The sequence below is a fragment of the Salvelinus fontinalis genome, chromosome 36 (assembly GCF_029448725.1).
Source record: "Salvelinus fontinalis isolate EN_2023a chromosome 36, ASM2944872v1, whole genome shotgun sequence".
Classification (NCBI taxonomy): Eukaryota; Metazoa; Chordata; class Actinopteri; order Salmoniformes; family Salmonidae; genus Salvelinus; species Salvelinus fontinalis.
Window position 1 is genome coordinate 28082755 of NC_074700.1, and position 60948 is coordinate 28143702.

Below are 60948 nucleotides of genomic sequence, written 5' to 3' on the forward strand. Positions count from 1 at the left end.
CAAGCAGGAAGTGAAGACAGCTGCAGTAAAGGCCTGGCAGAGCAAAACACCCCAAGAACAAGCAGGAAGTGAAGACAGCTGCAGTAAAGGCCTGGCAGAGCAAAACACCACAATGAACAAGCAGGAAGTGAAGACAGCTGCAGTAAAGGCCTGTGGCAGAGCAAAACACCACAAAGAACAAACAGGAAGTGAAGACAGCTGCAGTAAAGACCTGGCAGAGCAAAACGCCCCAAGAACAAACAGGAAGTGAAGACAGCTGCAGTAAAGGCCTGTGGCAGAGCAAAACACCACAAAGAACAAACAGGAAGTGAAGACAGCAGCAGTAAAGGCCTGGCAGAGCAAAACACCACAAAGAACAAACAGGAAGTGAAGACAGCAGCAGTAAAGGCCTGGCAGAGCAAAACACCACAAAGAACAAACAGGAAGTGAAGACAGCAGCAGTAAAGGCCTGGCAGAGCAAAACACCACAAAGAACAAACAGGAAGTGAAGACAGCAGCAGTAAAGGCCTGGCAGAGCATCACCAGGGAAGAAACCCAGCATCTGGTGATGTCTATGGGTTCCAGACTTCAGGAAGTCATTGACTGCAAAGGCTTTGCAACCAAGTATTAACATTTACAATTTCATTTATGATTATGTTTGTTTGTCCAATTACCCTTTTTGCCCCTAAAATTGTGGGGACCACATATAAAAAGTGCTGTAATTCCTACACCGTTCACCCGATTTGGATGTAAATACCCTCAAATTAAAGCTGAAAGTGCCCTTTCAAATCCATTGTTTTTTTGTTTTTTGTTTTTTTCACCTTTATTTAACCAGGTAGGCAAGTTGAGAACAAGTTCTCATTTACAATTGCGACCTGACCTGGCCATTGTGGTGGCGTACAGAGCTAAAATGATAATAACTTGGTCAAAATGTTAAATATGAAATATTTATGGACCCGACTGTATATAACATTGTACCTGTGGGATGGGTTTCCCATAACGTATACTAGGAGACAGCAGAATGGGCTCCTCTATCCTGTTGTCCCAGATCCCAAACGAGTCCCAGGTGGTCGGTCGACCGATAGCATCAGGGACAAACCGAGCAGTACACTTCCACCGGACCTGGACCGTACTGGGGGAGGCAGGGGGGGACAAGGGGGAGGCTGGGGGGGACAAGGGGGAGGCTTCTTGGAGCGACCGTGCAGGCAGACAGGCAGCCTGGCGTCCGAACGGAGACCGACCGCAGCGTACCAGGTTGATGAACATAGTCGAAGACATGATCGCGGTTGGACTGTTTGAGACTGATCTGGAGTAGAGGTTCGATGGAGGGTCTCTCTCTGGAAAATATAAGATGAAGATCACAGTCAGAGAGAGGGGGGGGGATGGGGGGTAGAGGGAGAGAGAAGGAGCGAGGGGAGGGTAGAGGGAGAGAGAGGGAGCGATGGGAGGGTAGAGGGAGCGATGGGAGGGTAGAGGGAGAGAGAGGGAGTGAGGGGAGGGTAGAGGGAGAGAGAGGGGGGGTAGAGGGAGAGAGAGGGAGCGAGGGGAGGGTAGAGGGAGAGAGAGGGAGCGAGGGGAGGGTAGAGGGAGAGAGAGGGGGGGGTAGAGGGAGAGAGAGGGAGCGGGGGGAGGGTAGAGGGAGAGAGAGGGAGCGAGGGGAGGGTAGAGGGAGAGAGAGGGGGGGGTAGAGGGAGAGAGAGGGAGCGGGGGGGAGGGTAGAGGGAGAGAGAGGGAGCGAGGGGAGGGTAGAGGGAGAGAGAGGGGAGAGAGAGAGAGGGGGGGTAGAGGGAGAGAGGGGGGGGTAGAGGGAGAGAGAGGGAGCGGGGGGGAGGGTAGAGGGAGAGAGAGGGGGGGGTAGAGGGAGAGAGAGGGAGCGGGGGGGAGGGTAGAGGGAGAGAGAGGGAGCGAGGGGAGGGTAGAGGGAGAGAGAGGGGAGAGAGAGAGGGGGGGGGTAGAGGGAGAGAGAGGGAGCGAGGGGAGGGTAGAGGGAGAGAGAGGGAGCGAGGGGAGGGTAGAGGGAGAGAGAGGGGGGGTAGAGGGAGAGAGAGGGAGCGGGGGGAGGGTAGAGGGAGAGAGAGCTAGCGAGTGAAAGAGAGATGTGTATGGCAGTGAAACATGGGGCCCACTTTTACAGTCCAAATATACATCATAACTACGGTATGTGGACACCCATTCAAATGAGTGGATTTGGCGATTTCAGCCACACGCGTTGCTGACAGGTGTATAAAATCGAACACAAAGCCATGCAATCTCCATAGACAAACATTGACAGTATAATGGCCTTACTGAAGAGCTCAGTGACTTTCAACGTGGCACTGTCTTAGGATGCCACCTTTCCTACAAGTCATTTGGTCAAGTTTCTGCCCTACTAGAGCTGCACCGGTCAACTGTAAATGCTGTTATTGTGAAGTCCAGTGGGCACACGATCACCAACACTGGACAATTGAGGAGTAGAAAAATCCCTTTAGTGTTGTTTGCTAGCTTGCTGGCTAACTACAGAGGTTAGCTGGCTAGATGGCTACTGCCGTCAGATGTGTAATTATCATATTTAGCCTATTCCACCGTTTGTAGAATGCATACCGGCATTTGACTATAGCGCAGGAAAAGGGATTCCGTGGACACACTGTGGACACGGTAGACACATTTAAATGTAGGTGTAAACGCATGACACGTTCATGATTTCCATGATCAGAAGTCTATGAACAGAATACTGTAACGGTCCCTGGGTTTATAAACGCGGATATCTACTCTGCCGCTGGAGCTTTTGCAGCACAGTCGATAGCGCGCCGGACTTCAGGCTAGAAAGTCGAGGGTTCGAGACCTGCTCCCTGCTTGTTTCATTACAATACTAAAACTCCCTGAACTGTAAAGTCTAGACACAAAACAACTTGTAAAGTCTGGACACAAAACAACTAGCCTATGTGTGAAAATGTCAAACAAGTGTCATGTACGGCATAAATAGCACGAGAGGTGCCATGATAATAATAATAATAATAATAATAAGGTATGCGGGGATTATTCTATTTTCATTCAAAAAAGACCACTGGAGAATACTCTGGCATCTAATGTTATTTGTTTTTTTTTATATATGCATGGTTGTATTTAGTTGTATGTGGTCAAATACACTCAAAGAAAAACGCAATTGCTATCATCAGAAACTGTAGAATAGGAGAAACAGCCAGGTAGACTAGATAGTTAATTCTACCTCATAATAAATCATCGGAATAGCACTGTCAGAAACGATTTTAAAACCGGACATTTCAACTCACTTTTTCAGTTCTTACGCGTGGTCGCTTAATAGGGCCTTCCTCGGGTGCAGGTGAAAATTGTTCCCAGCTTTGAACCGGTCTCGAGGGGCTTTGCTCAATGCATTTAAACGGCGCCCTGACGCACCAATCATCATTTAAACGACACAAATACACGCGTCCAATAAGATACAGGGGTGTGTGTGGTGTTGGCCGTGTGCCAGGTCTATTTGCGCCGTATAGTATCTCTCTCTTGCCCCCCCCCCACCCACCCACCATCTCTCACTCTCTCACCCTTTCTGTCGCTCTCAATTCAATTCAAAGGGCTTTATTGGCATGGGAAACATGTGTTTACATTGCCTAAACAAGTGAAATAGATAATACAATTAAGAGTAAACATTACACTCACAGAAGTTGCAAAAGAATAAAGACGTTTCAAATGTCCGTTTAGTTTGGGTCAGTCAGTTGTCAGATATTCTGCCGCTGTGTACTCTCTGTTTAGGGCCAAATAACATTCTAGTTTGCTCTGTTATTTATTTATTTTTTTAATTATCTTTTTGTTTTCTCATGATTTGGTGGGGTCTAATTGTGTTGCTGTCCTGGGGCTCTGTGGGGTCTGTTTGTGTTTGTGAACAGAGCCAAAGGACCAGCTAGTTTAGGGGACTCTTTTCCAGGTTCATCTCTCTGTAGGTGATGGCTTTGTTATGGAAGGTTTGAGAATCGCTTCCTTTTAGGTGGTTGTAGAATTTAACGGCTCTTTTCTGGATTTTGATAATTAGCGGGTATCGGCCTAATTCTGCTCTGCATGCATTATTTGGTGGTTTACGTTGTATACTGGGGATGTTTTTGCAGAGATCTGCATGCAGAATCTCAATTTGGTGTTTGTCCCATTTTGTGAATTCTTGGTTGGTGAACGGACCCCAGACCCCACAACTATAAAGGGCAATGGGTTCCATAACTGATTCAAGTATTTTAAGCCAGATCCTACATTTGTTGGATGTTGAATGTTATGTTCCTTTTGATGGCATAGAATGCCCTTCTTGCCTTGTCTCTCAGCTCGTTCACAGCTTTGTGGAAGTTACCTGTGGCACTGATGTTTAGGCCGAGGTATGTATAGGTTTTTGTGTGCTCTAGGACACTGTTGTCTGGATGGAATTTTGTATTTGTGGTCATAGCGACTTGACCTCTCTCTCGCTCTCTCTCTCAAAATTCAATTTAAGGGCTTTACTGGCATGGGAAACATTCGTTATCATTGCCAAAGCAAATGAAATAGATAAGCAATTGAAATTCTCTCTTTCCTCTCTAACCCAGTCTTTCCGCTGACTCGGTACCGGTGCCCCCTGTATATAGCCTCCACACTGATTCGGTACCGGTGCCCCCTGTATATAGCCTCCACATTGACTCTGTACCGGTACCCCCTGTATATAGCCTCCACATTGACTCGGTACCGGTACCCCCTGTATATAGCCTCCACACTGACTCTGTACCGGTACCCCCTGTATATAGCCTCCACATTGACTCTGTACCGGTACCCCCTGTATATAGCCTCCACACTGACTCTGTACCACAACACCCTGTATATAGCCTCCACACTGACTCTGTACCGGTACCCCCTGTATATAGCCTCCACATTGACTCTATACCACAACACCCTGTATATAGCCTCCACACTGACTCTGTACCGTAACACCCTGTATATAGTCTCCACACTGACTCTGTACCGTAACACCCTGTATATAGCCTCCACACTGACTCTGTACCGGTACCCCCTGTATATAGCCTCCACATTGACTCTGTACCGGTACCCCCTGTATATAGCCTCCACATTGACTCTGTACCGGTACCCCCTGTATATAGCCTCCACATTGACTCTGTACCGGTACCCCCTGTATATAGCCTCCACATTGACTCTGTACCGGTACCCCCCTGTATATAGCCTCCACACTGACTCTGTACCGGTACCCCCTGTATATAGCCTCCACATTGACTCTGTACCGTAACACCCTGTATAAAGCCTCCACATTGACTCTGTACCGGTACCCCCTGTATATAGCCTCCACATTGACTCTGTACCGGTACCCCCTGTATATAGCCTCCACATTGACTCTGTACCGGTACCCCCTGTATATAGCCTCCACATTGACTCTGTACCGTAACACCCTGTATATAGCCTCCACACTGACTCTGTACCGGTACCCCCTGTATATAGCCTCGTTATTCTTATTGTGTTACTTTTTATTATTACTTTTTTATTTTAGTCTACTTGGTCAATATTTTCTTCTTATTTTGTTGGTTAAGGGCTTGTAAGTAAGCATTTCACGGTAAAGTCTACACTTGTTGTATTCGGCGCATGTGGCAAATAAAGTTTAATTTGATATCTGTTTCTGTCCGCTAGAGGGCGACACATCCTCTTATCAGTAGAGCTGTTCACACCCCAGCATGTCCATGGAATGAAGGTATTCGATATTTTAACCATGTGCTATGGGTATTTAACAGCATTTTAAACGTGAACATGATACTGTAACACATTTTCCCCCTAGAAACAATAAAGTCTTATCAGACTGACTCTGGCATAGAAGGGAGATGATGCCTCTGGCTATACTCATTCCTCTGGCTATCCTCATTCCTCTGGCTATACTGATTCCTCATAGAATGACTCATCTGGCTATACTGATTCCTTATAGAATGACTCATCTGGCTATACTGATTCCTTATAGAATGACTCATCTGGCTATAGTGATTCCTTATAGAATGACTCATCTGGCTATACTGATTCCTCATAGAATGACTCGTCTGGCTATAGTGATTCCTTATAGAATGACTCATCTGGCTATACTGATTCCTTATAGAATGACTCATCTGGCTATACGGATTCCTTATAGAATGACTCATCTGGCTATACTGATTCCTTATAGAATGACTCATCTGGCTATACTGATTCCTTATAGAATGACTCATCTGGCTATACTGATTCCTTATAGAATGACTCATCTGGTTATAGTGAGTCCTTATAGAATGACTCATCTGGCTATACTGATTCCTTATAGAATGAGTCGTCTGGCTATAGTGATTCCTTATAGAATGACTCATCTGGCTATAGTGATTCCTTATAGAATGACTCATCTGGCTATACTGATTCCTTATAGAATGACTCATCTGGCTATAGTGAGTCCTTATAGAATGACTCATCTGGCTATACTGATTCCTTATAGAATGACTCGTCTGGCTATACTGATTCCTTATAGAATGACTCATCTGGTTATAGTGATTCCTTATAGAATGACTCATCTGGCTATAGTGATTCCTTATAGAATGACTCATCTGGCTATACTGATTCCTTATAGAATGACTCATCTGGCTATACTGATTCCTTATAGAATGACTCATCTGGCTATAGTGAATCCTTATAGAATGACTCATCTGGCTATACTGATTCCTCATAGAATGACTCGTCTGGCTATAGTGATTCCTTATAGAATGACTCGTCTGGCTATAGTGATTCCTTATAGATTGACTCATCTGGCTATACTGATTCCTTATAGAATGACTCATCTGGCTATAGTGAGTCCTTATAGAATGACTCATCTGGCTATACTGATTCCTTATAGAATGACTCGTCTGGCTATACTGATTCCTTATAGAATGACTCATCTGGTTATAGTGATTCCTTATAGAATGACTCATCTGGCTATAGTGATTCCTTATAGAATGACTCATCTGGCTATACTGATTCCTTATAGAATGACTCATCTGGCTATACTGATTCCTTATAGAATGACTCATCTGGCTATAGTGAATCCTTATAGAATGACTCATCTGGCTATACTGATTCCTCATAGAATGACTCGTCTGGCTATAGTGATTCCTTATAGAATGACTCGTCTGGCTATAGTGATTCCTTATAGATTGACTCATCTGGCTATAGTGATTCCTTATAGAATGACTCATCTGGCTATACTGATTCCTTATAGAATGACTCATCTGGCTATAGTGATTCCTTATAGAATGACTCATCTGGCTATACTGATTCCTTATAGAATGACTCATCTGGCTATAGTGTGTGTTAAGGGAACACCATCAACCCTTTCTCCAGCTGGTGTGTGTCTCCCTTTAAATAAAATATCTCTGCTCTCCTTCTTTTCCTGTTGTGAACATGCACCGTTACTTGAATACAGTGTGAATAATTCAAACAGGCTCCGTGATTCAAACAGGCCTCTGTGATTCAAACAGGCTCCGTGATTCAAACAGGCCTCTGTGATTCAAACAGGCTCCGTGATTCAAACAGGCCATGTGATTCAAACAGGCTCTGTGATTCAAACAGGCTCCGTGATTCAAACAGGCCCCGTGATTCAAACAGGCCCCGTGATTCAAACAGGCTCCGTGATTCAAACAGGCTCCGTGATTCAAACAGGCTCCGTGATTCAAACAGGCTCCGTGATTCAAACAGGCCCCGTGATTCAAACAGGCTCCGTGATTCAAACAGGCCCCGTGATTCAAACAGGCTCCGTGAGACAGAGAGAGACAGAGAGAAACAGAGAGAGACAGAGAGAGAGAGAGAGAGAGAGAGAGAGAGAGAGAGAGAGAGAGAGAGAGAGAGAGAGAGAGAGAGAGAGAGAGAGAGAGAGAGAGAGAGAGAGAGAGGAGAGAGAGAGAGAGAGAGAGGAGAGGAGAGAGAGAGAGAGAGAGACAGAGAGACAGAGAGAGAGAGAGAGAGAGACAGAGAGAGACAGAGAGAGACAGAGAGAGACAGAGAGAGAGACAGAGAGAGACAGAGAGAGACAGAGAGAGAGAGAGACAGAGAGACAGAGAGAGACAGAGAGAGAGAGAGAGGCAGAGAGAGACAGAGACAGAGACAGAGAGAAAGAGAGAGAATTTCTATATACCTTTTAAAATAGAAGTAGGGCACGTATTCCACATGAAATGAAACAATGAACAAACAGGGTTTTCTTCCATTTTTGAAAGACTTTAGTTTTTCAGATAAATTCAAATCATGTGACCGTAGTGGAGAGAGTACATAAATAGAACAATAAATAGCTCTAAAACTCCTAAAAGGAACAGGCGAGCCCCCCCCCCCCCCCCCCCTCTCTATCAGTATGGCAGTGTTAATACACAGGGCTCAATCACCAAATGGACCCCCCTAAACCCTACGTCCCATTCACTTATGGAGATCTGAGTGGATTTGACAGGTGTACGCAATATGGTAATAGCTCCCACCTTGCCCTCTGATAGGCTAGGTGGAAGTTTGCCCCGTATTGCTAATACCAATCAAATCGTCTCAGAGCTAACTCTGTTGCAATGACACGAAGAGTGTAACGTATGACCCAGTATTAGACTCTGTGTCCTGTGGGAGAGACAAGAGACGTTTTCATCTCACTGGTCCCGTCACGACACTCTGTACAACTTCCTAACCTCCACCCGCAAGGCCTCTTAGTGCAGAATAAAAGCTCTGTGGCGTGTATATACTGTATACTGTGTGTGTGTGTGTGTGTGTGTGTGTGTGTGTGTGTGTGTGTGTGTGTGTGCGTGCGTGCGTGCGTGCGTGCGTGTGTCGGCATGGGGATTCTAACAGAGGAAGTGGATGAAATATTAACCAACAGTAAGAGCAGAGAGGTGAAAGCTTCTGAAATGCTGAGGCAATCTGTCCTGTTGTATTACAGCTAGCTGGAAATAGGCCGTTAAAATTACACTCGCTTTCCCACAGCCCATATTTTCCAGAAATCCTGTTTAGAGGACTCGAGATTTCCTGTTTATTCCATTTAAATTCATGAAATCTTCCAAGCAGGATTTCTAGAACATCTGGGGACATCTTGGGAAAGTTAATGGAATTTTACAACCCAACTGTAAAATACAGAGTAGAGCTACTATGAGTTAGCTAAAACAGAGTGCTACAATATACTGTATGAGGTTAATAAAGTTATTTTGAGGTCCTGTAATGTGATCACATACTGTAAAATGTTAATATAGTTATATCTAAGTCCTGTAATGTGATCACATACTGTAAAATGTTAATAAAGTTATTTTGAAGTCCTGGAATGTGATCATATACTGTAAAATATTAATAAAGTTATTTTGAAGTCTTGGAATGTGATCATATACTGTAAAATATTAATAAAGTTATATTTAAGTCCTGGAATGTGATCATATACTGTAAAATATTAATAAAGTTATTTTGAAGTCTTGGAATGTGATCATATACTGTAAAATATTAATAAAGTTATTTTGAAGTCTTGGAATGTGATCATATACTGTAAAATATTAATAAAGTTATATCTAAGTCCTGGAATGTGATCATATACTGTAAAATATTAATAAAGTTATTTTGAAGTCTTGGAATGTGATCATATACTGTAAAATATTAATAAAGTTATATCTAAGTCCTGGAATGTGATCATATACTGTAAAATATTAATAAAGTTATTTTGAAGTCTTGGAATGTGATCATATACTGTAAAATATTAATAAAGTTATATCTACGTCCTGAAATGTGATCAAATATAAGATAAATAAAGTTATTTCTTGCTACAGTGTTCTTTGTTGTTGTTGTTGTATTCCGCCCCCGTGATATCCAATTGCAATCTTGTCTCATCGCTGCAACTCCCCAACGGCCTCGGGAGAGGCGAAGGTCGAGTCATGCATCCTCCGAAACGTGACTCACTAAACCGCACTTCCTAACACCCTCGGAGGAAGGAAGGAAACGGGGGAAACACCGTTCAACTGACGACCGAAGTCAGCTTGCAGGCGCCCAATCCGCCACAAGGAGTCGCTAGAGCACGATGAGCCAAGTAAAGTCCCCAGCGGCCAAACCCTCCTCTAACCCGGACGACACTGGGCCAATTGTGCGCCGCCCTATGGGACTCCCGGGTCACGGCTGGTTGTGACACAGCCTGGGATCGAACCCGGGTCTGTAGTGATGCTTCAAGCACTCGTGAAGCCCTATACTACAGTGTTCTTGGTACAGTGGTGTCGCTCCATTCCTATACAGTACTAATACAGTGTATTCCATTGTGTCATAGTAAAATGTATTATTCATGTACTTCTGTTAGTGTCAGTCTAAAACTATTATTTAAAATACCACCTATGGTCTCCACAGTGAAAACAGCTGATATTAATGTATATTGAGTCTCTCCTCAGTGAAAACAGCTGATATTAATGTATATTGAGTCTCTCCACAGTGAAAACAGCTGATATGAATGTATATTGAGTCTCTCCACAGTGAAAACAGCTGATATTAATGTATATTGAGTCTCTCCACAGTGAAAACAGCTGGTGTGAATGTATATTGAGTCTCTCTCAGTGAAAACAGCTGATATTAATGTATATTGAGTCTCTCTCAGTGAAAACAGCTGATATTAATGTATATTGAGTCTCTCAGTGAAAACAGCTGATATTAATGTACATTGAGTCTCTCCTCAGTGAAAACAGCTGATATTAATGTATATTGAGTCTCTCCTCAGTGAAAACAGCTGATATTAATGTATATTGAGTCTCTCAGTGAAAACAGCTGATATTAATGTATATTGAGTCTCTCCTCAGTGAAAACAGCTGATATTAATGTATATTGAGTCTCTCCTCAGTGAAAAGAGCTGATATTAATGTATATTGAGTCTCTCCACAGTGAAAACAGCTGATATTAATGTACATTGAGTCTCTCCTCAGTGAAAACAGCTGATATTAATGTATATTGAGTCTCTCCTCAGTGAAAACAGCTGATATTAATATATATTGAGTCTCTCCTCAGTGAAAACAGCTGATATTAATGTATATTGAGTCTCTCCTCAGTGAAAACAGCTGATATGAATGTATATTGAGTCTCTCCTCAGTGAAAACAGCTGATATTAATGTATATTGAGTCTCTCCACAGTGAAAACAGCTGATATTAATGTATATTGAGTCTCTCCTCAGTGAAAACAGCTGATATTAATGTATATTGAGTCTCTCCTCAGTGAAAACAGCTGATATTAATGTATATTGAGTCTCTCCTCAGTGAAAACAGCTGATATTAATGTATATTGAGTCTCTCCTCAGTGAAAACAGCTGATATTAATGTATATTGAGTCTCTCCTCAGTGAAAACAGCTGATATTAATGTATATTGAGTCTCTCCTCAGTGAAAACAGCTGATATTAATGTATATTGAGTCTCTCCACAGTGAAAACAGCTGATATTAATGTATATTGAGTCTCTCCTCAGTGAAAACAGCTGATATTAATGTATATTGAGTCTCTCCTCAGTGAAAACAGCTGATATGAATGTATATTGAGTCTCTCCTCAGTGAAAACAGCTGATATTAATGTATATTGAGTCTCTCCTCAGTGAAAACAGCTGATATTAATGTATATTGAGTCTCTCCTCAGTGAAAACAGCTGATATTAATGTAAATTGAGTCTCTCCTCAGTGAAAACATCTGATGTCGAGTAACAGTGTATTGTAGCTACATTCATCCACACAGAATCATAGAATCGTATTGCCTTTTCTTCTGTTTTAGCTTCACCCTCATCTTCTTCATTCAGTGATACAGTATAGATCATGGTCCGTGTCCCAAAATGGCCCCCCCTATTCCTTGTATGGGCTCTGGTCAAAAGTAGTGCACTATAAATAGGGTGTAACAGGGTGCCCTCTGGGACAGAACCTTGCTGTTCGTGGGGCTACTGTCTTTGGCTAACAGCAGATACGTGGTGTGATAATAATGCGTGAACGTGTCCCATAGTTTAGTTTTGTCCTTTGCAACCAACAGTTGACGGATTGAATATCTCTTCTCCTCCTAGAACAACTGCAGAAAATGTATCCCCTTAATCAAATACAGGAACAGGTTTGCTGTTTCAGAATGTTCTAGATTAGAACCAGTGGAGGCTGCCGAGGGGAAGGAGCCTCATTATAACGTCTGGAACGGAGCAAATGGAATGGCATCAAACACGTGGAAGCCACGGAAACCATTTGTTTGATGTATTTGATACCATTCCACTAACTCCGCTCCAGTCATTACCACGAGCCCGTCCTCCCCAATCAGAGTGCCACCAATCTCCTGTGACTATAATGTTGTTCTAGAATATCCATCCGTGAACATTCTGGAATGCCCACGAACATTCACCAAAATTCTCTCACTTCCTGGCGGGTGATGTCATAGAATGGATCTACAATCTAGATTTAGAACGTTCTAGAATGTTTCGTGTGTAAACATTCCAAACATTCCGAGGCTGTATCACTTCCCTGCGGGCGACGCGGGAGGTTTCCTGCAGCATCCCGGTCGGCATATTGACCGGAAAACGTCCCTCTTCTTCTTCTCCTTCCACTTCTTCGCTCCCGGAGACGGAACGTCTAGGGAGACAGACTTCCGTAGTGTCCCGATGCGTTTCTCGTGCTCTCGGATCTTGCACTGCAGGTGTGACTGGATGGCGAACCCCAGACTCTCTAGATCCACCGATGCGCCGTACACCTCCCAGGTCATCCCCTGTTCGTCCCAAACCACGTTCTGCACCGGCCCAGAGTCCTTCCTCTCCTGTTCGTGGTCAACAGCTCGTTCTGGATTCTCTGCAGTCACTTTGGTGATACTCTTCCCTGGCTCTGGCTCTGCCTGGAACAGGTCCGATCCAGTCTGTTTCCATTCCAACCCCGGTTTCTGTTTGTCTCTGCCCGTACCTGGTTTGTGTCTGTGGGTCCGGTGAGAGGAGGAGTGGGAAGGAGAGGAGTGGGTTCTGTGTTTGTGGCTAGTCTTGGTACCTGAATTGCCTGTCTGTCTGGTTTTAGCTTTGCTGTGGATCTCGGATGGTTTCTGCTGCTTGTCGTTTGTGACACTGGTCGGCAGCTCCTCATTGGTGGTCGGCAGCTTATCGTTACTGTTCGGGTGCTCTGATTGGCTGCAGAGCTCGATGTCTATCTGACAGACGTGTTGGAATGGGGCTAGGCCAATAGGAATGCAGCACAGGGGCGGGGCTACTGCATTCAGTCCCGTCTCCTGGTTCTGCGGTGTGACCAACCTTGACTGACAGCTCTGTAAACCAATCAAAGGCCCCAGTTCCCCATTTAACCCCTGACCTCTGACCTGCTGGTCCATGCAGAGGTCACAGACAAGGACACTCCCCCTCTGACCCCCAGCTGTCAGCCCATTGGACCGCGAGTCTGTGTCTCTCTGTCCGTAACTAACAACCCCTTCCTGTTTCCCTGTGTTGCCACGGTGAGTGCGTAGGGACAGGGTGAGCAGGCGGGGGCTGGTAGTGGCGGAGCGGTCACACACCTCCACTACAGCCTGAACCCCCACCTCCCTCCGGGCCTCACCCCAGGAACGCCTCACCTCGCTGGGGTTAGTCATGGTGCCGGCCTCTTTACGCACTCTGGAGCTCCCGGTCCCTGGATGCTGATGTTTATCCTCCTCCTCTTTTCTTCCCATGTCTTTCTTCCCCTTCTCTGTTGCCCTTGACGACGCTTCATCGTTGTTGCTGCCGGTGGTGGCGATGACATTTCCGTCTCCCACGTGACTCGGGTCTCCCAGCGGGACTCCAGGTGGCTTGGTCTCCCGCGGCAACCGGCCCGTGCAATCGTCATGGCTACGCCCGTCACCCCGGCGATACTCTGGGGGGTTGACGTCCCTCTCCAGGGCCTCGCGCGTCGCCGCCGTGTCACTCTGCTGCATGGCCTTCTGGGATAGCATAGGTCCTGCAGCCATTCCCCCTCCTAACAGACGGGTGCCGCTCTGTGATGTCACTGTCAACGACCCCTCTGAGACTTTGGTGGCCATTTTGGATTCCAGTCGGCGAGCTGCGTTTTCTAGAGTCATCTCTGTGTTGTCCGTTGCCGTGGCAAAGGGGTCAGGGGTCAGGAATGGAGAATTATGGGGTGTGTTACCCTTGACCCCTAGTGATCCCATCGACAGGTCAGAGTCCGAAGCTCGTCCCCCTGTGATGATGTCAGAGGTGGTCGATGTGAGCATCACGTCAACGGTGGTTCTACATTTGGGGCTTGAGGTGGCCAGAGGGGCGGGTGGTGGAGCAGGACCTTTAGAACTAGAACCCTTCTGAGGATCCTTAGAACCCTGCACGGTTCTGGAAGCCGAGGGTTTGGAGCTCACCGCAGACAAGTGATGGGTTCTGGAGTGTTCTACTTTGGAGCTGGCATCCCAGGTGTGTTCTGTTCTGTGTGTGTGTGTTTTAGGGCTCGTGGTGTGTTTGATGTTGGGAGACCTCAGCCTTCGGTCGCTGCTAATAGTGGTAGTGTGTGTGGTGTGTGAGGAGTGTGTGGGGGTGTGTGTGTCCGTTCTCAAGGAGAGAGCCATAGGGATCCTGCTTTTCTTAGCTTCCTCTCTCTCAGGCGTTGTAAGTGGTTTTAATACCCCTCCTCCTCTCCCTCCTCCGCTCACATCTATACTCCCTCCTTTCCTCTGCCATGATCCCTCCTTTCCCGTGCAATCAGCCCTCAGACAGGAAGGGGAGGTGCCACTTCCACGTCCTCCATTCAGCTTCCTGGTATCCGCGGCGACATGGGGGAAGGCCTCACCTGGCGACAGTTGGAGGTTGAGTTTAGGCTCCACCCCCCGGTTGGCGTTGGGTTCTGTGTTGCCGAGGACGTCAAGCATAGCCACACCCCCTGCGCGGGGCGACTCCATCTGTGCGACCACCGTCCTCCGCTTGGAACCCGGGGGCGTTTCCATGGCAATGGCGTTGTCTTCTAGAACCCCCTCGGGTACAGTTAGAAGTGAATTGATTGGTTGGAGTCAATGGTTGATCTTCACATTGATAACCTGGTGGAGAATTACCAAATTTATATTATAGTCAATAGACTTGAATTGCAGTAGAATAAACGTGTTATTATTTCAAAGTTAGAAATAGGAAAATAGATATGATTTCTCTCAACACACATTTTGAATATTTGCTTGGATAAAAACAGAGCAGTGACAGGATTGTACATTTGCTGTCACTGATGATACTCTGAAATACAGATGTGACTAAACTAAATTTCCCCCCCATCTTCTCCTCTCCTTTCCCCCCTTCTCCTTTCCCCTCCCCTCCCCTCCTCTCCTCTCCATTCCCCTCACCTCCCCTCATCTCCTGTCCCCTCATCTCCTCTCCTTTCCCCCCTTCTCCTTTCCCCTCCCCTCCCATCCTCTCCATTCCCCTCATCTCCTCTCCTGTCCTCTCCCCTCCTCTCCTTTCCCCTCTTCTGTTCTCTCCTCTCCTCTCCTCTCCTCTCCTTTCCCCTCATCTCCTCTCCTGTCCCCTCCCCTCCTCTCCTTTCCCCTCCCCTCCTCTCCTTTCCCCTCCCCTCCTCTCCTTTCCCCTCTTCTCCTCTCCTCTCTCCTCCCCTCCCCTCATCTCCTGTTCTCAACCCTCCTCTCCTGGGTTATCTTCCTGCAAATCTAAAGCTTATCAGGACCATCATCGACACCAGACCTTATATTCACCTCATCTATAGGCTATAGGTTATATATAAACATCCCTGAAACATACTGTGAGTTATATAAAACAGATATTCATCTAAATTAACGTTTATATCGGAAACGACAGCTTTGCACACAATCAACTGGTAATAAACTAGCCCACGCCTCATACATACGCACCTTTCTCCCCGCTCGAATTCCACTACCTGAAGTTACTGTCGACCTTGGCAAGGAATCCATAACGTTATCAGCCTATAGGGAGGCACAGAACGTCTATAGAAAGATCGCGTTTTCTTGCAGACATTTAGCAGAAATCCACGATTTTTTTTTAATCGTTTTTAGTTTTTTGTCAAAGCGATTACGATACACTTGCAATGCGTGTCCTTCTTGGTACGTCGTTGATTTGTAAGTGAACGCGACTCGCTACCCTTTGCGTACAGTAGGTGAATGAATGAAACGATGCATTCATTGGGGGCGGAGACAGAGACGGAGATGGGAGATCCTAGAGTCGGGAGGGAGGCGAGAGAGAGAGAGAGAGAGAGAGAGAGAGAGAGAGAGAGAGAGAGAGAGAGAGAGAGAGAGAGAGAGAGAGCGGCGGGGTGCCACCACGCCTTCAAGGATGGATACACGAAAACATCACGGGGCAGAGACCAGAGGAAAATAGAAGAGAATCCTAGCTAACTAGGTCGCGCGTCTCCAGTTATCATACACATTTTCTATGATCTATTTAACCATCGGGGTTCCTAATAGGAGGGTTTAGTATAGCCTACACAATAAGTGTATTGATCATTTTCAAGGGGTCTTGGTGCTACACAGTGGCGACTTTAGCATGTAAATCTTGTTGGGGCAAGCTCCCCAAAATGTTATAAATGTATGACAGCAAAGCCGCTACACAACACTAAACAATACAGTAATTTCACTATAACGGTGACAAACGGTGCCGACAAATTGTTAAGGTCTACATAAAGCTGTCACAACAGTAGAGCTTTCTTTTCAGCACCATGGAGTGAATCCTTAACACCGCTACCCCTGGTTATCAGCGGAGCCTTGTCTGGTAGCGAAACCGTTCATTCAGACCCATTTACTACCTTTAAAAAAACCACATAGCTGATATGGGTGACTTGTGATTTCTACTGACAGTTGAGATGTACAAACTGTGGCATAAGGGGAAGATAAGCGGATGAAAGGTAAATCCGTCATTTCTATTAAGACACGGACGTTGTCAATATAACTATTTGTTCAGCACTTTTGAAATGACAGCGATAGAATTCAGAACATGGGCCGTTCTTACAGTGTTCTCCCTGTACACCAAGTCAGAACCGTGTAATAAATAAAGGGGGCATATAAGCAGACAATGAAAGCTCTTACAATATTCAATTATACCATTACTCTTAAACAGGCTATAGGCTACATGTGCACCACCAAGTCAGAACAGTAGGCTAAGTTATGAGAGGGGAAAGGGAGCAAATTATTAGGGTGAGGCACATGGACTCCTAACAGCTTACTACACAACATACACTTAGTATTACTTTCTTAGCTACCGTATACATATCTCCCTGGCTTATTACATAATTTATGCAGCAGCATACAAGACATATTTGGACTCACCTTGTTGTGCTGTGCTCACAGCGATCCTTGTGGGCAAATTTTGTCATCAAACTTTGTCATCAAAGTCTGGCATTCTCTGCATTTATGGTGCTTCCAAGACAACTGGGAACTGTGAAAAAACAAGATTGAATCATGACGTCCGTGATCTTCAGGTCAGAGCACAAGAAATGCCTGAGTTCGCGACTTGGAATTCCGAGTTGGATGACCGTTCAAAATGCATTTTCCCAGTCGGAGCTCGTTTTGTCTTGAACTCACTGAAGCCTGAGATTTCCCAGTTCTGAGTTTCCGGTTGTTTTGAACACGGCGGAAGTCATGCTGGATTGACAGCATGAACAATGTATTCAACCTTTTCTAGCCTATGGTGTTGAATGTTTATCCTTTTAAGCTTGGAAAAGAGACCCTTAAACCCAGGCATCGACCACACACCCACTCCACTGAATAGCAGGCTAATGATTGCTTTGCAATGCTTGCAGTTAGCCACTGATTTCTTCAAAACCACTCATTGTTGAATTTGCGATTTCCAACTTGTGTAATGTTTATGTCCAATGGCCGATGAGCACCGATATGGTTTATCTACAATTTATTTTCAAGGATTGAAAAGGATTTTCCAGTAGATTGTCAATTTGATTCATGATGATGACTGCTTGTCTAGTTCGCTAGCTAAGATTTTGAAAGTATGACATTGACATGTACAGTCCAATAAAAGCTACGGTAGATATAGCATGATTTGATATCATTTTATCTGTGTCCAATGACCTTGAGCCTTCTTGGATGGGCACTTTTAATGTAACTCTATGGCAGCACCCAAGGGGCTCAAATATTTGAGCTCTACCTGTAGATTTTGCGGTGACGTGGTGTCCCCATGAGTGACAGAACACTGAGCCAATCATGGTGCAACTACAGAACATTACCAACCCCTACGCTCTGTATTTTTCTGCTGGCTTGCCCCACCACCACAGAAACCACACCACTGTTTTCCATTGTATCAAACTGATATGTGACACACACTAATGCCAAAATAACATGCAAATCAGGCAACAAAACAATAATAATAATAAATAAATAAATAATAATAATAATATAAACAGTACCAGTCAAAAGTTTGGACACAACTACTCATTCAAGGGTTTTTCTTTATTTTTACTATTTTCTACATGAAATAACACATATGGAATCATGTAGTTACCAAAAAAACGTGTTAAACAAATTAAAATAGATTTGGGATTTGAGATTCTTCAAAGTAGCCACCCTTTGCCTTGATGACAGTTTTGCACACTCTAAGCATTCTCACAACCAGCTTCATGAGGTAGTCACCTGGAATGCATTTCAATTAACAAGTGTGCCTTGTTAAAAGTTAATTTGTGGAATTTCTTACCTTCTTAATGCCTTTGAGCCAATCAGTTGTGTTGTGACAAGGTAAGGGTGGTATACAGAAGACAAAAGTCCTATTTGGTAAAATACCAAGTCCATATTATGGCAAGAACAGCTCAAATAAGCAAAGAGAAACCACAGACCATCATTACTTTAAGACATGAAGGTCAGTCAATCCGTAAAATGTCAATAACTTTGAAGGTTTCTTCAAGTGCAGTCGCAAAAACCATCAAGCGCTATGATGAAACTGGCTCTCATGAGGACCGCCACAGGAAAGGAAGACCCAGAGTTACCTCTGCTGCAGAGGATATGTTCATTATAGTTAACTGCACCTCAGATTGCAGCACAAATAAATGCTTCACAGAGTTCAAGTAACAGACACATCTCAACATCAACTGTTTAGAGGAGACTGCGTGAATCAGGCCTTCATGGTCGAATTGCTGCAAAAAAAAACTCTACTAAAGGACACCAATAAGAAGAGATTTGCTTGGGCCAAGAAACACGAGCAATGGACATTAGACTGGTGGAAATCTGTCCTTTGGTCTGATTAGTCCAAATTCGAGATTTTTGATTCCAACCTCTGTGTCTTTGTGAGACGCAGAGTAGGTGAACAGGTGATCTCCACAAGTGTGGTTCCCACCGTGAAGCATGGAGGAGGAGGTGTGATGGTGTGGTGGTGCTTTGCTGGTGACACTGTCTGTGATTTATATTGAATTCAAGGCACACTTAACCAGCATGGCTACCACAGCATTCTGCGCTTAGTGGGACTATCATTTGTTTTTCAACAGGACAATGACCCAACACACACCTCCAGGCTGTGTAAGGGCTATTTGACCAAGAAGGAGAGTGATGGAGTGCTGCATCAGATGACCTGGTCTCCACAATCACCCGACCTCAACCCAATTGAGATGGTTTGGGATGAGTTGGACGGCAAAGTGAAGGAAAAGCAGCCAACAAGTGCTCAGTGTATGTGGGAACTCCTTCAAGACTATTGGAAAAGCATTCCAGGTGGAGCTGGTTGAGAGAATGTCAAGAGTGTGCAAAGCTATCATTAAGGCAAAGGGTGGCAACTTTAAAGAATCTCAAATATAAAACATATTATGATTTGTTTAACACTTTTTTGGTTACTACATGATTCCATATGTGGTATTTCATAGTTTTGATGTCTTCACTATTATTCTACAATGTAGTAGGTGTGTCCAATCTTTTGACTGGTGCTGTATATATTGTGATTGTTTTGGCTGAACAGGTGGGGCTCTGTGCTACCTGCCCTGAAGGACTGGTTGCCACTGGTGCTACTTTCCTATCAATATAGGACCGTTCTATTCTATTTTAGTATTTAATATTCTGTCTGAATTTAAAATCATGACATTTCTCATATTCTCTTCCCCTCTTGGGTTGAATGCATAATTAATTAGACAACTTGACTATTTGGTATTCAAACCTTTAGCTTTGTAATAAATAAATTACATTCCCACCCTAAGCAGAAGAAACAGGAAGGAAGTATGGAAGTAGGAAGTAGGAAGTAACACTGTAACATCAATAGAACCTAAGCCTCTAGACCTCCTAGATGCTGTACTTTACCGGTTTATATAAACCTATTATTACCCAAATCACACCAGCTGGAAGTTTAAACCTATTGTCTTATCAAAACCAACCCAAATCTCACCACATTGAAGTTAAACCTATTGTCTTATCAAAACCAACCCAAATCTCACCGCATTGAAGTTTAAACCTATTGTCTTATCAAAACCAACCCAAATCTCACCAGCTGGAAGTTTAAACCTATTGTCTTATCAAAACCAACCCAAATAAACACCAGCTGGAAGTTAAACCTATTGTCTTATCAAAACCAACCCAAATCACACCAGCTGGAAGTTTAAACCTATTGTCTTATCAAAACCAACCCAAATCTCACCACATTGAAGTTTAAACCTATTGTCTTATCAAAACCAACCCAAATCTCACCACATTGAAGTTTAAACCTATTGTCTTATCAAAACCAACCCAAATCTCACCACATTGAAGTTTAAACCTATTGTCTTATCAAAACCAACCCAAATAAACACCAGCTGGAAGTTTAAACCTATTGTTTAAGTTTAAACCTATTATCAAAACCAACCCAAATAAACACCACTGTAACGGAGACGCTGTGAGTCGAGAAGCAGATATAGGTGAAACGTTTACAAAACAAGACAACAATAACAGTGGCGATAACGCCTGAACACAGGAACAATACCGACTGAGGAAGGAACCCAAGGGAGTTACAGATAAAAGAGGAGGACGGTAATGGAGTCCAGGTGAGTATCATGTAGACGTGCAACGTGTAATGGTGGATCCCAGGACCGGTGGTTAGTACAGTATACCGGCGACGTCGAAACGCCGGAGGGGAGGAGATGGAGTAGACGTGACAACCAAAATCCTATACTCATTCGTCAATGTTTATCTATTTATCTATGTTTATCTAAGTCTATGTATTGAGATGGAAAGATATGTAGATGTATGTATTTGAATGAATGTATTATGTCTGTAATATGAATCTCCAGTCCTCTCTCTGCCGTTATCCTGGACATACTATCAGGTCCGTTGTTGCTTAGAAACCAGCCATGACTGTCACGACCACCTGTGTGTGTGTGTGTGTGTGTGTGTGTGTGTGTGTGTGTGTGTGTGTGTGTGTGTGTGTGTGTGTGTGTGTGTGTGTGTGTGTGTGTGTGTGTGTGTGTGTCTGTGCGTGTATGTGCGTGTGTGTGTGTGTGTGTGTGTGTGTGTGTGTGTCTGTGTGTGTGTGTGTGTGTGTGTGTGTGCGTGTGTGGTGTGTGTGTGTGTGTGTGTGTGTGCGTGCGTGCGTGTGCGTGTGTGTGTGTGTGTGTGTGTGTGTATGTGCGTGCGTGCGAGCGCGTGTGCGTGTGTGTGTGTATGTGTGTGCGTGTATGTGCGTGCGTGCGAGCGTGTGCATGTGTGTGTGTGTGTGTGTGTGCGTGTATGTGTGTGTGTGTGTGTGTGTGTGTGTGTGTGTGTGTGTGACTATGAGAATGTTCTAGGGCCATGAAATATATCCTTCCCCACAACAACAGATTTCTTCTTAAAAGTGTATCTGTCTCTCTTGGTTTATACAGTTGAAGTCGGAAGTTTACATACACTTAGGCTGGGGTCATTAAAACTTGTTTTTCAACCACTCCACAAATTTCTTGTTAACAACCTATAGTTTTGGCAAGTCGGTTAGGACATCTACTTTGTGCATGACACAAGTCATTTTTCCAACAATTGTTTACAGACATATTATTTCACTGTATCACAATTCCAGTGGGTCAGAAGTTTCCATACACTAAGTTGACTGTGCCTTTAAACATCTTGGAAAATTACAGAAAATTATGTCATGGCTTTAGAAGCTTCTGATAGGCTAATTGACATCATTTGAGTCAATTGGAGGTGTACCTGTGGATGTATTTCAATGCCTACCTTTCAACTCAGTGCCTCTTTGCTTGACATCATTGGAAAATCTAAAGAAATCAGCCAAGACCTCAGAAAAACATTGTAGACCTCCACAAGTCTGGTTCATCCTTGGGAGCAATTTCCAAACACCTGAAGGTACCACGTTCATCTGTACAAACAATAGTAAGCAAGTATAAACACCATGGGACCACGCAGCCGTCATACCGCTCAGGAAGGAAACGCGTTCTGTCTCCTAGAGATGAACGAACTTTGGTGTGAAAAGTGCAAATCAATCCCAGAACAACAGCAAAGGACCTTGTGAAGATGCTGGAGGAAACAGGTACAAAAGTATCTATATCCACAGTAAAACGAGTCCTATATCGACATAACCTGAAAGGCCGCTCAGCAAGGAAGAAACCACTGCTCCAAAACCGCCATAAAAAAGCCAGACTACGGTTTGCAACTGCACATGGGGAGAAATATCGTACTTTTTGGAGAAATGTCCTCTGGTCTGATGAAACAAAAATAGAACTGTTTGGCCATAAGGACCATTGTTATGTTTGGAGGAAAAAGGGGGAAGCTTGCAAGCCGAAGAACACCATCCCAACTGTGAAGCACGGGGGTGGCAGCATTATGTTGTGGGGGTGCTTTGCTGCAGGAGGGACTGGTGCACTTCACAAAATAGATGGCATCATGAGGTTGGAAAATTATGTGGATATATTGAAGCAACATCTCTAGACATCAATCAGGAAGTTAAAGCTTGGTCGCAAATGGGTCTTCCAAATGGACAATGACCCCAAGCATACTTCCAAAGTTGTGACAAAATGGCCTAAGGACAACAAAGTCAAGGTATTGGAGTGGCCATCACAAAGCCCTGACCTCAATCCTATAGAAAATCTGTGGGCATAACTGAAAAAGCGTGTGCGAGCGAGGAGGCCTACAAACCTGACTCATTTACACCAGCTCTGTCAGGAGGAATTCACCCAACGTATTGTGGGAAGCTTGTGGAAGGCTACCCAAAACGTTTGACCCAAATGAAACAATTTAAAGGCAATGCTACCAAATACTAATTGAGTGTATGTAAACTTCTGACCCACTGGGAATGTGATGAAAGAAATAAAAGCTGAAATAAATCATTCTCTCTACTATTATTCTGACATTTCACAGTCTTAAAATAAAGTGGTGATCCTAACTGACCTAAGACAGGGAATTTTTACAAGGATTAAATGTCAGGAATTGTGAAAAACTGAGTTTAAATGTATTTGTCTAAGGTGTATGTAAACTTCCGACTTCAACTGCATATCTATCTAGTATTTAAAAAAATCATACTCACAATTTATTAAATCCTTCATTAAAGGGGCAATGGGCAGTAGAAACAATAACAAAGCATGTTCCCCGCCCCTGTTTTGGTAAAAAACAAAACTGAGGGATGGGGCTGGAGTAATGTAACCACTCTGAAATTCATAATTAACAGAGGTCTGAATGCAAGGTCAAAAATCTGCCCATCGACCCTAGAAACATTACTCTAATTGCTCCAGGGTTGCCGTTGGTAACGGCTGGCTGTGACCCCGCTCCCCCAGAAGGAGGAGTTGGGATAATGGCTGGCTGTGACCCCGCCCCCAGAAGGGGGAGTTGGGATAATGGCTGGCTGTGACCCCGCCCCCAGAAGGGGGAGTTGGGATAATGGCTGGCTGTGACCCCGCCCCCAGAAGGAGGAGGTGGGATAATGGCTGGCTGTGACCCCGCCCCCAGAAGGAGGAGTTGGGATAATGGCTGGCTGTGACCCCGCCCCCAAAAGGGGGAGTTGGGATAATGGCTGGCTGTGACCCCGCCCCCAGAAGGAGGAGTTGGGATAATGGCTGGCTGTGACCCCGCCCCCAGAAGGAGGAGTTGGGATAATAGCTGGCTGTGACCCCGCCCCCAGCAGGAGGAGTTGGGATAATAGCTGGCTGTGACCCCGCCCCCGAAGGAGGAGTTTGGATAATGGCTGGCTGTGACGCCGCCCCCAGAAGGAGGAGGTGGGATAATGGCTGGCTGTGACCCCGCCCCCAGAAGGAGGAGTTGGGATAATGGCTGGCTGTGACCCCGCCCCCAGAAGGAGGAGTTGGGATAATGGCTGGCTGTGACCCCGCCCCCAGGAGGAGGAGTTGGGATAATGGCTGGCTGTGACCCCGCCGGACTAATAAAAACTCGATATGATAATTTAACCATGTTTCGTTAGCGTTTGGTATATAGTGTTTGTTTATATTTACTTTGTTTACAAACATTGGAGTTAAACAAGCTTATATTTTGGGGTTCTCATGGAGTGTGACAGTTGAACTAAGCTCATGAGGCATTTATAAGTTATATTCTTCAACAATCAATGGATATATATAATGAAGTTATAAGTTCAAAAAAAAAATATGTAACAACTGCTGATTTCCCCTTTAATTCCCAAACGTTAGATTCTAAAATCATCCCTTAGTTCTAGAATTCTCTCCCAGCACATCATACCGTCTCACACAGCCTTCTCTGGGGGTACACCATTGGTCAGCAGTCACCTAAGTCACACACTCCCTAGGGCCCTTAACCAATAGGACGCTCTATCCCAGATGCTACCTGTCCGCACCATCTGTCTAGGACTGTATCCCAAATGGTAGCACATTCCCTATATAGTGCACTTCTTCCTCATATAATGCGCTGCTTGACCCGATGACCCTGGTCAAAAGTAGCGCACTATATAAGGAAAAGGGTGAGATTTGGGACGAACCCCACACATTGTCCTGTCAGGTACTTGTAGTGTACTTGGTGGGTACTTAGGCTTCGTGCCACATGGTTAGATGTCATTTGGTCGATGGCAGAGGTACGCAGTGAGGTGGAGACGAGTTCTCCAGGTCTAGGAGCCCCACAGCCGGCAGATTACCCCCAGCTACCACACCCTGCTGCAGACCCGACGCTGCCTGTAGCAGAGCCCCAGCTACCTGGCGAAGAGCCCCTGAAGGTACCCGAGGACCCCCAGCCAGAGACACAGGCTGAGCCTGACACCTGTCCACTGCCACCCAGGAGGATGTGGGAGGACAGCTTCGACACAGAGAAGTGAGTTATATTCTAGAGGGTTCTGTCTGTGTTCTAAAGTGTTCTGTTTCCTGAGGATTCTGTCAAACGTTTTAGTCTAGTGTGTTTTGTGTTCTAGAGTGTTCAGTTGTTTTAATCTTGACTGTTCTGTCTCTGTTCTAATCTAGTGTTCTGTGTTCTAGAGGGTTCTGTCTATATTAGTCTAGTGTTCTGTGTTCTAGAGGGTTCTGTCTATATTCTAGTCTAGTGTTCTGTGTTCTAGAGGGTTCTGTCTATATTCTAGCCTAGTGTTTTGTGTTCTAGTCTAGTGTTCTAGAGGATTCTGTCTATATTATAGTCTAGTGTTCTGTGTTCTAGAGGGTTCTGTCTGTGTTCTAGTCTAGTGTTCTGTGTTCTAGAGGGTTCTGTCTGTGTTCTAGTCTAGTGTTCTGTGTTCTCGAAGGTTCTGTCAGTGTAAAAGTCTAATGTTGTGTGTTTTAGACTAAGTGTTCTGTCTGTGTTCTAATGTTCTGTGTTCTCGAGGGTTCTGTTTGTGTTGTAGTCTAGTGTTCTGTTTTTTTTAATCTAGAGGGTTCTGTCTACGTTCTAGTCTAGTGTTCTAATCTAAAGGGGCCTGTATGCATTCTAGAATGGGATAGAATCACCGGCAGAAAGCTAATAAATAATATATTTCACCGTCTTTGAAATTGGTTCTTGTAAGAGTCATTGATAAACGATCATATCCACATTTCACAGACAGGCTATACACACACACACACACACACACACGGGCAATGTGTTACTATAAAACATATTTTTTTGCTCATTTTGAACTCAGCATTGTTGGAAAGTCTACACCTGTTGTATTTGGCGCATGTGACAAATAAAATGTGATTTTACACACACACATTACACCCCCCCCCCCCCCACACACACACACACACATTACACCCCCCCCCACACACACACACACACATTACACCCCCCCCCCCCCACACACACATTACACTACCCCCACACACACTAACTCTGTGTATTGTCCTCCGCCAGTTACTCAGCGGTGTCGTGGAGGCAGTATTTTGACCAATCGGAGGACATCCCAGTCGGACCATCAGAAACCAGAGATGTGTTCAGGGTCTACAGAAACGGAACAGACGGACCTCTACTGGTTCTGCTGCACGGAGGAGGACACTCTGCCTTGTCCTGGGCTGTTTTTACTGTGAGTCTACTATCTTTATAATACTATTTTTACAGCTCGGTGAACAATGTTCACAATCCTGTAGGGTTACCTGCGTTCCACAGGGTTCAGTCCCACCTGGCCCATTACTCTTAAACTGTCTAGACAAAAAAAAATCCATCATTTTTTTTTGTGTGTTTTTACTGACCAGTGTTTGAAACGGCTTACACACCTTTCCCATTCTTGTAAAAAAAATAATGTCTGTTTTCTTTTGCTTCTGTCTAAACTGTCCATACGGTCTCCACGTCATCTATAAACTCTGGGCTTATCTCTTGACCAGCATTTGAGATTTCCGTTCCTGTTATAAAACCCATTTTTCTTGTTTATCTGTCGCTCCATCTCCTCGGTCTCCAGACAGCCATAGCCAGTAGGGTGACCTGCAGGGTGCTCGCCATGGACCTCAGGGGTCACGGTGAGTTCAGAGAGCAAAGGTAATCTCAGAATGCCACTCTATTTGATTGTAGTGCACTAGTCATGGCAATAAGGGTGCCATTTTGGATCCGCGTCCATAGTGTTTAATATAGTCACATCATAAAGACTTCAAAACCCAATGTTTACAGAACGCGTTTACCTCTCCTGCTCTCCAGGTTCCACCCAGGTACGTCAGTCAGACGACCTCTCCACACAGACCATGTCTAGGTAAGAAGATACACACCTGTAAAACATAAGGACATAACTTCCTGTCCCTCTACCTCTCACCTGTACATCACCTGTCCCTCTACCTCTCACCTGTACATCACCTGTCCCTCTACCTCTCACCTGTCCCTCTACCTCTCACCTGTCCCTCTACCTCTCACCTGTCCCTCTACCTCTCACCTGTCCCTTTACCTCTCACCTGTCCCTCTACCTCTCACCTGTCCCTCTACCTCTCACCTGTACAGCACCTGTCCCTCTACCTCTCACCTGTACATCACCTGTCCCTCTACCTCTCACCTGTCCCTCTACCTCTCACCTGTCCCTCTACCTCTCACCTGTCCCTCTACCTCTCACCTGTCCCTCTCACCTGTCCCTCTACCTCCCACCTGTCCCTCTACCTATACCTGTCCCTCTACCTTCTCACCTGTCCCTCTACCTTCTCACCTGTCCCTCTACCTTCTCACCTGTCCCTCTATCTTCTCACCTGTCCCTCTATCTTCTCACCTGTCCCTCTACCTTCTCACCTGTCCCTCTACCTCTCACCTGTCCCTCTACCTTCTTCACCTGTCCCTCTACCTTCTCACCTGTCCCTCTACCTCTCACCTGTCCCTCTACCTCTCACCTGTCCCTCTACCTCTCACCTGTCCCTCTACCTCTCACCTGTCCCTCTACCTCTCACCTGTCCCTCTACCTCTCACCTGTCCCTCTACCTCTCACCTGTCCCTCTACCTCTCACTTGTCCCTCTACCTCTCACCTGTCCCTCTACCTCTCACCTGTCCCTCTACCTCTCACCTGTCCCTCTTGTCCCGCCACTCCTAGGGATGTGGCCAATGTGGTGCGAGCGTGCTACGGAGAGGCCCCTCCCCCCATCGTCCTGGTTGGTCACAGTATGGGCGGGGCCATCGCTGTCCACACCGCCTCCAGCATGCTCCTCCCCACTACTGTAGGACTGGTGGTGATCGACGTGGTGGAAGGTAGGGCCCAGTCCACACTGTTAGTAATCTGAGGGAAATATGTGTCTCTAATATGGTCATACATCTGAGGGAAATATGTGTCTCTAATATGGCCATACATCTGAGGGAAATATGTGTCTCTAATATGGTCATACATTTGGTAGGTTAGGAATTGCAGCTCAGTTTCCCCCTCATTTTGTGGGCAGTGAGCACATAGCCTGTCTTCTCTTGAGAGCCAGGTCTGCCTACGGCGGCCTTTCTCAATAGCAATGCTATGCTCACTGAGTCTGTACATAGTCAAAGCTTTCCTTAAGTTTGGGTCAGTCACAGTGGTCAGGTATTCTGCCACTGTATACTCTCTGTTTAGGGCAAAATAGTATTTACAGTTTGCTCAGTTTTTTTGTTTTGTCTTTCCAATGTGTCAAGTAATTGTCTTTTTGTTTTCTCATGATTTGGTTGGGTCTAATTGTGTTGCTGTCCTGGGGCTCTGTGGGGTCTCTCTCTCTCTCTCTAGGCAGTGCCATGGAGATGCTACACAGCATGCAGAACTTCCTGAAAGGACGACCCAAGTCTTTTGAGTCTATTGCCCATGCCATAGAGTGGAGGTGAGGAGCGTTCAGCAATACACCACTTCTTTAACGTTAGGTTGTGTTTCAAAGACAGTCTATAGAAATATCATGTATTGTTGTTATTATTATTATAATCGGTCTGTTCCATAGAGTGCTACGCTACGTTTCAGTGTTTCACAGTGCTGTTCCATTTTTTTTTTTTTTTTTTTTATTTTACCGTTATTTTACCAGGTAAGTTGACTGAGAACACGTTCTCATTTGCAGCAACGACCTGGGGAATAGTTACAGGGGAGAGGAGGGGGATGAATGAGCCAATTGTAAACTGGGGATTATTAGGTGACCATGATGGTTTGAGGGCCAGATTGGGAATTTAGCCAGGACACCGGGGTTAACACCCCTACTCTTACGATAAGTGCCATGGGATCTTTAATGACCTCATAGAGTGCTACGCTACGTTTCAGTGTTTCACAGTGCTGGTAGTGCTGTTCCATAGAGTGCTATGCTACGCTACGTTTCAGTGTTTCACAGTGCTGTTCCATAGAGTGCTACGCTACATTTCAGTGTTTCACAGTGCTGGTAGTGCTGTTCCATAGAGTGCTATGCTACGCTACGTTTCAGTGTTTCACAGTGTTGGTAGTGCTGTTCCATAGAGTGCTATGCTACGCTACGTTTCAGTGTTTCACAGTGTTGGTAGTGCTGTTCCATAGAGTGCTATGCTACGCTACGTTTCAGTGTTTCACAGTGCTGGTAGTGCTGTTCCATAGAGTGCTACGCTACGCTACGTTTCAGTGTTTCACAGTGCTGGTAGTGCTGTTCCATAGAGTGCTACGCTACGCTACGTTTCAGTGTTTCACAGTGCTGGTAGTGCTGTTCCATAGAGTGCTATGCTACGCTAAGTTTCAGTGTTTCACAGTGCTGGTAGTGCTGTTCCATAGAGTGCTATGCTACGTTTCAGTGTTTCACAGTGCTGTTCCATAGAGTGCTATGCTATGCTACGTTTCAGTGTTTCACAGTGTTGGTAGTGCTGTTCCATAGAGTGCTACGCTACGCTACGTTTCAGTGTTTCACAGTGCTGGTAGTGCTGTTCCATAGAGTGCTACGCTACGTTTCAGTGTTTCACAGTGCTGTTCCATAGAGTGCTATGCTACGCTACGTTTCAGTGTTTCACAGTGCTGGTAGTGCTCTTTCTCAACAGTTCCTGTTCTCTCTGTGTGTGTGTGTGTGTGTGTGTGTGTGCTCTCTCCTTCAGTGTTAAGAGCGGTCAGATCAGGAACCGAGAATCAGCACGAGTATCCATGGTGGGACAGATCAAGAGGTAAACCATGCTAATTCTACTGGAACCAGAGGGGGAAAACTGCACAGCCGCATAAATATTCTGAAATAACTTTACAAAATCTGATTGACCCCAAACACATATCTTCATTTTATCTATCTTTCCTAATGAACCAGACAATCTGTTAGCTGGCGAATTTATTGATACCGCTTTGAAGTTGTTGTAAAAGCGGTAAACGAAATAACACAGCGTTCATATTCAATGTCAACTCAGTTAGTCCTATCCTGGACTTCCCTAAAACATAACTTCTTCCCTCGTCCCTGGACTTTAGCCACATTTTGTTACGTTACAGCCTTATTCTAAAATGTATTAAATAACTTTTTTCCCTCATCAATCTACACACAATACTGCATAATGACAAAGCGAAAACAGGTTTCATTATTTTATTTTTTGTTGCAAATTTGTTAAAAATAAAAAACAGAAATACCTTATTTATAGAAGTATGAGACTCAAAATTGAGCTCAGGTGCATCCTGTTTCCATTGATCATCCTTGAGATGTTTCTACAACTTGATTAGAGTCCACCTGTGGTAAATTCTATTGGACATGATTTGGGAAGGCAAACACCTGTCTATATAAGGTCCCAGAGTTGACAGTGCAGAGCAAAAACCAAGCCATGAGGTCGAAGGAATTGTCTGTAGAGCTCCGAGAGAGGACTGTGACGAGAAACAGATCTGGGGAAGGGTACCAAAACATTTCTGCAGCATTGAAGGTCCTCAAGAACACAGTGGCCTCCATCATTCTTCAAATGGAAGAAGTGTGGAACCACCAAGACTCTTCCTAGAGCTGGCTGAATTGAGCAATCGGGGGAGAAGGGCCTTGGTCAGGGAGGTGACCAAGAACCCGATGGTTACTCTGACAGAGCTCCAGAGTTCCTCTGTGGAGATGGGAGAACCTTCCATCCTCTGCAGCACTCCACCAATCAGGCCTTTGTGGTAGAGTGGCCAGACAGAAGCCACTCAGTAAAAGGAACATGACAGCCCGCTTGGAGTTTGCCAAAAGGCACCTAAAGACTCTCTGGTCTGATGAAACCAAGATTGAATTCTTTGGCCTGAATGCCAAGCGTCACGTCTGGAGGAAACCTGGCACCATACCTACGGTGAAGCATGGTGGTGGCAGCATCATGCTGTGGGGATGTTTTTCAGCAGAATGGACTGGGAGACTAGTCAGGATCGACAGAAAGATGAATGGAGTAGAGTACAGAGAGATCCTTGATGAAAACCTGCTCCAGAGCGCTCAGGACCTCAGACTGGGGCGAAGATTCACCTTCCAACAGGACAACAACCCTAAGCACACAGCCAAGACAACGCAGGAGTGGCTTTGAGAAAAGTCTCTAAATGTCCTTGAGTGGCCCAGCCAGAGCCTGGAATTGAGTCCGATCAAACATCTCTGGAGAGACCTGAAAATAGCTGTGCAGCAACACTCCCGATCCAACCCGATAGAGCTTGAGAGGATCTGCAGAGAAGAATGGGAGAAACTCCCCAAATACAGGTGTGCCAAGCTTGTAGCTTCATACCCAAGAAGACTCGAGGCTGTAATTGCTGCCAAAGGTGCTTCAACAAAGTACTGAGTAAAAGGTCTGAATACTTATGTAAATTTGATATTTCAGTTTTTTTTATTTTATAAATTGTATATACAATTTAACAAAAGCCAGTCGTTAGTTCTGAGTTTCGGAAGTTCATTCCATCCATTCTATTTGCAATGGTTGCTATGCAAATACAAATAATTGGCATGTAGCTATAGAGGCTAGTTACTAATTTTCTAGCTAGCCAACTAAAGCACACACATGATCACATCAAGCATCTGAAATTACAGAAAACTATGTGCACTTTCGTTTCTTTTACCATTTGTTTTCTATTGACATTTAATTGGATATATCCATTATATCCTTATAAATTGGCTCACAGAAGCTGTCAGTCTCGTCACGTTCTTATTTCTTGGAGATTGAAAAAGAAACCCAGGAAGGTTTAGACAAACCCTAACTGTCGCAATCCGAATGCTAGCCTAGTAGCTTGTGGAAATAATGTCGAGACACGTTTTTTTACATGGGAGATTAAGTTTATAAATTAACTGGCTGGGCTGTGGGCTAGTGGATGTGCATTGATACATCTAATGGAACTGTGAACTGGCATTACCCCGGGGGAATACGGAGATTGTAGTGCTATAACTCCCTGCTATTAACCAATCAGCTTCCAGTATCCGAACACGCCTTTTTATAATGGTTTGGTAGATTAAGCCATTTCCTATGAGTTTTCTCCCTGTCTTTCTGTATGAAGGCCAAGTTTGACACGTTGGTCTATCAGACTCTTCACGCATTTGGGCAACTATGTCTGGGAAAAAGATTACCTTAACCCTAACCTTAAAGACGTCCTCCAGCGATTTTGGAACTTTTACTGTTAAAAAGCGATATTCCAAGTATAAATACAATAAAGTAGACTAAAGGGTAAAATAAAATTTAAAAAAAAATCAAAATAGTTTTTTTTGTTGGCACAACTGCAAACTTCACATAGGGAATCTGTGATCTGTATCATGACTTACCTGGACCACCTATTCATATGTGCCTTCTATTAAGTAAATCAGTAGTTAAACGAGGTTAAAAAGAGACTCGAGTTCCACTTGCACCATTTAAACTTCAACGGGGCGACATCAGAGTTGAACATCCCAAGGATCCAATTTAGACTTCTCAAAATGTCTCACCTGTACTCTGTAGGCACGTAGAGGTGGAGGATGTTGTTGAATCACCTGAGCAGGCCATCCCTGTTAGCGACGTAGTCGTCGAGAGCAACGAGGAGATCTACGTTGACCCGAGCTACGTTAGCGACAAGCCAGACGGTACGCCAGAGGTGAGCATCCCAGAACCCGAGGTAAGAAACCAACGCCCTTTACACACACACACACACACACACACACACACACACACACACACACACACACACACACACACACACACACACACACACACACACACACACACACACACACACACACACACACACACACACACACACACACACACACACACACACACACACACACACACCACCATTTTGTTTGTTGCTTTCCCTTTATTTAAGCAGGGCACTCACCATTGAGACGAGGGTATCTTTCAAGGGAGCAAATATTTCATTTCTCTCGAGTTTAATAGTAAAACAACAGTCTGTTTTCATTTCTCTCGAGTAGGCTCTAGAAAAGTAGGTGGTCTTTTGAATTTGCAGTCTCTCTCAACCCTCCCACTTTTCCCACTACATTTCATATACAGGTTCTGTAACCAACGTAAGCCAAGTCTCCCTCTTTTTCTCAGAGAAAACTGATTGATTCTGGCCCTTATAGGCTACCGTACAAAAGACATGACCCATAATACCGGAGAGTTATTTCTATTGGTGCATTGGCAGGATGCATTTTAAACTCATAAAGCCTATGGTGGGCAGTCCTAAAACTTGGTTACTTGCCGGAAACTGCTTGATTCTGGCCCTTATAGGCTACCATACGGACTGGAGCGTTAAACAAACGGTTAAGCTACACCATGTTACCTCACTAACAAGTTCTAGCTAACGACCTGGGGACCGCGTTCAAGCAGGACGCAATGTTTTGGAACATTCAGATAGAAAATGCCATGTAGAACAAACATGCCTCTCTGACATGTTGAATAAGGAACAACGTCGGCTCTATTCACAGAATGTCTATCTGCAACGTTCGCCTATTGAACGTAGCCGCGGTAACCTTACCGGTAGCCAATTGAACGTAGCCGTGGTAACCTTACCGGTAGCCTATTGAACGTAGCCGTGGTAACCTTACCGGTAGCCTACTGAACATAGCCGTGGTAACCTTACCGGTAGACTACTGAACGTAGCCGTGGTAACATTACGGGTAGCCTACTGAACGTAGCCGTGGTAACATTAAGGGTAGCCTACTGAACGTAGCCGTGGTAACATTACGGGTAGCCTACTGAACGTAGCCGTGGTAACATTACGGGTAGCCTACTGAATGTAGCCGTGGTAACATTACGGGTAGCCTACTGAACATAGCCGTGGTAACATTACCGGTAGCCTACTGAACGTAGCCGTGGTAACATTACCGGTAGCCTACTGAACGTAGCCGTGGTAACATTACCGGTAGCCTACTGAACGTAGCCGTGGTAACATTACCGGTAGCCTACTGAACGTAGCCGTGGTAACATTACCGGTAGCCTACTGAACGTAGCCGTGGTAACATTACCAATATCCTATATGTAAACATTTACATATACGCAAGGTTTTTTACAAAAATGTTCGGCGATCGACCGGTTGATGACCACTGGGCTACAAGATAGCTAGGGTAATTCACCTATTACAAACAGTCTATGTGAATTCAGCTGTACACACAGCTCTTTAGGCTACATGCTGAAAGTAGTAGCCTAGTTTTTCAACAAAACTACTGAATAGCAGTTTGGCTTAGAATACCGATACAACTAATAATGTGAACGACTGAGAACAGAACAAAACAGCTGTACCAAGTAGCAGGTAGCAGAATGTGTCATGTCTTTATCAATCTATATTTAGGCTAGTTACATTAACACTAAACAAACACAGTAAACAAAAGGCTAATGGAGATCCAGATAACCAAAACATGAGATGCAGCCTACAGCCTACTACAGTGAGATGCAGTCTACTACAGTGGGATGCAGCCTACTACAGTGAGATGCAGCCTACTACAGCGGGATGCAGCCTACAGCCTACTACAGTGGGATGCAGTCTACTACAGTGGGATGCAGCCTACTACAGATGCAGCCTACTACAGTGAGATGCAGCCTACTACAGTGAGATGCAGCCTACTGCATTGAGATGCAGCCTACAGCCTACTGCAGTGAGATGCAGCCTACAGCCTACTACAGTGAGATGCAGCCTACAGCCTACTACAGTGAGATACAGCCTACAGCCTACTACAGTGAGATGCAGCCTACTACAGTGGGATGCAGTCTACTACAGTGAGATGCAGCCTACTACAGTGAGATGCAGCCTACTACAGTGAGATGCAGCCTACTACAGTGAGATGCAGCCTACTACAGTGAGATGCAGCCTACTACAGTGAGATACAGCCTACAGCCTACTACAGTGAGATGCAGCCTACTACAGTGGGATGCAGCCTACTACAGTGAGATGCAGCCTACTACAGTGAGATGCAGCCTACTACAGTGGGATGCAGCCTACAGCCTACTACAGTGGGATGCAGTCTACTACAGTGGGATGCAGCCTACTACAGATGCAGCCTACTACAGTGAGATGCAGCCTACTACAGTGAGATGCAGCCTACTGCATTGAGATGCAGCCTACAGCCTACTGCAGTGAGATGCAGCCTACAGCCTACTACAGTGAGATGCAGCCTACAGCCTACTACAGTGAGATACAGCCTACAGCCTACTACAGTGAGATACAGCCTACAGCCTACTACAGTGAGATACAGCCTACAGCCTACTACAGTGAGATGCAGCCTACTACAGTGAGATGCAGCCTACTACAGTGAGATGCAGCCTACTACAGTGAGATGCAGCCTACTACAGTGAGATGCAGCCTACTACAGTGAGATGAAGCCTACTACAGTGAGATGCAGCCTACTACAGCGAGATGCAGCCTACTACAGTGAGATGCAGCCTACTACAGTGAGATGCAGCCTACTACAGTGAGATGCAGCCTACTACAGTGAGATGCAGCCTACTACAGTGAGATGCAGCCTACTACAGTGAGATACAGCCTACTACAGTGAGATACAGCCTACTACAGTGAGATGCAGCCTACTACAGTGAGATGCAGCCTACTACAGTGAGATGCAGCCTACTACAGTGAGATGCAGCCTACTACAGTGAGATATAGCCTACTACAGTGGGATGCAGCCTACAGCCTACTACAGTGGGATGCAGCCTACTACAGTGGGATGCAGCCTACTACAGTGGGGTGCAGCCTACTACAGTGGGGTGCAGCCTACTACAGTGAGATGCAGCCTACTACAGTGAGATGCAGCCTACTACAGTGAGATGCAGCCTACTACAGTGAGATGCAGCCTACTACAGTGGGATGCAGCCTACAGCCTACTACAGTGGGATGCAGTCTACTACAGTGGGATGCAGCCTACTACAGTGGGATGCAGCCTACTACAGTGAGATGCAGCCTACAGTCTACTACAGTGAGATACAGCCTTCAGCCTACTACAGTGAGATGCAGCCTACAGCCTACTACAGTGAGATGCAGCCTACAGCCTACTACAGTGAGATACAGCCTACAGCCTACTACAGTGAGATGCAGCCTACTACTGTGAGATGCAGCCTACTACAGTGAGATGCAGCCTACTACAGTGAGATGCAGCCTACTACAGTGAGATGCAGCCTACTACAGTGGGATGCAGCCTACAGCCTACTACAGTGGGATGCAGCCTACTACAGTGAGATGCAGCCTACTACAGTAAGATGCAGCCTACTACAGTGAGATGCAGCCTACTACAGTGAGATGCAGCCTACTACAGTGAGATGCAGCCTACAGCCTACTACAGTGGGATGCAGCCTACAGCCTACTACAGTGAGATGCAGCCTACTACAGTGAGATACAGCCTACTACAGTGAGATGCAGCCTACTACAGTGAGATGCAGCCTACTACAGTGAGATGCATCCTACTACAGTGAGATGCAGCCTACTACAGTGAGATGCAGCCTACTACAGTGAGATATAGCCTACTACAGCGGGATGCAGCCTACAGCCTACTACAGTGGGATGCAGCCTACTACAGTGGGATGCAGCCTACTACAGTGGGGTGCAGCCTACTACAGTGGGGTGCAGCCTACTACAGTGAGATGCAGCCTACTACAGTGAGATGCAGCCTACTACAGTGAGATGCAGCCTACTACAGTGAGATGCAGCCTACTACAGTGAGATGCAGCCTACTTTAGTGAGATGCAGCCTACTACAGTGAGATGCAGCCTACTACAGTGAGATGCAGCCTACTACAGTGAGATGCAGCCTACTACAGTGAGATGCAGCCTACTACAGTGGGATGCCGGCTACTACAGTGAGATACAGTCTACAGCCTACTGCATTGAGGTGCAACCTACAGCCTACTACAGTGAGATGCAGCCTACAGCCTACTACAGTGAGATGCAGTCTACTACAGTGAGATGCAGCCTACTACAGTGAGATGCGGCCTACTACAGTGAGATGCAGCCTACTACAGTGAGATGCGGCCGACTACAGTGAGATGCGGCCTACTACAGTGAGATGCAGCCTACTACAGTGAGATGCAGCCTACTGCAGTGAGATACAGCCTACTACAGTGAGATACAGCCTACTACAGTGAGATGCAGTCTACAGCCTACTACAGGGAGATACAGCCTACTACAGTGAGATGCAGCCTACTACAGTGAGATGCAGCCTACTACAGTGAGATGCAGCCTACTGCAGTGAGATACAGCCTACTACAGTGATATGCAGTCTACAGCCTACTGCAGTGAGATGCAGCCTACAGCCTACTACAGTGAGATGCAGCCTACAGCCTACTACAGTGAGATACAGCCTACTACAGTGAGATGCAGCCTACTACAGTGAGATGCAGCCTACTACAGTGAGATGCACCCTACTACAGTGAGATACAGCCTACTACAGTGAGATGCAGCCTACTACAGTGAGATGCAGCCTACTACAGTGAGATGCAGCCTACTACAGTGAGATGCAGCCTACTACATTGCGATGCAGCCTACTACAGTGCGATGCAGCCTACTACAGTGAGATGCAGCCTACTACAGTGAGATGCAGCCTACAGCCTACTACAGTGAGATACAGCCTACTACAGTGAGATGCAGTCTACTACAGTGAGATGCAGCCTACTACAGTAAGATGCAGCCTACTACAGTGAGATGCAGCCTACTACAGTGAGATGCAGCCTACAGCCTACTACAGTGAGATGCAGCCTACTGCAGTGAGATGCAGCCTACAGCCTACTACAGTGAGATGCAGCCTACTACAGTGAGATGCAGCCTACAGCCTACTACAGTGAGATGCAGCCTACTGCAGTGAGATGCAGCCTACAGCCTACTACAGTGAGATGCAGCCTACTACAGTGAGATGCAGCCTACTGCAGTGAGATGCAGCCTACAGCCTACTGCAGTGAGATGCAGCCTACAGCCTACTACAGTGAGATGCAGCCTACTACAGTGAGATGCAGCCTACAGCCTACTACAGTGAGATGCAGTCTACAGCCTACTGCAGTGAGATGCAGCCTACAGCCTACTACAGTGAGATGCAGCCTACTACAGTGAGATGCAGCCTACTACAGTGAGATGCAGCCTACAGCCTACTACAGTGAGATGCAGCCTACTACAGTGAGATGCAGCCTACTACAGTGAGATGCAGCCTACTACAGTGAGATGCAGCCTACTACAGTGAGATGCAGCCTACTACAGTGAGATGCAGCCTACTACAGTGAGATGCAGCCTACAGCCTACTACAGTGAGATGCAGCCTACTACAGTGAGATGCAGCCTACTACAGTGAGATGCAGCCTACTACAGTGAGATGCAGCCTACTACAGTGAGATGCAGCCTACTACAGTGAGATGCAGCCTACTACAGTGAGATGCAGCCTACTGCAGTGAGATGCAGCCTACTACAGTGAGATGCAGCCTTCAGCCTACTGCAGTGAGATGCAGCCTACTACAGTGAGATGCAGCCTTCAGCCTACTACAGTGAGATGCAGCCTACTACAGTGAGATGCAGCCTACTACAGTGAGATGCAGCCTACTGCAGTGAGATGCAGCCTACTACAGTGAGATGCGGCCTACTACAGTGAGATGCAGCCTACTACAGTGAGATGCAGCCTACTGCAGTGAGATGCAGCCTACTACAGTGAGATGCGGCCTACTACAGTGAGATGCAGCCTACTACAGTGAGATGCAGCCTACTGCAGTGAGATGCAGCCTACTGCAGTGAGATGCAGCCTTCAGCCTACTACAGTGAGATGCAGCCTTCAGCCTACTACAGTGAGATGCAGCCTACTACAGTGAGATGCAGCCTACTACAGTGAGATGCAGCCTACTACAGTGAGATGCAGCCTACTGCAGTGAGATGCAGCCTACTACAGTGAGATGCAGCCTACTGCAGTGAGATGCAGCCTACAGCCTACTACAGTGAGATGCAGCCTACTACAGTGAGATGCAGCCTACTGCAGTGAGATGCAGCCTACTACAGTGAGATGCAGCCTACAGCCTACTACAGTGAGATGCAGCCTACTACAGTGAGATGCAGCCTTCAGCCTACTACAGTGAGATGCAGCCTACAGCCTACTACAGTGAGATGCAGCCTACAGCCTACTACAGTGAGATGCAGCCTTCAGCCTACTACAGTGAGATGCAGCCTACTACAGTGAGATGCAGCCTACTGCAGTGAGATGCAGCCTACTACAGTGAGATGCAGCCTACAGCCTACTACAGTGAGATGCAGCCTACTACAGTGAGATGCAGCCTTCAGCCTACTACAATGAGATGCAGCCTACAGCCTACTACAGTGAGATGCAGCCTACAGCCTACTACAGTGAGATGCAGCCTTCAGCCTACTACAGTGAGATGCAGCCTACTACAGTGAGATGCAGCCTACTACAGTGAGATGCAGCCTTCAGCCTACTACAGTGAGATGCAGCCTTCAGCCTACTACAGTGAGATGCAGCCTACAGCCTACTACAGTGAGATGCAGCCTACAGCCTACTACAGTGAGATGCAGCCTACAGCCTACTACAGTGAGATGCAGCCTTCAGCCTACTACAGTGAGATGCAGCCTACAGCCTACTACAGTGAGATGCAGCCTACAGCCTACTACAGTGAGATGCAGCCTACTACAGTGGGATGCAGCCTACTACAGTGAGATGCAGCCTACTACAGTGAGATGCAGCCTACTGCAGTGAGATGCAGCCTACTACAGTGAGATGCAGCCTACAGCCTACTACAGTGAGATGCAGCCTACTACAGTGAGATGCAGCCTACTACAGTGAGATGCAGCCTACTGCAGTGAGATGCAGCCTACTACAGTGAGATGCAGCCGACAGCCTACTACAGTGAGATGCAGCCTACAGCCTACTACAGTGAGATGCAGCCTTCAGCCTACTGCAGTGAGATGCAGCCTTCAGCCTACTACAGTGAGATGCAGCCTACAGCCTACTACAGTGAGATGCAGCCTACAGCCTACTACAGTGAGATGCAGCCTACAGCCTACTACAGTGAGATGCAGCCTACAGCCTACTACAGTGAGATGCAGCCTACAGCCTACTACAGTGAGATGCAGCCTACTACAGTGAGATGCAGCCTACTACAGTGAGATGCAGCCTACTACAGTGAGATGCAGCCTACTACAGTGAGATGCAGCCTTCAGCCTACTGCAGTGAGATGCAGCCCACTACAGTAAGATGCAGCCTACTACAGTGAGATGCAGCCTACTACAGTGAGATGCAGCCTACTACAGTGGGATGCAGCCTACAGCCTACTACAGTGAGATGCAGCCTACAGCCTACTACAGTGAGATGCAGCCTTCAGCCTACTACAGTGAGATGCAGCCTACTACAGTGAGATGCAGCCTACAGCCTACTGCAGTGAGATGCAGCCTTCAGCCTACTACAGTGAGATGCAGCCTACTACAGTGAGATGCAGCCTACAGCCTACTACAGTGAGATGCAGCCTTCAGCCTACTACAGTGAGATGCAGCCTACTACAGTGAGATGCAGCCTACAGCCTACTGCAGTGAGATGCAGCCTACAGCCTACTACAGTGAGATGCAGCCTACTACAGTGAGATGCAGCCTACTGCAGTGAGATGCAGCCTACTACAGTGGGATGCAGCCTACTACAGTGAGATGCAGCCTACTACAGTGAGATGCAGCCTACTACAGTGAGATGCAGCCTACAGCCTACTACAGTGAGATGCAGCCTACAGCCTACTACAGTGAGATGCAGCCTACTACAGTGAGATGCAGCCTACTACAGTGAGATGCAGCCTACAGCCTACTACAGTGAGATGCAGCCTACTACAGTGAGATGCAGCCTACTACAGTGAGATGCAGTCTACTACAGTGAGATGCAGCCTACTACAGTGGGATGCAGCCTACTACAGTGAGATGCAGCCTACAGCCTACTACAGTGAGATGCAGCCTACAGCCTACTACAGTGAGATGCAGCCTTCAGCCTACTACAGTGAGATGCAGCCTACTACAGTGAGATGTAGCCTACTACAGTGAGATGCAGCCTACTACAGTGAGATGCAGCCTACTACAGTGGGATGCAGCCTACTACAGTGAGATGCAGCCTACAGCCTACTACAGTGAGATGCAGCCTACAGCCTACTACAGTGAGATGCAGCCTACAGCCTACTACAGTGAGATGCAGCCTACAGCCTACTACAGTGAGATGCAGCCTACTACAGTGAGATGCAGCCTACTGCAGTGAGATACAGCCTACAGCCTACTGCAGTGAGATGCAGCCTACAGCCTACTACAGTGAGATGCAGCCTACAGCCTACTACAGTGAGATGCAGCCTACTGCAGTGAGATGCAGCCTACAGTCTACTACAGTGAGATGCAGCCTACAGCCTACTACAGTGAGATGCAGCCTACTACAGTGAGATACAGCCTACTGCAGTGAGATGCAGCCTACTACAGTGAGATACAGCCTACTACAGTGAGATGCAGCCTACTACAGTGAGATGCAGCCTACAGCCTACTGCAGTGAGATACAGCCTACAGCCTACTACAGTGAGATGCAGCCTACTTCCTACTACAGTGAGATGCAGCCTACAGCCTACTGCAGTGAGATACAGCCTACAGCCTACTACAGTGAGATGCAGCCTTCAGCCTACTACAGTGAGATGCAGCCTACAGCCTACTACAGTGAGATACAGCCTACAGCCTACTACAGTGAGATGCAGCCTACTACAGTGAGATGCAGCCTACTACAGTGAGATGCAGCCTACTACAGTGAGATACAGCCTACTGCAGTGAGATGCAGCCTTCAGCCTACTACAGTGAGATGCAGCCTACTACAGTGAGATACAGCCTACTACAGTGAGATACAGCCTACTACAGTGAGATGCAGCCTACTACAGTGAGATGCAGTCTACTACAGTGAGATGCAGCCTACAGCCTACTACAGTGAGATGCAGCCTACTACAGTGAGATGCAGCCTACAGCCTACTACAGTGAGATGCAGCCTACTTCCTACTACAGTGAGATGCAGCCTACAGCCTACTGCAGTGAGATACAGCCTACAGCCTACTACAGTGAGATGCAGCCTACAGCCTACTGCAGTGAGATGCAGCCTACAGCCTACTACAGTGAGATACAGCCTACAGCCTACTACAGTGAGATGCAGCCTACTACAGTGAGATGCAGCCTACTACAGTGAGATGCAGCCTACAGCCTACTACAGTGAGATGCAGCCTACTACAGTGAGATGCAGTCTACTACAGTGAGATGCAGCCTACTACAGTGAGATGCAGTCTACTACAGTGAGATGCAGTCTACTACAGTGAGATGCAGCCTACTACAGTGAGATGCAGCCTACTACAGTGAGATGCAGCCTACTACAGTGAGATGCAGCCTACTACAGTGAGATGCAGCCTACTACAGTGAGATGCAGCCTACAGTCTACTGCAGTGAGATGCAGCCTACAGCCTACTACAGTGAGATGCAGCCTACTGCAGTGAGATGCACCCTACAGTGGGTTAACTGCCATGTTCAGGGACAGATGACAGATTTTTACCTTGTCAGCTCGATCCAGCAACCTTTCAGTTACTGGCCCAGCACTCTAAACACTGCTGCCCCAAAAGACAGTGGGGTCTGGGCCGCAAAATGGGTTGATAGCCGCAGGTCTGTACGAGAAGGCAGGGGGAGGATGCTTTGGGAATATCTTACTCTCCTACCTCCACCTCGACTCCGACTCCGACTCCACTCCAACTAGACTCCAACTCGACTCCAACTCGACTCGACTCCAACTCGACTCCAACTCGACTCGACTCCAACTAGACTCCAACTCGACTCGACTCCAACTAGACTCCAACTCGACTCGACTCCAACTCGACTCCAACTCGACTCCAACTCGACTCCAACTCGACTCCAACTCGACTCCAACTCGACTCCAACTCGACTCGACTCCAACTCGACTCGACTCCAACTCGACTCGACTCCAACTCGACTCGACTCCGACTCGACTCCGACTCGACTCCGACTCGACTCCGACTCGACTCCGACTCGACTCCAACTCGACTCCAACTCGACTCCAACTCGACTCCAACTCGACTCCAACTCGACTCCAACTCGACTCCACTCCAACTAGACTCCAACTCGACTCCAACTCGACTCCACTCCAACTAGACTCCAACTCGACTCCACTCCAACTCGACTCCAACTCGACTCGACTCCAACTCGACTCGACTCCAACTCGACTCCAACTCGACTCGACTCCAACTCGACTCGACTCCAACTCGACTCGACTCCAACTCGACTCGACTCCAACTCGACTCGACTCCAACTCGACTCGACTCCAACTCGACTCCAACTCGACTCCAACTCGACTCGACTCCAACTCGACTCGACTCCAACTCGACTCCAACTCGACTCCGAACTACGCAGTAGTTCTCCAGCTCTCGTCAACCTGGGAAAATGGTCCATATCCATGATAGAATCCACAGCAGGTACTGAAGAGGACTCCAGTCTCGTCGAGTGCTAGCGACGGTCCCCTTTGATAGTTTACCAGCGTGGCATCAAAAACAGCATTCAGCTTTGAAGTCCTCCTTGTTCAGAGTGAGACGTTCTTTTAGGGACCGTGATTTTCTCTTAACAGTTCAATCAACCCTTCTCAACACAGCGTTGTGTCATATTTATTACAAGGTCTGTAAAATCCTCCTCCTGTGAACATATTGCTGGTCTTTACTATTTGAGTTTGAAAAATATTTCCATTTTTTGGGGGGGGGGGGGTTCAGTTTACGCACTCCAGGAGTGTCAGAAGTGACCGATGCATTCAGTGTGTTCTTCTAGTTAACCTGGTGACGGTTTTAACCCTTTGGTGTGTTATCAGGGTGTGTATAGCTGGCGTATAGACCTGTCCAAAGCAGAGAAGTACTGGGACGGATGGTTCAGAGGAATCTCTAATCTGTTCCTGGGATGTAACCTGCCCAAACTCCTCCTGTTAGCAGGTATGTCGCAATACAGTCTAGTCCATCCTTATTTTACCCCAGACACTACAGTCTAGTCCATCCTTATTTTACCCCAGGTACATAACACTACAGTCTAGTCCATCCTTATTTTACCCCAGGTACATTACACTACAGTCTAGTCCATCCTTATTTTACCCCAGGTACATAACACTACAGTCTAGTCCATCCTTATTTTACCCCAGGTACATAACACTACAGTCTAGTCCGTCCTTATTTTACCCCAGGTACATAACACTACAGTCTAATCTATCCTTATTTTACCCCAGGTACATAACACTACAGTCTAGTCCATCCTTATTTTACCCCAGGTACATAACACTACAGTCTAGTCCATCCTTATTTTACCCCAGGTACATAACACTACAGTCTAGTCCATCCTTATTTTACCCCAGGTACTACAGTCTAATCCATCCTTATTTTACCCCAGGTACTAGAGTCTAGTCCATCCTTATTTTACCCCAGGTACATAACACTACAGTCTAGTCCATCCTTATTTTACCCCAGGTACATAACACTACAGTCTAGTCCGTCCTTATTTTACCCCAGGTACATAACACTACAGTCTAGTCCATCCTTATTTTACCCCAGGTACATAACACTACAGTCTAGTCCATCCTTATTTTACCCCAGGTACTACAGTCTAATCCATCCTTATTTTACCCCAGGTACTAGAGTCTAGTCCATCCTTATTTTACCCCAGGTACATAACACTACAGTCTAGTCCATCCTTATTTTACCCCAGGTACATAACACTACAGTCTAGTCCATCCTTATTTTACCCCAGACACTACAGTCTAGTCCATCCTTATTTTACCCCAGGTACATAACACTACAGTCTAGTCCATCCTTATTTTACCCCAGGTACATAACACTACAGTCTAGTCCATCCTTATTTTACCCCAGGTACATAACACTACAGTCTAGTCCATCCTTATTTTACCCCAGGTACATAACACTACAGTCTAATCCATCCTTATTTTACCCCAGACACTACAGTCTAGTCCATCCTTATTTTACCCCAGGTACATAACACTACAGTCTAGTCCATCCTTATTTTACCCCAGGTACATAACACTACAGTCTAGTCCATCCTTATTTTACCCCAGGTACTAGAGTCTAGTCCATCCTTATTTTACCCCAGGTACATAACACTACAGTCTAATCCATCCTTATTTTACCCCAGGTACATAACACTACAGTCTAGTCCATCCTTATTTTACCCCAGGTACATAACACTACAGTCTAATCCATCCTTATTTTACCCCAGGTACTAGAGTCTAGTCCATCCTTATTTTACCCCAGGTACATAACACTACAGTCTAATCCATCCTTATTTTACCCCAGGTACATAACACTACAGTCTAGTCCATCCTTATTTTACCCCAGGTACATAACACTACAGTCTAGTCCATCCTTATTTTACCCCAGGTACTACAGTCTAATCCATCCTTATTTTACCCCAGGTACTAGAGTCTAGTCCATCCTTATTTTACCCCAGGTACATAACACTACAGTCTAATCTATCCTTATTTTACCCCAGGTACATGACACTACAGTCTAGTCCATCCTTATTTTACCCCAGGTACTACAGTCTAGTCCGTCCTTATTTTACCCCAGGTACATAACACTACAGTCTAGTCCATCCTTATTTTACCCCAGGTACATAACACTACAGTCTAATCCATCCTTATTTTACCCCAGGTACTACAGTCTAATCCATCCTTATTTTACCCCAGGTACATGACACTACAGTCTAGTCCGTCCTTATTTTACCCCAGGTACATAACACTACAGTCTAGTCCATCCTTATTTTACCCCAGGTACATAACACTACAGTCTAATCCATCCTTATTTTACCCCAGGTACATGACACTACAGTCTAGTCCATCCTTATTTTACCCCAGGTACTACAGTCTAGTCCATCCTTATTTTACCCCAGGTACATGACACTACAGTCTAATCCATCCTTATTTTACCCCAGGTACATGACACTACAGTCTAATCCATCCTTATTTTACCCCAGGTACATAACACTACAGTCTAGTCCATCCTTATTTTACCCCAGGTACATAACACTACAGTCTAGTCCATCCTTATTTTACCCCAGGTACATAACACTACAGTCTAATCCGTCCTTATTTTACCCCAGGTACATAACACTACAGTCTAGTCCATCCTTATTTTACCCCAGGTACATAACACTACAGTCTAGTCCATCCTTATTTTACCCCAGGTACATGACACTACAGTCTAATCCATCCTTATTTTACCCCAGGTACTACAGTCTAGTCCATCCTTATTTTACCCCAGACACTACAGTCTAATCCATCCTTATTTTACCCCAGGTACATAACACTACAGTCTAATCCATCCTTATTTTACCCCAGGTACATGACACTACAGTCTAATCCATCCTTATTTTACCCCAGGTACTACAGTCTAGTCCATCCTTATTTTACCCCAGACACTACAGTCTAATCCATCCTTATTTTACCCCAGGTACATAACACTACAGTCTAGTCCATCCTTATTTTACCCCAGGTACATAACACTACAGTCTAGTCCATCCTTATTTTACCCCAGGTACATAACACTACAGTCTAATCCATCCTTATTTTACCCCAGGTACATAACACTACAGTCTAGTCCATCCTTATTTTACCCCAGGTACATAACACTACAGTCTAGTCCATCCTTATTTTACCCCAGGTACATGACACTACAGTCTAGTCCATCCTTATTTTACCCCAGGTACATAACACTACAGTCTAGTCCATCCTTATTTTACCCCAGGTACTACAGTCTAGTCCATCCTTATTTTACCCCAGGTACTACAGTCTAGTCCATCCTTATTTTACCCCAGGTACATAACACTACAGTCTAGTCCATCCTTATTTTACCCCAGGTACTACAGTCTAGTCCATCCTTATTTTACCCCAGACACTACAGTCTAGTCCATCCTTATTTTACCCCAGGTACATAACACTACAGTCTAATCCATCCTTATTTTACCCCAGGTACTACAGTCTAGTCCATCCTTATTTTACCCCAGGTACATAACACTACAGTCTAATCCATCCTTATTTTACCCCAGGTACTACAGTCTAGTCCATCCTTATTTTACCCCAGGTACTACAGTCTAGTCCATCCTTATTTTACCCCAGGTACTACAGTCTAGTCCATCCTTATTTTACCCCAGGTACTACAGTCTAGTCCATCCTTATTTTACCCCAGGTACTACAGTCTAATCCATCCTTATTTTACCCCAGGTACATAACACTACAGTCTAGTCCATCCTTATTTTACCCCAGGTACATAACACTACAGTCTAATCCATCCTTATTTTACCCCAGGTACATAACACTACAGTCTAGTCCATCCTTATTTTACCCCAGGTACATAACACTACAGTCTAGTCCATCCTTATTTTACCCCAGACACTACAGTCTAGTCCATCCTTATTTTACCCCAGACACTACAGTCTAATCCATCCTTATTTTACCCCAGGTACATAACACTACAGTCTAATCCATCCTTATTTTACCCCAGGTACATAACACTACAGTCTAATCCATCCTTATTTTACCCCAGACACTACAGTCTAGTCCATCCTTATTTTACCCCAGGTACATAACACTACAGTCTAGTCCATCCTTATTTTACCCCAGGTACATAACACTACAGTCTAGTCCATCCTTATTTTACCCCAGGTACATAACACTACAGTCTAGTCCATCCTTATTTTACCCCAGGTACATAACACTACAGTCTAGTCCGTCCTTATTTTACCCCAGACACTACAGTCTAGTCCGTCCTTATTTTACCCCAGGTACATAACACTACAGTCTAATCCATCCTTATTTTACCCCAGGTACTACAGTCTAGTCCATCCTTATTTTACCCCAGGCACTACAGTCTAATCCATCCTTATTTTACCCCAGGCACTACAGTCTAATCCATCCTTATTTTACCCCAGGCACTACAGTCTAATCCATCCTTATTTTACCCCAGGCACTACAGTCTAATCCATCCTTATTTTACCCCAGGCACTACAGTCTAATCCATCCTTATTTTACCCCAGACACTACAGTCTAGTCCATCCTTATTTTACCCCAGGTACATGACACTACAGTCTAATCCATCCTTATTTTACCCCAGGTACATGACACTACAGTCTAATCCATCCTTATTTTACCCCAGGTACATAACACTACAGTCTAATCCATCCTTATTTTACCCCAGGTACTACAGTCTAGTCCATCCTTATTTTACCCCAGGTACATAACAATACAGTCTAATCCAGCCTTATTTTACCCCAGGTACATGACACTACAGTCTAGTCCATCCTTATTTTACCCCAGGTACATGACACTACAGTCTAATCCATCCTTATTTTACCCCAGGTACATGACACTACAGTCTAATCCATCCTTATTTTACCCCAGGTACATAACACTACAGTCTAATCCATCCTTATTTTACCCCAGGTACTACAGTCTAGTCCATCCTTATTTTACCCCAGGTACATAACACTACAGTCTAATCCATCCTTATTTTACCCCAGGTACTACAGTCTAATCCGTCCTTATTTTACCCCAGGTACATAACACTACAGTCTAGTCCATCCTTATTTTACCCCAGGTACATAACACTACAGTCTAGTCCATCCTTATTTTACCCCAGGTACATAACACTACAGTCTAATCCATCCTTATTTTACCCCAGGTACATAACACTACAGTCTAGTCCATCCTTATTTTACCACAGGTACATAACACTACAGTCTAGTCCATCCTTATTTTACCCCAGGTACATAACACTACAGTCTAGTCCATCCTTATTTTACCCCAGGTACATAACACTACAGTCTAGTCCATCCTTATTTTACCACAGGTACATAACACTACAGTCTAGTCCATCCTTATTTTACCCCAGGTACATAACACTACAGTCTAGTCCATCCTTATTTTACCCCAGGTACATAACACTACAGTCTAGTCCATCCTTATTTTACCCCAGGTACATAACACTACAGTCTAGTCCATCCTTATTTTACCCCAGGTACATAACACTACAGTCTAATCCATCCTTATTTTACCCCAGGTACATGACACTACAGTCTAGTCCATCCTTATTTTACCCCAGGTACTACAGTCTAATCCATCCTTATTTTACCCCAGGTACTACAGTCTAATCCGTCCTTATTTTACCCCAGACACTACAGTCTAGTCCGTCCTTATTTTACCCCAGGTACATAACACTACAGTCTAATCCATCCTTATTTTACCCCAGGTACATAACACTACAGTCTAATCCATCCTTATTTTACCCCAGGTACATAACACTACAGTCTAATCCATCCTTATTTTACCCCAGGTACATAACACTACAGTCTAGTCCATCCTTATTTTACCCCAGGTACATAACACTACAGTCTAGTCCATCCTTATTTTACTCCAGGTACATAACACTACAGTCTAGTCCATCCTTATTTTACCCCAGGTACATAACACTACAGTCTAGTCCATCCTTATTTTACTCCAGGTACATAACACTACAGTCTAGTCCATCCTTATTTTACCCCAGGTACATAACACTACAGTCTAATCCATCCTTATTTTACCCCAGGTACATAACACTACAGTCTAATCCAGCCTTATTTTACCCCAGGTACATGACACTACAGTCTAGTCCATCCTTATTTTACCCCAGGCACTACAGTCTAATCCATCCTTATTTTACCCCAGGTACATAACACTACAGTCTAATCCAGCCTTATTTTACCCCAGGTACATAACACTACAGTCTAGTCCATCCTTATTTTACCCCAGGCACTACAGTCTAATCCATCCTTATTTTACTCCAGGTACATAACACTACAGTCTAGTCCATCCTTATTTTACCCCAGGTACATAACACTACAGTCTAATCCATCCTTATTTTACCCCAGGTACATAACCCTACAGTCTAGTCCATCCTTATTTTACCCCAGGTACTACAGTCTAGTCCATCCTTATTTTACCCCAGGTACATAACACTACAGTCTAATCCATCCTTATTTTACCCCAGGTACATGACCCTACAGTCTAGTCCATCCTTATTTTACCCCAGGCACTACAGTCTAGTCCATCCTTATTTTACCCCAGGTACATAACACTACAGTCTAGTCCATCCTTATTTTACCCCAGGTACATAACACTACAGTCTAATCCATCCTTATTTTACCCCAGACACTACAGTCTAGTCCATCCTTATTTTACCCCAGGTACATAACACTACAGTCTAGTCCATCCTTATTTTACCCCAGGTACATAACACTACAGTCTAGTCCAGCCTTATTTTACCCCAGGTACATAACACTACAGTCTAGTCCATCCTTATTTTACCCCAGGTACATAACACTACAGTCTAGTCCATCCTTATTTTACCCCAGGTACATAACACTACAGTCTAGTCCATCCTTATTTTACCCCAGGTACATAACACTACAGTCTAGTCCATCCTTATTTTACCCCAGGTACATGACACTACAGTCTAGTCCATCCTTATTTTACCCCAGGTACTACAGTCTAGTCCATCCTTATTTTACCCCAGGTACTACAGTCTAATCCATCCTTATTTTACCCCAGGTACATAAAACTACAGTCTAGTCCATCCTTATTTTACCCCAGGTACATAACACTACAGTCTAGTCCATCCTTATTTTACCCCAGGTACATAACACTACAGTCTAGTCCATCCTTATTTTACCCCAGGTACATAACACTACAGTCTAGTCCATCCTTATTTTACCCCAGGTACATGACACTACAGTCTAGTCCATCCTTATTTTACCCCAGGTACATAACACTACAGTCTAATCCATCCTTATTTTACCCCAGGTACATAACACTACAGTCTAGTCCATCCTTATTTTACCCCAGGTACTACAGTCTAGTCCATCCTTATTTTACCCCAGGTACATAACACTACAGTCTAATCCATTCTTATTTTACCCCAGGTACATAACACTACAGTCTAATCCATCCTTATTTTACCCCAGGTACATGGGTAACCTACTGGGTACGTCCTACTCCATAGGCGGGAATCGTGCCTGTATTTCTCAAGCTGTAATCTTGAAACGATAGTGCAACATTTGGGCAACGTCTGATTTCCCAGAGAGTCAGACGAACTGTTTGATACCATTTCTATGTCTCTGTGTCCAGCATGAAGGAAGGTAGAGGTAGTTTGTATGTCTCTGTGTCCAGCATGAAGGAAGGTAGAGGTAGTTTGTATGTCTCTGTGTCCAGCATGAAGGAAGGTAGAGGTAGTTTGTATGTCTCTGTGTCCAGCATGAAGGAAGGTAGAGGTAGTTTGTATGTCTCTGTGTCCAGCATGAAGGAAGGTAGAGGTAGTTTGTATGTCTCTGTGTCCAGCATGAAGGAAGGTAGAGGTAGTTTGTATGTCTCTGTGTCCAGCATGAAGGAAGGTAGAGGTAGTTTGTATGTCTCTGTGTCCAGCATGAAGGAAGGTAGAGGTAGTTTGTATGTCTCTGTGTCCAGTATGTGTGTGTGGGAGGGGGGGGGGGGGGGGGTACTGGAGTGTGTTTCCCAGGTTTTAAAAGAAACCTGAGAGGTAAAATAATGATGAAGGATGTGTGTTCGTCTCCAGGTGTAGATCGTCTGGACAGGGACCTGACTATAGGCCAAATGCAAGGTAGGTCTAAACAGCATTAAACTGTTGTAACTTTAATGTGTTACAGAGTTAATGTTTAAGTTAATTCATTGAGCTGTATCTAAAGATATTTCTTTACAGTTATTTACATATGTAATTGTATTGGTTAGTATTGAATTACGCTTTTGACTGCAAGTTCCAGAATGCCTTGCGACAGGAAGTAGAGAGTGAACGCGCTAGTTAAGTGCAATTAACAGGTGATATTTGACTCCTTTGCGCTAGCATCTTACTTGCATTGCTCTGTAGAATCTAAAGTTGTTAAATGTAACGTGATCAAGAATTATTACTAAAAGAAGCTTTCATATCAAACCCGACGTCCCGAGTCATTACTTTGAAGATAGTTATTCTATATTTTGGTGCCGAAACCCGGAATATGAGCTGCGACGAAGAAGCGGCTGAAATGGCTGAGGAACGCCGGCATGAAACCGAAAGAATGAGACGAAAGCGGGGTACCATTCGAGGTGCCACAACACGGATTTTGAATCAGATTGACGTGGAAATATCCCAGTCGAATCCGGATACCGATCACTTGAGTACATTGTTGGAATTGCTGTCAGCTAAGGAGGACAGTTTGTTTGAACTTGATGGTGGAATTGAACAGTTAACCCCATTGGACGGATTGGAGGCAGAGATTGCATGCACGGAGGATTACAAAGAGCGCGTTATCATGCTGAAGAGCCGTGCACAACGAGTGATAAAGAAAAACCAGGATCTCAATCCACTAGCAGCACGGGTGAGTGACGCTAACTCCAACAGGGTGAGTGACGCTAACTCCAACAGGGTGAGTGACGCTAACTCCAACAGGGTGAGTGACGCTAACTCCAACAGGGTGAGTGACGCTAACTCCAACAGGGTGAGTGACGCTAACTCCAACAGGGTGAGTGACGCTAACTCCAACAGGGTGAGTGACGCTAACTCCAACAGGGTGAGTGACGCTAACTCCAACAGGGTGAGTGACGCTAACTCCAACAGGGTGAGTGACGCTAACTCCAACAGGGTGAGTGACGCTAACTCCAACAGGGTGAGTGACGCTAACTCCAACAGATCACAGAGACAATCAGTAAGGCTACCAAAGTTGATTATTGAGAAATTCTATGGAGATGTCAGTATGTGGCAGGAGTTTTGGAGCCAGTATGAGACTGCTATTCACAACAATGATTCACTGTGTAATAAAGAGAAGTTTACCTATCTGAAAACATATCTCACTGGACCAGCTGCAAAGGCAGTAGCAGGACTGATGTTAACAGACAGTAACTATGACGATGCAATCGCTCTACTCAAGAGCAGATTTGGAAGGAAAGATCTTGTGCTCACATGTCAAAGCTGCTGAATCTCACCCCTGTGAAGAAATCCTCTGATCTAAATGCATTGAGGCAGCTATATGATGAATGTGAAATTCAGATTAGGAGCCTGGAATCACTGGGTGTAGTGTCAGAAACCTATGGAAGCCTACTATGCCCAATCTTACTGCAGATGATTTCAGAGGACATAGCTCTTGACTATAGTCGTCAGAGGGGAGTAGATGATGAATGGAAAGTGTCTGAGATCGTCAGTTTCCTACAGAAGGAGGTTCAGAGCAGGGAGAGAGCGCTACAAATTACAAGATCATGCAACCAACAGAAAGAGAGCAAACCATGGAACAAGTCGTGTTTCTCCAATGAAATGAAAACAAAAAGACCCAACATGCCCTCTGCTGCAGCACTGCATACAGCCAGCCAGAAGGAACAAAACTGTCTATTCTGTGACAGTGCAGACCACAAATCAGAAAACTGCCCTGACCACAATATTGCTGCACGCAAAGAGAAACTAAAGAAAATGGGAAGATGCTTTGTATGTTTAGGACAGAGACACATAGCAAAATTCTGTAGAGTCAAAGATGTGTCATGTGCAACATGTGGAAGCAGACATCACATTGCTGTGTGTACCGGTAAGAGGAGTGAGGTGCAACCCCCTACTGTTTCTGTAGATGCTGTTGTTTCCTCAGTTATTCCCCATTCAGTGAAGATGAAACCAGATGGACAGAACACTGTGTTGCTACAAACGGCAAAGGCATGGGTAGAAGGCCCATCGGGCAGGAAGATAGCTCGTTGCTTACTAGATGGAGGCAGTCAGAGAAGCTTCATACATGAAAACCTTGTGAAGGGCTTGAAGCTACCAGTAATCAGACAAGAGGCACTCACTCTTCACACGTTTGGCTCCTCTGCCCCAGCAACGTCCCAACGTAACACAGTGAAAGTCATCTTGGAGAATGTCTGGGACAAACAGCAGAGAATAGAGATAGAGGCAATTGAAACCCCACAAATGTGCACAGCTGTGATGAAGGTTCCTGGTGAACAGATTTGACATGAGCTCAATAGAAAGGGACTGCAGCTCGCAGACTTTCCAGGAGATGACAATGATCCTGAACTCTCTGTCCTGATAGGAGCAGACTACTACTGGCAGATAGTATCAGGCAGAGTGGAGCGACTGACGGAGACGCTGGTTGCTTTAGAGAGCACCTTTGGATGGTCGGTGCAGGGACCCGTGTTCATGTCAAGTGTCGCCGAGGCAACTTGCATGTTCATCCCACTTGATGAAGACACACTAGTCTCCAAACAACTGCATGCATTCTGGGAGCTTGAGTCTCTGGGTATTATAAGCGAGAACACAGAACCCAGAGGAAACCGAGGCTCTACAGAGGTTCGAGGAAACAACCGCCTTCAAAGATGGTCGATACCACGTGGAGTTGCCATGGAAACGAGAAATGCCAGAACTCCAAGACAACTATAGAATCGCTAAGAAACGGTTTGAAGGTCTGAAGAAAAGACTGAAGAAGGATGTGATGTTATACAGCAGATACAATGAAGTGGTAGAGGACTACTTACAACAGGATATGGCAGAGGACGTGCCCAAGGACAACGCATCAAGTGCAGACAACGTAAAATACTACTTACCTCACCATGCAGTACTCCGAGAAGATAAGGTGACAACAAAACTGAGAGTGGTGTTTGATGCCTCGTCCCATGAAGATGGCTGTTCATCCCTCAATGAATGTCTACTCACAGGACCGAACCTGAATCCGGATCTGCTCAGCGTTCTGATAAAGTTCAAACTACATGAGATCGCATTCATGGCAGACATCAAGAAAGCTTTCCTGCAGATATCCCTAGCAGAGAGAGACAGAGACGCCGTGAGATTTCTATGGCTCACAGGCCCACCAAGGGGAGAAAATGAAGAGGAGCTGCGTGTGCTGAGGATGAAAAGAGTGGTATTTGGAGCTTCCCCAAGTCCATTTTTTCTGGCAGCTACAATCAGGAAGCACCTGAAACAATATGAAACAGAACAACCAGAAGTTGTAGAGATACTGAGAGAGTCACTCTATGTAGATGATTTCATTGCAAGTTCACGCAATGTTGAAGAGGCTTACCTTGTGACAACAACTGCAAAGCGAATGTTGTCGATTGCAGGCATGGACCTCTGCAAGTGGATGACCAATTCTCCTGAATTGAAAACAAAATGGGAGGAGAGTACGACAACTGAGCACCCGTTGACGCTAGAAACACAAGGATTAGTGCTGAAGGTTTTAGGTTTAGTATGGAGACCGGAAACAGATGACTTTGTTTGACCTCAGGCCGCTACTGAGCATTCTAAAGCAAAAGGAAAACACAAAGAGAAGTGTTCTACAGTCGTCTGCACGTATCTTCGACCCTCTTGGTATCCTGACCCCCTTCACCATCAGGATCAAGTGCATGTTCCAGGAAATGTGGGAGAGGGGACTCAGCTGGGACAAAGAATTACCGCTTGATCTGACACGAGAATGGCAACAGTGGTGTTCAGAACTACCCCAGTTACACCAGCTCACCATACCAAGGTGGTACAGAACAGACATGCGGCCACAGAATAGCCACACTCTGAAACTACACGTGTTCTGTGATGCAAGTGAAAGGGCTTACAGTGCAGTAGCTTACTTGCAAGGTGAGTCACAAGACAGGGAAACAACAAGTCTAGTCGCATCCAAGTCCAGGGTAGCCCCACTCAAGAAAATGACGCTGCCACGCCTGGAGCTCATGGGAGCTGTGATTGGAGTGAGACTCGCAAACAACTTGATGACCACACTGAAATTGGAAGAAAACCAGATCGAAATGTGGACAGACTCGATGATCGTGCTGCATTGGATTTGCAGCTCAGCTCAGAAATGGAAACAGTTTGTTGCGAACAGAGTGACGGAGATCCAGTCCTTGACCAATCCAGAGTCATGGTCACATATTGAAGGGAAAACTAATCCAGCTGACCTCCCTACAAGAGGACAAACTGTTCGAAACTTGACACAGAGCGAGCTATGGTGGAATGGACCCAGAATTCTGATATCACCCAATCAGTCCGAAGAGACTGATGATAACAAGGTTCCAGAAGAGGTGAATATAGAACTCAAGTCCAGCTGCCAGGTTACTGTACAACTCACAGCAAACAGCACAGACATCACTGAACCTGTGTTGGAGCTTGAAAGGTACAGCAAACTGAAAAGAGTGTTCAGAGTCACCGCCTGGATAAAGAGATTCATAGCCAATGCTCGTACAAACATAAAGATGCAAGGTGAACTGACTGCTGACGAAGTGTTCGATGCAGAAAAGTACTGGATTAAGGTAACACAACAACAGAGTTTTGGACAGGAGATCAAACTACTGAAGGCAGGAAAAAGCCTAAACAATGACTGTAAAATCAGAGAACTGAAACCGTTCCTGGACGAACACGAACTCCTCAGTGTAGGAGGAAGACTGCAACAGTCCAGCTTCACATTCAGAGAGCAGCACCCATGGGTTCTGCCCAACAAGTACAGATACTCAGAAATGCTGATACAGTACCACCATGAGAAGGTGATGCATTCTGGAGCAAGAGACACTCTAGTACAAATCAGAGAGCGATACTGGATCTTGCGTGCTAGGCAGCTAGTCAAGAGCACAGTGGCAAGATGTATAGTGTGCAAAAGATTCAAGGCAAGAGCTGGACAGCAGGTCACTGCGCCTTTACCAAAAGACAGAATAACTGAATCGCCACCATTTGAAGTCACAGGTGTGGATTTTGCAGGACCGCTCTATGTGAAAGAAAATGGGTCTGTGAAGAAGTCATACATTGCACTGTTCACTTGTGCTGTAACCAGAGCACTGCATTTGGAACTGGTCTCAGATCAGTCCACAGAGAAATTCCTGTTAGCTCTAAAAAGATTCATCTCAAGGAGAGGATTATGCAAGGTAATCTACTCAGACAATGCAAAAACGTTCAAGAGAGCTGATCAGGACTTGAAAGAGCTGTGGAAGGCAATCGAAGAACCCCAACTTTTGGCTTCTCAGAAAGGGGCATCACCTGGAGGTTCATCGCCGAGCGAGCAGCCTGGTGGGGCGGATTCTGGGAAAGACTTGTCAGGTCAGTGAAAACATGCCTGCGAAAGGTTCTTGGGAGAGCTTCACTCAACTTTGAAGAGATGTGCACAGTCCTGACAGAGGTTGAAGCAATTCTAAATTCTAGGCCTCTGACCTTCGTGCACAATGAAGTGGATGAACCACAACCCCTGACCCCAGCACACTTCCTGGTGGGTAAACGACTAACCTCTTTGCCTCCAAAGCCATTTCCAGCTGACACTCAGCGCCCAACGCTAAACAAGGAGGACATGACACGCAGATGGAAGTACAGGCAGAGACTTGTGACCAGCTTCTGGAACAGTTGGCGAAGAGACTACTTGCTGGATCTAAAGTCAGCACACCGCTGTGATACACCACAGCCCACCCCACTGAAAGCGGGTGACGTTGTACTCATTGGAGAAGATAACACACCCAGACAAACCTGGAAACTAGGAAAGATGGAGGAACTGTTTCCAGGCCGAGATGGCCTAGTTAGGTCATGTTCAGTTCGTACTGCTTCAGGGACTTTGTTGAGGAGACCTATTCAGTTGATATACTGCCTAGAGATCTAGATGAACACAGTTGTTCATCGGGGGGGGGGGTTGTAACTTTAATGTGTTACAGAGTTAATGTTTAAGTTAATTCATTGAGCTGTATCTAAAGATATTTCTTTACAGTTATTTACATATGTAATTGTATTGGTTAGTATTGAATTACGCTTTTGACTGCAAGTTCCAGAATGCCTTGCGACAGGAAGTAGAGAGTGAATGCGCTAGTTAAGTGCAATTAACAGGTGATATTTGGCTCCTTTGCGCTAGCATCTTACTTGCATTGCTCTGTAGAATCTAAAGTTGTTAAATGTAACGTGATCAAGAATTATTACTAAAAGAAGCTTTCATATCAAACCCGACGTCCCGAGTCATTACTTTGAAGATAGTTATTCTATAGACTGTATAGCAACACAGACAGTGTACAAGGTAGGTCTACACAGCATTATACAGATTGCCCCCACAGTGTACAACCAAACTACTCTGTGTGTGTTTAAACTATACTTGAAGACCAGAAGTCCCCACAAGATTAGTATATGATCAGAAATTTGACCAACCGGGGACATTTTGTTGGTCCCCATGAGGTCAAATACTATTTCTATTTCTAAGGGGTTTAGGGTTAGGAGCTAGGGTTAGGAGCTAGGGTTGGGTTTAGGGTTAGGAGCTAGGGTTAGGAGCTAGGGTTGGGTTTAGGGTTAGGAGCTAGGGTTGGGTTTAGGGTTAGGAACTAGGGTTAGGAGCTAGGGTTGGGTTTAGGGTTAGTTTTAGGGTTGGGAGCTAGGGTTGGGTTTAGGGTTAGGAGCTAGGGTTGGGTTTAGGGTTAGTTTTAGGAGCTAGGGTTTAGGGTTGGGTTTAGGGTTGGGTTTAGGGTTAGGCTTAGGGTTAGGGTTAGGGAAAATAGGATTTTGAATGGGACTGAATTGTGTTAGCTGTACAAGGTTAGCTGTACAATACTGTGTGTGATAGAGAGAGCTAGTGTGTGTGTGTGTGTGTGAGAAAGAGAGTGGAGTGTGTGAGCGAGATTGACACACACACACACACACAGTTCTCTTACTGAAGACTACCTGTTGTACTATTCTCCTCAGGCAAATTCATGATGCAGGTGCTGCCCCCTAGTGGCCACGCAGTGCACGAAGACACACCAGACAAAGTAAGACACACACACACATGCACGCACCCGCACACACACACACTCACACTAACATGCATGTTGTCTGTTGTGCAGGTTGCAGATTCTCTGGCCAGCTTTCTGTTCAGACACAAGTTTGCTGAGGCTAGCAGAGGTCAGCGCACAAGGTGAGACATGCTAACACGCTAACTGACCCTGAACCTATAGTGAATCTATAGAAACATGCTAACTGACCCTGAACCTATTGTAAACCTATAGAAACATGCTAACTGACCCTGAACCTATAGTGAATCTATAGAAACATGCTAACTGACCCTGAACCTATTGTAAACCTATAGAAACATGCTAACTGACCCTGAACCTATTGTAAACCTATAGAAACATGCTAACTGACCCTGAACCTATTGTAAACCTATAGAAACATGCTAACTGACCCTGAACCTATTGTAAACCTATAGAAACATGCTAACATGCTAACTGACCCTGAACCTATTGTAAACCTATAGAAACATGCTAACATGCTAACTGACCCTGAACCTATTGTAAACCTATAGAAACATGCTAACTGACCCTGAACCTATTGTAAACCTATAGAAACATGCTAACTGACCCTGAACCTATTGTAAACCTATAGAAACATGCTAACTGACCCTGAGCCTATAGTGAATCTATAGAAACATGCTAACTGACCATGAACCTATTGTAAACCTATAGAAACATGCTAACATGCTAACTGACCCTGAACCTATAGTGAACCTATAGAAACATGCTAACTGACCCTGAACCTATTGTAAACCTATAGAAACATGCTAACATGCTAACTGACCCTGAACCTATTGTAAACCTATAGAAACATGCTAACATGCTAACTGACCCTGATCCTATAGTGAATCTATAGAAACATGCTAACTGACCCTGAACCTATAGTGAATCTATAGAAACATGCTAACTGACCCTGAGCCTATTGTAAACCTATAGAAACATGCTAACTGACCCTGAACCTATTGTAAACCTATAGAAACATGCTAACTGACCCTGAACCTATTGTAAACCTATAGAAGAATGCTAACTGACCCTGATCCTATAGTGAATCTATAGAAACATGCTAACTGACCCTGATCCTATAGTGAATCTTTAGAAACATGCTAACTGACCATGAACCTATTGTAAACCTATAGAAACATGCTAACATGCTAACTGACCCTGAACCTATTGTAAACCTATAGAAACATGCTAACTGACCCTGATCCTATAGTGAATCTATAGAAACATGCTAACTGACCCTGATCCTATAGTGAATCTTTAGAAACATGCTAACTGACCCTGAACCTATTGTAAACCTATAGAAACATGCTAACTGACCCTGAACCTATTGTAAACCTATAGAAACATGCTAACTGACCCTGATCCTATAGTGAATCTATAGAAACATGCTAACTGACCCTGATCCTATAGTGAATCTATAGAAACATGCTAACTGACCCTGAACCTATAGTGAATCTATAGAAACATGCTAACTGACCCTGAACCCATTGTAAACCTATAGAAACATGCTAACATGCTAACTGACCCTGAACCCATTGTAAACCTATAGAAACATGCTAACTCACTCTCTTTCAGCTCTTCCTACCCTTTCACGCGGTGAAGTCAGCAGGCCTACAGAGAACATCCAGTCTTTCTGTGTCCTGAACAACAAATATTTGTTTTAAATCGATCATTTTCATATTTTTACTTTCCAACAGTTTATAATGTTTTAGTATTAACCTTGGTTACGTAATTTTAGCATCTTATTCACTTAGAATTCCATCTTTTACAGTCATAGTGTAGTTCAGTAAACATATTGCAGTGTTTAAGGTAGAAGCCCCAGTATTATGGGCAGCGGGATGATGTTATGTATGTAGTAAAATGTGTCTAGTTGGACTGTGACTCAACGTATGTAGTAAAATGTGTCTAGTTGGACTGTGACTCAACGTATGTAGTAAAATGTGTCTAGTTGGACTGTGACTCAACGTATGTAGTAAAATGTGTCTAGTTGGACTGTGACTCAACGTATGTAATAAAATGTGTCTAGTTGGACTGTGACTCAAACATGTGTTGGGTAAACAGTTCTCATGGGAGAGGAATGTAACGATCACACACACACACACACACACACGCACACACTAAGGAAAGCAAGCATGCACACACAGTAATATGATACAGGTGGGGAGTGATGAT

At 45.2% G+C, this 60948-nt stretch overlaps 3 protein-coding genes across 3 annotated transcripts in view; 1 reads left to right on the forward strand and 2 right to left on the reverse strand.

The window, feature by feature from the left end:
• The window catches only part of ppm1ka (protein phosphatase, Mg2+/Mn2+ dependent 1Ka), a 27121-nt gene extending 23746 nt beyond the window's left edge, over nucleotides 1–3375 (reverse strand). Inside the window, exons 1-2 of the mRNA XM_055901241.1 lie at nucleotides 3249–3375; nucleotides 958–1316 (exon numbers count right to left, since the gene is read on the reverse strand). Coding sequence (XP_055757216.1) covers nucleotides 958–1257 — 300 coding nt within the window. The 5' untranslated portion in view covers nucleotides 1258–1316; nucleotides 3249–3375. The remainder of the gene's footprint in view (nucleotides 1–957; nucleotides 1317–3248) is intronic.
• A 4933-nt stretch (nucleotides 3376–8308) lies between these two features.
• Nucleotides 8309–16095, reverse strand: gprin3a (GPRIN family member 3a). The gene is made up of 2 exons (XM_055901242.1): nucleotides 15771–16095; nucleotides 8309–14954 (listed from the first exon to the last, which is right to left on the reverse strand). The coding sequence occupies exon 2, from the start codon at nucleotides 14862–14864 to the stop codon at nucleotides 12423–12425; it is 2442 nt and encodes an 813-aa protein (XP_055757217.1). The 5' UTR covers nucleotides 14865–14954; nucleotides 15771–16095; the 3' UTR covers nucleotides 8309–12422.
• An 8708-nt stretch (nucleotides 16096–24803) lies between these two features.
• LOC129835557 (protein phosphatase methylesterase 1-like) lies at nucleotides 24804–60729 on the forward strand. The gene is made up of 13 exons (XM_055901243.1): nucleotides 24804–25076; nucleotides 26085–26253; nucleotides 26626–26683; nucleotides 26859–26910; nucleotides 27728–27882; nucleotides 28376–28466; nucleotides 29680–29745; nucleotides 32473–32626; nucleotides 43828–43945; nucleotides 51617–51661; nucleotides 58688–58752; nucleotides 58828–58898; nucleotides 60352–60729. Exons 1-13 carry the CDS (start codon nucleotides 24835–24837, stop codon nucleotides 60374–60376), a joined length of 1311 nt encoding a protein of 436 aa, XP_055757218.1. The 5' UTR covers nucleotides 24804–24834; the 3' UTR covers nucleotides 60377–60729.
• The last annotated feature ends 219 nt before the right edge of the window (nucleotides 60730–60948 follow it).

Coding starts and splice junctions, on each gene's coding strand:
- LOC129835557 (XM_055901243.1), top strand. CDS start 24,835: ATGGCAGAGGTACGCAGTGAGGTGGAGACGAGTTCTCCAGGTCTAGGA. Junction 26,684..26,858: donor CATGGACCTCAGGGGTCACG/GTGAGTTCAGAG, acceptor CCTGCTCTCCAG/GTTCCACCCAGGTACGTCAG. Junction 58,899..60,351: donor AGCAGAGGTCAGCGCACAAG/GTGAGACATGCT, acceptor ACTCTCTTTCAG/CTCTTCCTACCCTTTCACGC.
- gprin3a (XM_055901242.1), bottom strand. CDS start 14,864: ATGGAAACGCCCCCGGGTTCCAAGCGGAGGACGGTGGTCGCACAGATG.